General features: G+C 43.9%; 3 protein-coding genes and 3 long non-coding RNA genes across 6 annotated transcripts; 3 read left to right on the top strand and 3 right to left on the bottom strand.

The window, feature by feature from the left end:
• Positions 1–16538: 16538 nt before the first annotated feature.
• On the top strand, positions 16539–21232 carry LOC107277279 (disease resistance protein RGA5-like). The gene is made up of 4 exons (XM_015790144.3): positions 16539–17464; positions 18189–20106; positions 20220–20282; positions 20372–21232. The coding sequence occupies exons 1-4, from the start codon at positions 16614–16616 to the stop codon at positions 20420–20422; spliced, it is 2883 nt and encodes a 960-aa protein (XP_015645630.1). The 5' UTR covers positions 16539–16613; the 3' UTR covers positions 20423–21232.
• Positions 21233–39519: 18287 nt separating this feature from the next.
• LOC136357260 (uncharacterized) lies at positions 39520–41792 on the top strand. Its single transcript, XR_010742466.1, has 3 exons — positions 39520–40428; positions 40578–40649; positions 41676–41792. It is a non-coding gene; the product is annotated as an uncharacterized lncRNA (long non-coding RNA).
• An 8908-nt stretch (positions 41793–50700) lies between these two features.
• Positions 50701–53277, bottom strand: LOC136357259 (uncharacterized). Its single transcript, XR_010742465.1, has 3 exons — positions 52679–53277; positions 52279–52359; positions 50701–51153 (listed from the first exon to the last, which is right to left on the bottom strand). It is a non-coding gene; the product is annotated as an uncharacterized lncRNA (long non-coding RNA).
• Positions 53278–53786: 509 nt separating this feature from the next.
• Positions 53787–54545, bottom strand: LOC136357407 (uncharacterized). Its single transcript, XM_066312662.1, has one exon. It carries the CDS (start codon positions 54543–54545, stop codon positions 53787–53789), a length of 759 nt encoding a protein of 252 aa, XP_066168759.1.
• A 567-nt stretch (positions 54546–55112) lies between these two features.
• On the bottom strand, positions 55113–57308 carry LOC136357258 (uncharacterized). The gene is made up of 3 exons (XR_010742464.1): positions 56889–57308; positions 56489–56569; positions 55113–55363 (listed from the first exon to the last, which is right to left on the bottom strand). It is a non-coding gene; the product is annotated as an uncharacterized lncRNA (long non-coding RNA).
• A 6798-nt stretch (positions 57309–64106) lies between these two features.
• LOC4342954 (4-hydroxyphenylacetaldehyde oxime monooxygenase) lies at positions 64107–71599 on the top strand. The gene is made up of 3 exons (XM_015790104.3): positions 64107–64739; positions 68749–69347; positions 70924–71599. The coding sequence occupies exons 1-3, from the start codon at positions 64358–64360 to the stop codon at positions 71557–71559; spliced, it is 1617 nt and encodes a 538-aa protein (XP_015645590.1). The 5' UTR covers positions 64107–64357; the 3' UTR covers positions 71560–71599.
• The last annotated feature ends 490 nt before the right edge of the window (positions 71600–72089 follow it).

The raw sequence follows: 72089 nt of genomic DNA, 5'->3' as shown, positions 1-72089 counted from the left end.
GTGACGCGGTTGTCATTTCGACAACACTCACTATCCTCTTCTGGAGCTGCCGTTCCTTGGGTTTGTGTTCATCATTACTAAAGAGCTTGGGAAATATATGTATTACAATCAACTATTTGTTGATGAAGATTATGGAGCTGGCAGTACAAATGGATGTTTTGGTGTTGCTATGGTTAATTGGAGTACAGAAAAAGGTATGGATTCCCTGGTTATTGCCAAACATAGCCATTGTATACCGGAAATAAAATGTGTTATCTATCGGCTTTGTTGAGATAAAACCTTGGACACCGTCTGTGCCTGTCAAAAAGGAAGTGATAAGAGATTCTCATGTTCAGAAAAGACATTGGAATAGTGGCATTCAGTGCTATATATTATTTCTTCTGCACACTTTGCTGGCAAATTGCCACCATCATAGAATTATCTTGAGAGTTCATATACTATTTCAAGATTTCTTAGTATAATGAACCACATGCTGGCCTTCAAAGGTTCTCAATTTTCTCAAGAATCTCTGCACAAAATAAGCAGCTTATCCCATCCTATACTTCTATTTCTCTCTGAATTTGTGTCACCAAACATTTTATCTTGTGTTGGAATTGGAGTTTCTTCCCTGTGCATGTTGTTAATCTGTGATATTCGAGTTGGATCGTGACATCGTGTCATATCGATTGAAGGATAAATTCCTGTTTGTGAAATTCTCAAATCCAGTAGTTATTGTATAGGTTTTTCATTAGTTTTTTCAGTTCGGTGAAGTCTTTAAGAGGTACCAGTAGGTAATACCTCTACTACACAAAAGCTAATCGGTGCCAGTTGGGAACCAGCCTTAGGTGCCGGTTTTCTCAACCGACACCACCGAGGCGGTCATCGGTGCCGGACCGGCACCATTAAGCCTCAGGAACGCAAAAAAAGCCGGCTCAATCCATCGGCTCAATTTGAGTAGATGCATCGAGAAATTTCACTTCAAGAACAAATGAACACAACATGAACATCAAGAACATGAGATGAACACACAAGTTGAACACAAGAACACATGAACACAAGAACACACATGAACGCTCCAGCCAGGCTATCGCCGAGTCCCTTGCCGCCGGGCCGACGCCTTCCCTCCCGCCACCGCCCGTCGCAGCTGCCCCCACCTCCCCTCATGTCGGGCCACCGCTCCCGGCCAGATCTGGCGGAGGGGAGGTGCTGCTGCCGCCTCCGCTGTCAGGCCGCCACCTTCCCTCCAGCCACCACCCGCCGCCGCCACCCCCGCCTCCCCTCCTGCTGGGCTGCCGCTCCCGGCCAGATCTAGCGGATAGGAGGCGCCGCTGCCGCCTCCGCTGTTTGGCCGCCGCCTTCCCTCCAGCCACCACCGCCGACGCGCGAGAGAGGTGACGGGAGGGTGCGAGAGAGCCGAGGGAAGAGAGGAGAAGAAAGAGAGAAGAAAGAAAGAGCGATGACGCGGCTTGTGGATAAGAACGATGCTCGGGCAGAGACTCGATAGTGGATAAGAATGAGAGCGGTGATTCGGCGGCTCGGCTCACGGCTCGGTTGTTAAAGGTGTCGGTTTTCATAAAAACCAACGCCTTTAATTTAGAGTAAATTCCCTGTGTACCCCCTGAAAACTCACTCAATCCCTTTCATACCCCTGAAATTTACCCGATCCCTTCTATACCCCTCAAATTTCAACTTGATCCCTGTTATGCTCCTACCGTTACATTTTCCTTCATTTCACTATTACATTTGGTTGCTAATGTCTTTTTTTTCCCTTGATGCTTTAGGTTTGAATATAAGCTTGAAAACGATTGAAAATTTTGCTTGAGTGCATAGTATGTGCATTTTATAAAACTAATGAGACTAAATAATTAGAGCAGAAAATTTTGACATAAAATTTAAAAATAAAACAAATATAATAAATTAAAATATATATTTGAAAATTTTAATAGGATAATGGATTTATTGATCGGGAGCATTCATAAAAAAATTATTGTGAGAATTGGTAGTCCTATCTTTGTATGAATGAACGTCATTTTGTTATGACTTTTTTTTAAAAAAATAAATACATATTTTTTATTTCATTATCTAAAACTAAATTTTGTGACAAATAATACATCGCTCAACAAACTTATAACTATAATAGTCTCATGCGACAAACTTTTATATTTTTAATAATGTAATTCATAAATTTCTATATTCATCCAAAGAGTAAAATGGTCATTTTTATAGAAATTAGACGATCAACTAATGGTCAACAGATGAGAGGGGTATAGAAGGGATCAAAATCAAATTTTAAGGGTATACAAGGAAGTAAGCAAAATTTAGGAGCATAGAAGGGATTAGCTAAAATTTCAGGGTATACAGAAGATTTTCTCTTTATTTTATTATAGGTGTCGGTTCTTTAAAAAACCAACACCTATAATCACTTAAAGGTGTTGGTTTTTTCATGTTTGGATCCGCGGAGGTGGGAAAAGACATATAGGTGCCGATTTTAACACTTCCGGCACCTATAGTGCCGACAACTATTTAATGTTTTGTAGTAGTGTACACTTCATATGTAGGTAGAAGGTGCTAAAATGTACATTATAAAATGTAATATTTTTTATTTTATATCATAACCTTAATTGAGGTTTATAACATATCTCTTTATAATATGGCGTCCTTGAGTGCAATGTTCTTTAATCTTTAGAGTCCGTTTCTTTTTTAGGTGCAACCTAAGAAAACATAACCGAGACATTGTAACGCCCCGATTTTCGTTCGGGATTAAAAATCAATTCATAATGCATTTTCTAGAAATTAAATAAAAGTTAAATCAATTTAATCAAGTGAAATAATGGGAGAATTAAAATTTTCCTTAAAAATCATTGGCCGAGAATATTTTGTAATATTCTTTGTGCTTGTTGGTATTTCTTAACGACATTACTAGAAATATAATTTCCAGCAATGGCGCAGAAATACTTCTGGTATATTATGGTTACAGAGTTCACCCGAGAGTATTCCAATGGTATCGTATTTATTTTATCCCGTGGGAAGATCATGTAGAGAGAATTCAACTAATAATTTATATATTACTGGTGATAATCATATTCTAAGTAGGGGTTAAGATAATCCAAGGGTAGAGTGACACACAAGCATTAACTACTCATCCTCATAATATATCATCTAAGCTAAGTGGAAAGAAAAGAGAAAGGAAATCTATTCCTTTACTTCTAATATACATTGTATGCATACATTCTAGTTAACTGATATACTAGCTAATACCCTCTATCTGATGCCCTCCTGGTACTTCGAGAAGCCACCCCTGACTGTTGAGTTCCTTACGATAGCCCGTCATGACCATTGTCTTGAAGGTTGGTGGTGCTGGTATGGCTGGTTTCTTTGTCGGTAGAGTTTTCTGCGGAGCAACGACTCGCGGCCTGACGCTCCGGAAGAAAGCTTCTGGATTTTCTTTGAAGTTTTCCGGCAAGTTGAAACCAGTCATGCACTACCCTGTTTTCACAACAAAAAGTGAAAACAACCAATGTTAGCCTGTAAAGGAAATGATTATACCGATGTAAATATAAAGTATTAGTTCAAGTAATCTCTATTATGAATCTTCCCCGGCAACGGCACCAGAAATGCTTGTCGGTATTTCTTAACAACATTACTATAAATATAACTAGGTGAAACCCCGCGCATTGTTGCGGGAATTTAGTATGATAACAATAAAAAAATAATGTGTAAGATAGCTAGATAACATCAGATTAAATAAATTAATGTGGTTTACGATAATTTTGTGATTCAAACGTAAAAAGTAAGGTGGTATGACTTTATGGAAGAAAAAAAGTAGGGAGATAGTTTGGACCGTAGATTAATCATCTAAAGGCTAAAAACAATTGTTGTGATATGACTTAATTAGAGAAAAAAAGGAGAAAGATAATTTGGACCGTAGATTAATCATTTAAGCACTAACTAAGTGAGGATGAACTATATAAGTATATAGGATATCATAAAACATAATAAAGATATACATTGAAACATTATGTGAATTATGTTGGATGATAATTTCACATGTTTGTATTTGAAAAGCTCTTAAATTATAAAAACTATAAAGATATAGCATTTTTGCATGATGTTTAAATGTGATGATTGTTAGTGGATGATGATGTGGCATCTTGTTAATTAGTGGATGATGATGTGGTATCTTGTTAGTTGATGATGATGTGGCATCTTCGCATGTTAAGCTTGGATGATAATTTCACATGTTTGTATTTGTAAAGCTCTTAAATTATAAAAACTATAAAGATATAGCATGTTTGCATGATGTTTAAATGTGATGATTGTTAGTGGATGATGATGTGGCATCTTGTTAATTAGTGAATGATGATGTGGTATCTTGTTAGTGGATGATAATGTGGTATCTTGTTAGTGGATGATGATGTGACATCTTTGCATGTTAAGCTTAAGGAGTTAGTGGGGGATAACTTTATAGTAAGATAGGATAGGATTCCCAGCAATGGCGCAGAAATACTTTTGGTATATTATGGTTACAGAGTTCATCCGCAAGCGCACGGATATACCATTGTAGCATTTCACCTGAGAGTATTCCAAGGGTATCGTATTTATTTTATCTCGTGGGAAGATCATGTAGAGAGAACTCAACTAATAATTTATATATTACTTGTGATAATCATATTCTAAGCAGGGGTTAAGATAATCCAAGGGTAGAGTGACACACAAGCATTAACTACTCATCCTCATAATATATCATCTAAGCTAAGTGGAAAGAAAAGAGAAAGAAAATCTATTCCTATACTTCTAATATACATAGTATACATACATTCTAGTTAACTGATATACTAGCTAATACCCTCTATCCGATGCCCTCCTGGTACTTCGAGAAGCCACCCCTGATTGCCGAGTTCCTTACGACAGCCCGTCATGACCATACAACCTGGGCTAAATACGGAGGAATACCCTCCCCAGGAAATTAACTTAGGATTATATATAGGCGCGGAGGAATACCCGTACTGAGCTGTCACCATCAGCAGCCCACCTCTCATCCGCAATATATAACCCCAAATAATGATATCCCGTAATCTAAACACCACGTCTAAACTACCAGATACTACTCTAATATCATCGTCATGACATAGAGTAATTGCATAAGCAAACACTATACCCGCACCAAAGCATCTCCCAGATAAGCTAGCCGTATATTCAGTATAACAAGAACTTAATGTAAAGTAGGTACTCATATACTTGGAGAGTATTTCAATACCATAAATGTATATAGAAGAGTATTCTAATAAAAATACAAAGCTTACAAAAGAGAAGAGAAAAGCTACTAGAGCCATAGCCGAACTCTTCCAAGGTTTCCGGACTCCTGACTCCTATTCTATTTTTATTCCACCAGCTAGATACTACTAAACTAAACTTGAGAGAAATGAGAGAGCTATTGCTTGAGGTGTGTGTTGAAGTGAAGAGAGTGAAGCCTTTATATAGAGGTGGTTATGACGGTTGTGGAAGGGGAATTGTCCGAAGTACCCTCCAACCGTCATTGGGGTGCAGTCTTGGACGTCTATGCCAAACCCTGGCCTCAACGGTGGAGATGGGTGTTCGGCCAAACCCCCCCCCCCCCGGTTCGGTTCGGCCGAACCATGGGCTGGCCCAAACCAGCCCATCTTTGGCTGGCGACTTTCTCTATTGCTTCACTTTGTAGACTTGTGAATTTTGGCCCAATTCATCGTGTCAATTCTGAGTTCTTGGCCCATTCATACATAAGTCTGGTTCTCGACATCGTCCGATTGATTTATCGTCTACTTTAGTGTCATTCTCTACAAAAGATTAGCATACCTAATACTAATAGTAGTGGAATATTATTATTCTAACAAACATATGCATTGCAAGCATCACTAGTTCTCTCCTATTTTGGTAATATTGACGGTCGAAACTGATCGATAACGACCGTCAACAGTGCTCTAATGAACTCTCTGAAATTTTCCGTGAATTTTCGGAGCTCAATATCTAATTTTAATGTCACAAAGTTCATTTAATCAATTTAAATAAAAAGAAAATAAATTAAAATCCTCTCCTTTCCCTTGGGCCATTTTTGGCCCAAGTCCTCCCTTCCTCGGGCCGGCCCAGCTCGCTCTCCCTCTCTCTCAAAGTCCGGCGCACCTCCCTCTCCCGGCCTCCCCTCTCCCTCCCTCGCCGACAGGTGGGCCCGGCGACCCCACATGTCAGGGCCATCCCTAACCTCCAGCCTCCCCTCCTGCAACCGCCATGGGCGCCGGTTCCACCCCACGACGTCGCGCCTCCCGCGCTCCACCCCGCCCTGCGAGAGCGTGGACTCGATCCCCACCTTGTCCTCCCCCAGTTGCCCCACTTTCCTCGCGAAACCCGGCCACCCTTTCCCCCACGTCGGCGCTCCACTTCCCGCCGGTTGCTGCCCCGATTCCGTCTCTCCCGGGCTCGGTCCCGCCATTCCAAGGCCATATAAACGATCCCCGGAGCATCCTCTCTCTTTTCCCCTCCTCACTCGAGCCTGCCGCGCTCTCTCTCGCCCTCCCCACGCCGCTCCCACGCGCCGCCGCTCGCCGTCGACTTCCAGCCGCGCGCCACCGCCGCTTTCGTCATCGCCGCGCTGCGCCACCGCCACCAAAAGCTGTGCCGCGCCACGCCGCACACCAGCAGCCGCTCCACTCCTCCAATCCACCCCCGAAACACAATCTCTACCGCGAATCCTCTTGTGCTGCCACCATTCCACACTCCAGTCGGCCACCACTACCGCCCTTGTGGTCGCTGCGCTGCGCCGCTGTCGCCGTCAACATCGCCATGCCGAGCTCCACCCCGGCAGCCGCTCCTATTCCTTCGACCACCACCAAAAAACCACCCCCACTGCCAACCTGAGGCCGCCGCATTTGCCGCCTCCGGCCGCCTCCTCCTACCATCCCAGACCACCTCGCGATGCGTCGTTGCCTCCTTCGGCACTGCAAGGACGAGGAGTCCCTTGACTGCTGGAACGCCATCTGCCCCGCGTGAGGTGAGCTCCGTCGCCGTGCTTGTTCCCTCCGGCTGCCCTTCCTCGTGGTTCCCGGCCACCCCGCGCTCGCCTAACCCATCCATCACCTTCCTCAGGTCATGGCGCCCCATGGCCGCCCCTCTGTTGGTGCCGCCCGTCGCCGGAGCGCCGCCGCCCCCTCTCCGTCCGAGCTCCGTCGGCCGCCTTCCGTCGTCGTTCCGTCGCCGGCGCCCCTCGGTGAGGACCCCCTCTGTCTCCTCTCCCTTTCCCCTCTTTCCGACGCCGCGTCGCGCCGCCGCCGCCGGTGGCCGTCCGGCCGTGTGCCGCCGACGCCTGGCGAGCCAGCTCCCTCCGTTGCCAATTTTGGGCGCTGCCCATGGACCGCCCGCGCTCCTAGTCCACGGCGCCGCCTAGGCCGCGGTGGACTTGGTCCACCGTGTGCCCTCCCCTTAGAGCCGCTGACGTGCAGGGCTCGCTTGTCAGCACCGGCTTCCCTTGCTGACATCAGCGGCAGCGCTTTCCTTTGTGAAAATATTTAATAAATGCGTCATAAACCGATAATAATTATAGAAATTCAATTAAATGGCCCAAAACTTCTAAAATTCATATCTAATTCATTCGAACTCCGAATTGGGCCATTCAAATTGCAAAATTCATCTAAAAATGAGATCTACCTATTTGTTTACTTTTTATGTATTATTTCATTGGTTTTTATTAGTGTTTTTCCTCATTTTGCGTGCCAGCGTGTAGTTTCCGTTGTTTCGGAAGTCCGCGGTTGCAAGGATAAGAGTTCAGAAGATCCAAGTGAAGAAGCAAGGCAAGTCACACATTCCCCTTGAGCATGTTGATCCCAATTTACAAATGTTTTACCGTTTGCAAATAAATATGTATGTTTTGCTAATTACATGGGATCAGAGTTGACCTATCTGCTCGCTTGTGCCATGTTTACTTGATATATGTCCTTTGTCAACCTTGGGTGATAAATCGACTAGCTTGTGTTACTTATGTTGACCTAGCTAGAACTATATGCTTAGCCATGCTTAATTACCACTAGCTCAGTTGATGGGATAATTGCAGTACTAGACCTCTTAGTATCAGAACGAGCTGCGTGCTTGAGACATCTGGCCATGTTTCATGGTCGTAATTACCCATCTAAAATGCGACTGAATGGTGGGCTGTGGGTGCATGGTTTTGTGAGTCGCACCCATGGCAATTAAGGACCGGTTCATGGGGAACCCTGGAAGACTTACAGTGCTTACCACAAGCGGGAGTGGGTAACTGCTTGATCTAAAGTATAGCTCGACCCTTTCCTAGGCACCGGTGGCGAGGGTGGGCATGATGGAGTTGGGTCGGCCCGGGTGTCCGGTTGTCCAGCTGCCAGATTTACCGCGGCGCACGAGGGGACTGCCCACCTCCGGGGTAGGGGGTGAGGGTGAAACCTTAGCGTGGTGTGGATGGTTAGGGGAAGGTTATGCAGAGGGTCTTGTCACAATCACTCGACATGGTGACGTGTCTGCGTATGCGCGGTGACATGCCGGTGGATTGTGTCTTGTGGGTACAGTTGTATACCTCTGGCCAAAGTAAAACTATTCGAATAGCTGTGCCCGCGGTTATGGGCGATCGACCAGATTCACCGTTATTAGTCTCACACTTAATAAATCGACCCAATGCACTGTAGTTCAGGTGGGTTGGTTGGGCCTGTTCAACGTGGTGTAGCGTTGATCAGTGGAGATTTAATGTTACCTTCATTAACCAATTGTTTTATGTTTTGCTCAAAAAAATATTTTACAACCGACTTTATGCAAATAGCCGCAAACCTCCCTTGTCTCCCATTGCACGTCTGCATCATTGGTGTGGCTTGCTGAGTACGGTGGTTGTACTCAGCCTTGCTATTATTCCTCCCTTTTCAGAAGTGTGGTGCTTCTGAGCTGAAGACGAAGTTAGAAGACCAAGGCTCATACCCCAGTTAAGTTTTGCCTGTGGAGTGGAGCTGAAGCCCCGCTAGGATCGCTTTTTTCCGCTGCTGTCGTTCTCTTTCGGTGTGATGATTAAGTGCCTCTTCTGTAAGTATTTTACGCTTTATTTACGTTTGTCGTTTTGTGTACCCTGGCTGGTCCTGGACAGAGATTTAATACACAAAATAGTCTTGAAATTTGGGCTAAATTTCTCGGCGTGACAGACATAACGACCTATGTTGGGACCAACATGTAATGAGTATATAACAATAGATAGAGTGTTTGCAAGGTCAAAAAAAAATAGATACAATGTTTATAGTGCAATTTGTCTCATAAACAATATTTCTTCTTTGGATCTAGTTGCAGTAAGACTGTACTGTTCATATATTACTCGAGTTGGACTGGAACTCTGGTAGTCGCATCCCTAGACAGCATTCCTGGCAGGTTTTACTTGGAAAAAAAAGTAATAAAATCGAACTGTTTTTAGTTTTTTGTCTATACTTTTCTAGAAACTCGAATAAACAAACTTGTTTGGTAACCTGACCCGAACGAACGAATCTAGTCAACTACTATAGCTACCAACGTCTCATCTCAATTAGTCAGCTAGTCACCTACCCAAACGTACTTAATTAAACAAACAACATTGTCAGCCTGTCCGACGCAGTAGCTGCGAACTGCGATTACCTTCCCGGCCCTGCCATCACCTACTATACATGCACCCGCTTATATATAGAGAGATCAGCTGCAACCTAAGCCGCCCGGGCTCAGCATCCTAATTAAACTGCCAAGCTACCTGCCAACTTGCCAAATGCCAAGAGCAGCAAGGAGCAGAAGGCAGGCTGCTCTCGAGCAAGGACCAAAATTCCAAGGTCAGTTGCCTTCTTTCAGTTCAACCCTCGGTTGGCTGAACAGATCATCCTACAGACTACAGTTTTTGTTAAGTGATTTTTTGTTTTGTTTTATGTTATTAATACCTCCGTTTCATATTATAAGTGATTTTAACTTTTTCTCAATTAAAATTCTTTAGGTTTGACCAAATTCATAGAAAAACATTTGAATATTTTTAACAGAAAACAAAAAAGTTATCAAAATATATTCAGTGTTAGATGTATTTAATGAAACTAATTTGGTTGTACATGTGTTACTATATTTTTCTATAAACTTAGTCAAACTTTAAAAAGTTTAACTTTAAAAAAAGTCAAGATTACTTTATAATATAATTGTAAAAATACTAGATGAACATCGAATGGAACGCAGCAATATCCATACATTCATCGGTGCTTTTCTTCTTCGAAATTTTTCTGTCAAAAACGTCACATCGAATGTTTGGACACACGTATGGAGCATTAAATGTGGATGGAAAAAATCCATTTGCACAGTTTGAATGAAAATTGCGAGACGAATCTTTTGAGCCTAATTACGCCATAATTTGACAATGTGATGCTGCGGTAAACATTTGCTAATGACGGATTAATTAGGCTTAATAAATTCATCTCGCAGTTTACAGGAGGAATCTGTAATTTGTTTTGTTATTAGTCTATGTTTAATACTTCAAATGTGTGTCCGTATATTCGATGTGATACGCCAAAACTTTACACCTTGGATCGAAGCACAACCTTAGTGAGAGACATGAGATATATATAGCTGTGTCGTTCACTGTTTCAGTAACAGTTTAAGTTACACATACAATTACCAATATATTAATGTGTTTGTAATAACATCTGAAACATTTGTTGATTTTTTTAAAAAAAATTATAATTTTGTGATAAATTTGGTACTGGAATTATATTTTTGTGATAGATGTATCAGATCAAAGTGCATGTTGTTCTGGGAAGAAATTTTACCTCATGTCGATCAAAAGTTCTGTGATAGTTGGATCAAAAGTTCTGTGATATAAATTTGGTACTGAAATTTACCTCATGTCGATCAAAAGTTCTGTGATAGTTGGATCAGATCAAAGTACATGTTGTTCTCGTAAGAAATTTTACTATTAAACCTTTGTTTGCTGTCTTCAAATGATTAAGTCTGGTTAAACCAACCTGTACTTAGTTGACCCCCTTTCTCTTTAATAATTCATGCTGTTACACGTACGCTTAAAAAAATGTAACCCCTTACTTGTTTCAAATTAATTTATGTCCAACATGTAACATGCTACAATATACTCTTATGCCAAATATAATACCCATCAAGTCGGCACCCGGGGTTAGAATTCCCGAATATCTGGAGCGTACACTGTACTAGTCCCATGATCAGTGACTAGTACACGCATCCACAACATGGCACATACAATGCACATGGCACATAAGTAGATAAAGTGACTCTTATAACTTAGCGGTGTAAGAGTCATACAAAATGGTTGTGTCAACTGGGCAAACGAAAGAGTTTAAAACGCAACAGAAAAGATACATAAGTTCTTCGGTATGCCCATCTACCAAAATCACACAGGCATCTGACTAGGAATCACCTTAGAAAGAATCATCTTAGAAATTCCGATAACCGGCGCAAGCACTCGCTACCTGCAAACATGACTAAAAACAACAAGAGGCGGTCAATACACGAGGTATTGGCAAGTCCTACCCAAACCTTGGGAAACCTAGGACTGTACATTGCAAGCCGAGATCAAATATGGCTATATTTGTGGCTCATTTTCAGCATAAAAGCAAATGTTGTTTCGCAATAGCAAATAATAATAGATTGCAACAGAGTTTTTAAATCAAAGAGTAAACCATAATAAACATAGCATAAATATCATCATAGTATCATCCCTGTGCCTTCCATGGCAACAAATAAACATTCTATTCACAGCCCACGCTGGGCAAAATCATCATCATTATCCACCATACCCATTTCACAAATCATTTAGTAAATCATCAACACTATACTTGTATCATTTCACCAAGTTGCTCATGACCGTGAGCACGGCTAATCGATTAGTTTTAGACTCTGCAGAGTTTGTAAAACTTTACCCATATGATATGAACACTCTAGTTTGTATCGTACTCGTGAAGCACTACCACACTCTACATATGGAATGCGGTCTAGAGGTTATAATGAAGCCGTGGCATTACCTAATGCCTAGCTAACCTTGCATGAGCATGGAGAGTGCACAACCTGTCGATCCCTAGTGTGCTGAAGGCGGCTGGCCAGCCACCCTTAACACCGTGGGTGGAACAATTCATCGTCCCCAACGAGGCACTACTCCACTAAATTGGATATGCTCATACGCCCATGCCATGAGATGATCAATCCGTCACTCAAGGTCACATGGGTAGCTTCTGGTCAGTTGCTCAGGCATTGCCTCGATGGACAACCCTTCCCCTACTGTCCCTGGCCTCCCAAATGCAAGGCTAGACATTAAGCAGCTTAATAAGCTAAGGTTGCCCCATAAACAACAAATGTGGTTGCATGGTAATCCTAGTTGGTGACACATAGTTTGGTCCTAAATCGATCTGGGCGAACACTCCCTATATCGGTGCGCAACTACCACCATATGCACATCACTTGCCGCCCAAGCCTAAAAACCATCATTTTTAGTTTTCAATTTTCACAAATAATAGAGACAACCACTTTGTACAACATTTTCAAATATCCCATTTGTAAAGAGTGAATATCGTGTGATCAACCATCGAAGTTTCTAGGCATGGCTAAGCAATAGCTATATTAGTAGCTCGAATATACCCACATCTATGCTTGGATAGCACCACAACCCATCCTAGTCTATCAACGATAGGGTGATCAATAATCAATGTGGATAATGCAGCAAATAGGAGTTGTTCTACCAAAATCCCACATTTTATAATCCATCACATGCAAGTTGTATATAGTAAAGCATTTGCAAAAAATATAGGATTCAGCATGATTAAAGGAGGAATTGAATAGGACTTGTCTTGCTCAGGAGTTACTCAAATATCTCTTGGTTCTGCACTCTCATCAATGGCAGCAATCCATTCGTCCTCCATTTTAATTTAAACATATACATTTGAATGAACATCCAATAAAACTCCAACATAAAATATGATGCATGATGCATAAACATGTTCAATGTATGGAGAGTGTTTTAATATAAATTTAGGAAAAAGAAACGGCTAAATTCAATATCGTACGTGCAAATTATCACGTTTCTAAGATTTAAAGTACGATAAATGCGAAAGTTACTATTAAATTTAAATTAGTGAAACATTTCATAACAGTGGTGCTAAGTTGAAATGAATCTGACAAATTTGGCTCCCCTCAATAAGAGTTAAAATGAATTGGCTCCCCTCAATCGGAGTTAAAACGAATTTTCTAGGATTTTCTAAACTTGGACCAATGGCATATAGGAGAAGAGCCAATTTTCAGTGACATATAAGGGATCAGACCAATTTTCAGTGGCATATAAGGGATTCTCTCGTCTGGTGTAGGCGTCCAATTTGGAAACAGTGGGTCCACTATCGGTTTCTCGGCGATTTATATCTCGATCCCTAACTTTTCCTCTATTTATATATAAGTCCAAGGTCCCACATGTAAGTGTGACAGTTTTTTGTATTTAGAGCCGTATAGTTTAAGTTATTTACGAAAAGGTCTCGTCTTCTTCCCCGTGAGGGAACAACGGGGAGCGTGGGGGCAGAACGGGACGGGGTCACTGGTGGAGAGCGACTGCAGGGCTGGCTAGGCCAGAGACAGGGGCGGATAGAGGAGGTCCTCGTGCATACCCTGTATGCGGCGGGGCGGCTGGGGAAGGCTAGAGGTGGCGAGCGCCATGGCTGGCGGTGGCAGTGGTTCACGACGGCGGTGCGACGGCGCTACGGCTAACGGCAGCTTGATTTAAGGGGTAGGGGAGCACCTATGGACTATGAGGAGGCGGAGGCGGTCTGAAGTGGTGTGGCGACTTCTCGGGGCGGTGGACGACAGCAATGGCGGCGGGGCTCTCAGGTGAAGGGGCCCTGAATTAAGTTGAGGGAATGGGTTCAGTAGGCTCCTAGGGTATGCTGGCGCACAGAGAAATGGAGGGGGCTCACCGTGGGGGCTGCTTGATGTGCGCGGGGTGGCGGTGCCATCTCCTGACAGGCCTAGACAGTGGTATTGGCGCGTCCGTTCCCGGAGAACCAGAGGGTTTCGGAGATTGAGTGTTGTGTGGGGAGTTAGCTGGCGCGAGGGCTCGATTTATAGGCGATGGAGGAGCGAGGGGCGGACGTGTCGAACACTTGTCGCGACTCTTTCGGTAGGAGCACGACGACAGTGGGAATCACAGCGGTAGGGATACGGCTTTGCAGGCCTGTTCTCAGTGGGGGGGCATGGTATCAACAGGGAAGCGGGAGGGCTGGCACGGAAGGTATAGGTGGCACGCTTGGTCGGGCGTCCGCTCGTAGTGTTGCATCGTGCCAGTCATCTCGCGCGGGCGTCAAGGACGGCGGCATTCCGGACGTCGGGCAGGTCAGCTTTGCAGGTTCGGCGTTGGCTTTGCATACGCTAGTCACTAGCTTTGCAGAGGGAGGCAGCTGCAGTCGGTCTCGTTGCTTTGGGCATAGGGGCGGCGTCGGTTGGTGGAGGAGCGCGGCGAGGTCAGCGGCGGTCGCGGCAGGGCCTCGGGCGGCGCGGCGTCAGTATTTCAGGCCTGGTCGGGGTTGTCATGCCGTTGCGTCGCCGCGGGCAGAGAGAGGGAGAGACCGGCGGCATTGGATCAGTGTCGATGGGCGGCGGCTTCGGGTCGGTCACGGCGGGCTGCGAGCTCAGCGCCTAGGAGCACAGAGCATTGGGCAGGGAGGCACCAGACTTGGCTTAGCTTTGCCAGCGGGAATCGCAGGCAGAGGTGGTTTGGAGCTTGTCTGGGAAGCTTAAGATTCTGAGAAGCGGCTAGTTGGTAGCCAGCTTCTGAGAATCTGGAAAAACTGGGTTTCCCACCTTCTTGCTTCTAATTTATTTTCTGGATTCTACAACTATAGCTTCTTAGAATCGGGACCAAAAGCTAGACTGTTTGGGGGAGCTTCTGATTCTGGTAGAAGATGCAGCAGCTAGAAGCTCCCCCAAGCAGGACTCGGCTTGGAGAGGGCAACCTCGGTCTCGCACGCTAGGTGCTCAATGAAAAGTCCAAAAGGGAGGGAGAGGGGAAGATGAGAGTTAAAACTGATAGTTTGGACAATTTTTCGGGTGTTCTATAGTGCTCAAAAACTTGTGCTATAGCCATGAACTCCTTTTGATGAATTTTTGAGATTTTTCTCATGTATAGTTTATTTTTGAAAATTCAAACAAGCTCTCTGTTTTTATTTCAATTTGAACTAATTTTGAATGTTTTCATCTTTTTGATTGAGTTGCATAACTGAGGTATAAATTTACCAAACGTTTCCAGAACATTATTCAAGGTGCCTAATGTTTATAAAAAATGATTTATTTTTATCCCTCTTAGATTTAACACTTCACTTTTCTTTTTGTACTTAATGCATGCAAATGCATTATGAGATGCATGGAAAGTCCAAGAACACCAAAAATAAATTCATAAGACAAAATCAAAATTAAATTTTTGCTAAGTCATTTGTTTCTTTTCTTTTCCTTCCAATATTTTAAGTATGTTACAGACCTACCCTCCTTAAAATGAATCTAGTCCCCAAGATTCGGATAAGAAGGAGGAATAGGGTGTACTAAATTTATCCCCAAGATTCGGATAAGAAACTAACTTTGGCTCATTATTCAGTAGGCAGTATCTATAGGTGGCATCCAGAGGAGAGGGAGCAATGAATGTATGTTTCGATTTGATCTCACAATGCATTATGACTATATATAGGTGTTGTGTATGAAAGATTTTGGATAAAATAAATAATTCAAAACATGGGTCATATGCTGTAACAACCCTCCCTCCAAAACCGCGTAGCCAACCCATCCGACGGGCGAGCCCACTTACACATACCACTCTGCTCATACTTTCGTCCTCATTTCATGTAAAATGGTTAACCCAAGAGTGATATGGTTGAAGGGATGAGGCTTTATAAGTTGATTCCACCCTTGCTAGACTAGCAAGGTGATACTAAACATGCACACAGCTCACATGGGCCACACAGGCCTCATCCTAATTAGGCCAGGATGTCACATATGCCTAGGGTTCTAACTTCTAAGTCTAACCATAAGATGATGGGGTGACGATGGAATAGGTGATCAGTACAACTTTACTGTTGACTTTTTATAAGTGTAAGAAGCATAAAGAGTATAATATCGAGAACATGGCATGTTCAATATGTCTAAAATAATTAAGGATACGAACAAATATTATAGTTGTGAACAGTAAATTTCTGCGTATTTCCAAATAATCATCTGTACTTTGATTAATCATATGCTGGTATCATATCTGTTCAAATCGTATTCCGACTTTTACAACTCAACTATAGAGCATGAAAGAGGATTAAAGTAAAATCAGGTGCTAAATGTAAATGGACCTGCTCAAGGGAAGATCTATGCTAATTATGTTAATCTCGGAAGCCAAAGTTATACCAAACTTTTCATTCTCACATCATAAAAAAAATGCATTTAGTGTCATGGATTGAAATTATCTGGAGAGAAAAAAAACACTAAGTTGCACATACAAGTAATTAATGTTTTCATATGCTTTTCTTTTCACTAGGGTTCGTTGGGATATAATCGAGGTGAAGCTATAGGGTGGAGATTATAGCAAATTGGTATTGCAAAAGCTTCTGGTAGTGCATCAACGCCTTATGATACAGCGCAGAAGTGAATCATCATCATACATGGAGTTCCCCACAGGGGCAATGGCCGCAGTCATCCCTAAGCTGAGCAAGCTGCTCATGGAAGAGTATGGACTACAAAATAGTGTGAAGGAGGGGATCACATTTCTCAATTCTGAGCTTGAGAGCATGCAAGCTGAGGTTGACAAGATCTCAAAGGTGCCACTAGATCAACTTGACAGTCAAATCAAGATTTGGGCTAGAGATGTTCGGGAGCTATCTTATGACATCGAGGACAATGTTGATACATTCATGCTATGTGTCGATGATCTTGAGGCACGCAAGAAGCATGACTTCACATGGTTAATTGACAAGTATTGTAAGTCATTGTCTGAGCTAAAGATCCACCACAAAATAGCCAATGATATCAAACATGACATTATCCCAGTAAAGGAAGTTGTGGAACGACATGATAGGTATAATGCTGATGATGTTGATTCTAAGCTTCCAACAATTATAGACCCTCGCATCTTGAAACTTTATGACAATGTCACCAAGCCTGTTGGTGTTGACAAGGCAAGTGGTGATCTAATTAAGAAGTTGTCCATGGAGACCGATCAGTCATCCCAGAAGCTCAAGATGATATCAGTTGTTGGATTTGGAGGATTGGGCAAGACAACTCTTGCCAAAGAAGTTTTTGGCATGCTTAGAGTGCAATTTAGCTATGCTTGTTTTGTTTCAGTGGGTCGGAAACCTGATATAAAGAAAGTTTTGAAGAGCATCCTGATTGAAGTTAATAAGCAGAAGCACATGTCCGATCTAGCAAAACTAAGCGAAAGACATCTGATTGATGAGATCCGAGAATATCTCGAAAACAGGAGGTATGTATGTCAATGCATGTTTTTAATTATTTGCATATGCTGACGAGTGTTCTGTTTGCTACTAAAAAATGTTTCATTAATTGGCTGCTGGTTGCTAATGTTGTATATATTTTAAGTAATATATATTGGTGAGGATCTTTATCTATATTGATCTACATTTAGTAATTGGAAGCTTTCCCATTTTAGAAACCCTCAGGTCAATTAAAAAAGGGTGAAAAATGCAAAAGATCTATTTGGGCAGATCAGTAGATGTATTGTACAGCTCTAATTTATCCTCTCGCCAAGTACTAAGTAGATTATAGAACTGGCCAGGGGCAGGTAGGATTTTGAACTTGTATATATATTTGAAGTAGGAAGGGTATTTTTTTCCTATAGCTAAAAACCTAATAGTTGGCTTGTACAATATCACACACTAATAATTGTATAATATATAGCATATATAACACAAAATTGAGCATAAGTTCATATATTTTTAGGGGGGATACTACCAGGCATTTGCCTAGTAGAGTAATTTTGTAGATAAAAAAATGATTTGGACAAAACGAGAACAAAATAGGGAACCAAAAAAACAAGAATTACAAGAGTTGTAACCAATCAACAACTAATTGGTCATATATTGATAAACTTAATCATCAATTGAAATTGTTTGCTATATATTCTTGCATTTACAAATATAGTATAGACAATTTTACTAATTCATGCCTCGTCGATTCCCTCCTGATAGGTATTTGGTTGTTTTGGATGACATATGGGAGATATCCACATGGGATATTATTAAATGTGCTATCGTAGATAGTAATTGCGGAAGTAGAGTAATTGCAACTACTCGTATTTCCCAAGTTGCTGAAGAAGTTGGTGATATTTATAACATGGAGCCACTTTCTGATGATAATTCCAAAAGATTATTCAATAGAAGAATATTTGGTGCTGACTGCATAGGTACAACTAATAATCAATCAATTGAGGCAATGGAAAAGGTATTAAAGAAATGTGGTGGTGTTCCATTGTCTATTATTACAATAGCTAGTTTGTTGGTTGATAAACCTCTAGAGGATTGGTCTAACGTGTTTGACTCAATTGGTTTTCGGCTAGAAGATAATGATGGTTTTCAGAACACGAGGAAGATACTATCTTTTAGCTTCTATGATATGCCTTCATACCTAAAGAATTGTTTGTTGCACCTAAGAATTTTCCCCGAAGATTGTTTGATTGAGAAAGAGTCTTTGATATGGAAATGGATAGCCGAAGGCTTCGTACATGTGGAACAAGGAAAAGGGTTATTTGAGGTCGGTGAAAGATACTTCACTGAGCTTATTAACAAAAGCATGATCCAACCAATGGATTTCAACAATTATGAGGGCACCTTGGATGGTTGCCGCATCCACGACATGGTTTTGGACCTCATCCGCATCATTTCAACTGAAGAAAACTCTACAACAGTTTTGGATAGAATGCATGAAGAGCACAACACATCTCTAGTGAGCAGAAATGTCCGTAGGTTAGCACTGCATATTAGTTGGAATCAAGATATAGACAATAACCTTCCTGTGGACATGGCACGTCTCAGGTCATTCAATGCCTTTGAGTGTCCTACAAGCATGATGCCTCCACTTCTGGACTTCCATGCTCTACGTGTGCTAGCACTGGAAGATTGTGATATCACCGGAGGTTACTTTCTCAAGCATCTTGGGAACCTACGACAGTTGAGGTATCTAGGAATGAGAAACACTGGTAAAGTTGAGCTCCCACAGGAAATTGGGAATCTTAGGCACTTGCAAACATTGGATGTCAGGGACAGTTTTCTTGATGCACTTCCCGTAACTGTTTATGAACTAAGCAAGCTGCTATGCTTATGCATGGACTCATTCACTGAAGTTCCTGCTGGGCTCGGGAATCTGAAGTCCCTACAAGAGCTTCGGGTCTATGTATCGGATGACAGCTGCCCAAACTTTGCTGCGGAGCTGCTCAAACTAACTGATCTGAAAATTCTCCACATTAATTGGTATTGGGAAGTAGACGAGGTCTCGCTGAAGGATTTGGTGGAGTCTCTCCGCAGCCTGCGTGGAATCGAGGACCTAGATTTTTTTTCCTGTTCAGATGCTGAGATGAGTGGCTGGGAAGGTTGGGAGCCTCCCCGGCAGCTGCGCAGGTTCTCTATAGACAGTGTCCGTGTCACCCTGCCACGGTTGCCGTCGTGGGTGAACTCCACTTGCGTCCCACATCTCTCCCACCTGGACCTTCGAGTGAAGGCCATGGAGATGCAGGACCTTGAAGCCCTCGCGAGAATATCAGAGCTCCGCTTCCTCTCTGTGAATGTCGAAGCAGGATTTTCATGGACCGTCCCCGGCGGCGGATTATTCCCAAACCTGAGGCGTTGCCACACGGACATTGCGCTCACATTTTTGCATGGGGCGATGCCGATGCTCATGGAGATTGAATTGTGTGTGGTGGCATCCGGGGGTGGTGCCACCAGCTATGACGTTGGCTTGGGGAACCTCTTACTCCTGAAGACCGTGGAAGTTTGGATAGCTTGTGAGGGTGCGACGGCCAGTCAGGTAGAGGAAGCAGAGGCGGTGCTGAGGCATGCTGTTGATGTGCACCCCAACCGTCCCACCTTTGATTTGCACCAGTTTAACCGATATGTATGATTTTATTTAATTCCCTAATATACATCTTCTTATATGTCCTTATTATTTTTTCTTAAAAAAGTACGAGCAACGTACTGATCATATCTACCTCTCAACTTCAATTTCAGTGGCTGATAAAGGAAGACAAAGAAGATGGTGATGATGAGGATATTTCAGCAACCGACCAAGAGGTGCGTACATCACTTGCACGCTGCGAGCATATATACACGACAGTACATGCAAATCTGGATTCAGAATTAACTTCTTTCGCCTTTTCCAGCATGACAGTTGTGTGATGAAGGAGGCAAAGAGGACACGGCTTTCAGATTAATTGGCGAAAATAAACACACCCTTGCACCGGCGAGAGGAGGAGCTCCTGCTCGGCAGCAGGGCGGAGGAGCTCCCTTCTCCGGTGAGCCATTTTCTGGGCCAGCGTCAAGGATGGGGGCGCCGAGCCAGCTGGCGAGGTGACAGGCAGGCGGCGGGGCGAAGGAGGCAGTGGCGGGGTAGAGGTCCCGGCGGCCTAGTTATTAGGACCGGACCGGACCGACGGTCCGACCGGAAAAAACCGAAACCGGAGCCCCCACCGGTTTGGTTTGATTAAAAGACCGTATGTGAACCGGCAGTTTTTCCTTGGTAAACCGCTAAAGAACCGGCACTCACGTGGGCGCGTGGCAACCCTCCCAACTAGCAGGCTTTAGAGAACCGAGCGTTGCTCGGTTGGCTAGCATCGCTGGTGAGCGAGCAGCCCGCGCGGGTTCGATCCCTGGGATCATCACCCGCTCGTCTCACCGGGATTTATTCCCAAATAAATTTCCAGCTCTCCCGTGCCAGCGCCACAATGGTAGAGTGACGTCCTCGTCACACACAAGGTCCTTAGGTTCCTTAGGTGGTTTTGTGTATCTCATTAGCACGTGTGTGTATAGTTGATAGGTCTAGCATGCGTTTAGGGGTGTGTGTGTGGAGTGTGTGTGCGTGGTGGAGTGCGTTTGCACGTATGTTCAGATACTACAGCTTGTACTCAAAGTGGAGAGCTCTCAAAAAAAAAAAACTAGCAGGTTTTAATTAAATGAAATAAAAAGGCTCCGGCATGGTTCGAACCCATGGCCTGTGCTTTGGAGGGAAGGTTCCTTGCCACTAAGCTACGACCTGTGTTGTGCTATTGCTTTAGACACTACGATATATAAACCGGATTGAGCCGATGAACCAAGCACTTGACCAGTTCAATGTCCGGTGCGGTCCTAATAACTATGGCCGGCGGTGAGGCGGGGCTCCTGCGCATGGGCCGCCGGATCTATCTCTCTCGTCGGATCCGGCGCCCCCTCCCTCCCTCCCACTGGATCTGGCCTCTCGGCAAGGAAGGCCGGCTCCCGACGATGATCTGGCTACAGAAGAGGAGGCGGTGGCAGTGGGGCGTGTAGCCGTGGTGGTGACCGGCGATGGTCGCGTACTGGGCTCGGGTGCTAAAGGGATGGTGTGATGGTCCGGCAATGTTCGTTGTGCAAGATGGTTGTGTGGAGCTTTGACTGGAATCGCTGGCGAAGGCCTTGTCAGGCCATGGGCCAGCATGAGGATGACAACGCCATTAGGCATCGTTTCCCTTCTTGAAGGCGTCGTTCTGGCGTTGACCTCTCCTGGCACCAAGAACCTTCCCTGTGCAATGGGTCATTGGTGGACTCCTGCATTGCCTCTAAAGCTCTACAAGCCTAAGGTGTTTGACGAGGTCTTCTCGGTCTTAGTTCTGTTTCTTGCTTTACGGTGGGTGTTCAGCATTCTTATTTGGTTACTACTGGGTAGAGTCGGAGTTGCTTTGTTGTAGGGGTGCGACGAAGCTCGACAATGATGACATGCTGCAATCCTTTTATAAGGTTGTTGATGCTAGCTGTGTGTAGGAAGTGGTTCCTTGGTTGTTTGGGCTGATGTCCTTCATGGGTATCGTTTATGCTTGTTCTTTTGCATTAGGGTAGCATCGCAGTGAAGTCGAAGCTGCTGTGTCGCTTGGGCGGCAACCTCGGCAACGAAAACATGTGTGGGTTGTTGTGTCACCACTATGACAAGCTTGGCCGATGCCTTGTGTCGGGTTCCGTCGTGGTAGTTTAGGTTAGGTTAGTTGTTAGCGTGGTATTGTAGTTGCGGTTTTCGTTAAGTTTTCCCTAATTAACTGGACACTGTAAGGTTTGGTCCCATGTGCTTCTTAAAATGGGACACCTTCTTCTTAATATAAAGCGTCGGCAAAGGCCTGACCGTTCGAAAAAGAAAATAAACACACCCTTTTGCTGTTAAAATATATAAACGTTTAAAATTGAGGAAAAGAATTGGGCAAGCATGCATGGTTTGTGCAATGTGCATAATGGTCGGGATTCGGGAAAGCCAAGGATCTGGAACATATCATCTGTAGCTAGCTGATTTATTGTTATCAGATATGTTTGGGAACTAATTAAGTGGTTTTTTACTTTTTTAACGCATGCAATATCGTGTTCACCATGTAGAATGTGACTATACTGGTAAATATCCCACTAGTCTGATACTTGCTATCTTCATTGTGTTGTCTGTGTCTAGTCCTGCGGGTGAATCTATCACACACGCATGCGTCATGCTTGATGGTTGATGCAGAAGACAATGCCCCAGTGTTTGTCATATAATCAGGTTTTATGGGCTTATTCATTGGATTTTGTTGGTTTTCAGGACTTTTGATTGCTTTCAACTGCAACGTCAAGTTCACTGAACAGATTTCAGATGCAATGTCAAGTTTGCTTTATATCAGTGTCAATCATTCAATGGATGAGAAGGGAAAACAGGAATAACAAGCACACTCAAGCTGAGCGAGATTATAAATTGCTTCACGTATATTTTCTTTCGTGTCATGATGGTTTGTATTGTAACTGAAAACTGGATGATAATGTATTTATTATGAAATATTTAATAATTTGTTTGCTTCCCAAATTTTTTACTTCGTTTGGGTTATGTCCGAGTATTTAAACCGACAAAGAGAAAATTGAATTAATTTGGGCAAACATTTTGTCAGTGTAGGGGCATGCTATGACAAATAATTGAGTGACAAATGTGTAGAAGAAGAAGGTGGTGGCATTAATTGTTGACAACCTCGATGCCATTGTTGGCCTGCAATCGACATCCGACCATCGAGTGGCAGACTTATGGGTGGATGGGCTTACAAACCCATTAAAATAACTTAAAATGCATGGGCCCAACTACCACACCACTGGACTGATGATCCATCAAGAGACGCACCAGAGAAAACATGGGTTGTTTGGGCCAGGCCAGGGTGTTGATGCTCCCCTTCCACGTGGACACTCCAGATGCTTCCCCAATGACGGTTGGAGGGTGTTTTAGACATTTTCAACTGCCAAAACTGTCATTGCGAGGCTATAAAAGAAGGAGGTCACACTCACTCCTTTACACACCAAGAAGAAGAAATCAAGAGCACTCTCTAGTTTAGTTACTTTGTTCGATCTAGTGCTAGTGAAGTAGAAATAGAATAGTTTCTTAGTTCTTGAAGTCTTCAGCAGATTTCGGGTATGGCTCTGGTAGCTCTTTCTTCTTTTGTAAGACTTATCTCATTAATGAAATATTATTCTTTATATAGTTTCGGCCCTTTACTTCATTTATATAATTATTTGAGTACCGACTTTAGTCATACTTGTCTCGATATAATTGTGTAGTTACCTTACCAGAGATATGCAATGGTGTGGGTTTAATGTTCATATTCATGATTGCTCTATGTCAGCTGCAGCGATGTGGAGTAGTATTAGTAATGTAAGCGCGTGATGCTTAGATTATGAGATATCATTAAAAGGTATTATATGTCATGGGTCCGTAGAGGTGGGCCGCTGATGGTGACAGCTCAATACTAGTATTCCTCCACGTACGTATATAATAATAATACAACTTCCTGGTGTGGGTACTCCTCCGTATTTATTACGGATTAGATTGTCATGATGGGTTGTCGTAAGGAACTCGACAACCAGGGGTGGTCTCTCGAAACACCAGGAGGGCATAGTTAGGGGGTGTTGGCTACTTGATTGTATACTATCAAGTGCAGACTAAATTGACTATAAACTAGAAGTACATAAATGATTATTTTCTTTTTCTAATTGATTATTTTCTTATTCTTTCTCTAATTAGCTTAGGTTATATTTTAACGAGAGTATTATGGTTATTTCTTCTATGTGTCAACTCATTCTACCCTTGAATTAGTTAACCCTTGCCTAGACTTTGATTTATACGAGTGATATATAAATTATTAGCATAGTACTCTCTTATCATCTTCCCTTGGGATTAAATAAATACGATACCTTGGAATAATTTCGGGTGTAATGCTACAACGGTATATCTGTGTGCTTGCGGATTATATCTGTGACCATAAAGTAAACCGAGAATATTTCGGCGCCATTGCTGGGAATTATATTTCTAGTAATGTCGTTAAGAAATGTCAACACTCCCTCTCTCCATGGTGGCCAGGCCACGCGATCCGACCGCCTAGAGGTCAGCTGTCACGCGATCTCGAAGGAGATGATTGCAGCGAAGTTCTTAATTTGTGATGGCTTGTTCTAGATCTATGGTGGTTCTTGTTATTCTTCATGTATCGATGCGTACAGATTATGACAGCTTCTTGTTATTCTTCTTATTTTTCTTCATGTATGGATGATGCTAAATTTCTTGCAATGTGGATGGGGAACAAGGGTAACCTGTGTTTCTTGCAATCATCGTTGTCATCAAACGCGAGGCATCCCCATGACCTTGTTTTTCTTGCAATTGTCCTTATCAGCACAATCGAATACAAAAACCAAGTCAGTACTACAAAACATCAAATAGGTGTCGTCACTATAGGTGTCGGAAGTGCTAAAACCTGCACCTATAAACCTTTTCCCCACCTTCGCAGGTTGAAATCGTAAAAAACTGACACCTTTAAACAATTATAGGTGCTGATTCTAAATAAGAACCGACACCTATTCTACGGGTGCCAGTTTTTTTTTTATAAAAACTGCCACCTTTCATATATTATAGGTGTCGGTTAATTAAAAACCGACCCCCTAATAAATCGAGCTGAGCCGAGCCGAGCCGACCCCGGCCACATCGATCTTATCCATTCATCTCCTCTCCTCTTGTCTCGTTATTCATTCCCTCCTCTCTCTCTCTCTCTCTCTCTCCCTCAACCAAATCGGCGTGCGGCGGTGGGAGGGGATGCTGCGGCGGCGGCGGGTCGGCGGCGTGAGGGGATGCTGCGGCAGCGGCAAGTCGGCGATTGGAGGGGATGCTGCGGCCCGGCGGCGACGCCCTCCCCTCCGCCAGATCTAGCGGTAGGGGAGGTGGCGTCGGCGGCGCGACGGCGGAAGGGGATGCAGCGTCGGCGGGTCGGCGGTGTGAGGGGAGGCGGCGGTGGTCCGACGGCCCGGCGGTGGGGCCCTCCCCTCAGCCAAATCTGGTGGGAGGGGAGATGGCAGCGGTGGAAGGGGATACGACGGCAGCGGGAGGGGAGGCAGTGGTGGTCCGACGGCCCAGCAGCGGCGACGGCGGTGCCGCGGCAACGGCGCCCTTCTCTCCATCCGACGGCGGCAGCGGCGGTGGAGACGTCAGTGGCGGCAGTGGCGATGGTGGTGAAGGCAATATGATAAGTGTTCTTGATGAATGTGTTTGAATATGACGTTGATGTGTTCTTGATGAATGTGATTTTTGAGGATTTGAGAAAATTTTGAGATTTGGGTATTAGATGGGATCGGCTTGACGGCTCAATGCATCGAGCCCTGTGCCAACCCTGTGCAGGTTGAGAAAACCGGCACCAAAGGGAGTTTCCCAACTGGCACCATTTACATCATGTGTAGTAGTGAGTCAATCAGAGAACTAAATGGTAGGAACACCCTGTAGCAATTAAAATACATTGCGGCGTTCGGCGTTCACGTCGACCTCAATGATTCCCCCTCCCTCACCTCTAAGATGGTCAGTACGGCTCCACTTCCTTGATCTGTTTGCTTCCTTCATCTATTCTGTTCTTTACTGAACCCATGTGTAACACTCCGCTTTTCGTGAGGCGTTAAAAACTAATTCGGCAAAATCCTATATGTGAAAATTTCGTTCTTTGTGTGAGAGTCTAAGTTGTGCCAAGATCTCAATTCAAATCTCCATTGTTGTTCCCTCTCGTCGCCATCAAAGTCCTCCACCTCAAGTTTCCAATCCCGATTCAAGTTGTTGGCAACTTTTTTGACAAGTCGACAAGCACGATCGCAACACCTAAACGCCTTGCGGTGATATGGAGTCGCCAACCACCTCGATCTAGCCAAAGGGCCAAATCAAGATGGGTTTTGCAAAAAGAAAAGCTAAACCGGCTAGCAGAGCCGATTTAGATATCAAAATTAGCCTCTAGGCTGATTTAGATCGATATGAGGATAACTACCCGTCTCGTGGGCAAAACGGAAGGTTTTCAGGACAAACCTACAAAGGGGTGTCGCACTCTCGCAGCGGCGGCCACATCCAAACCAAAGGAAACACGAAACCTACCTTCCCGAGTAAGGAAACCCGTCACTTTCCAAACTTCGGCAATTTTCCCCTATTTCGTCCATAGGTGCCAAATTTAGGTGTAAACACATGCCCCCCTGCCTTTTTGTTGAACAGACGTGAACCTAAAAGCATAGAACATGTTATCTCAGGACGATAATCCAATTACCGGCCGTAGGACTTCCTAAGCATCTTGCCAAATGTTCGAGAAGTATTTCTTCAAGTATTTCCCATTAATTGATCTCTGAAAACACCGTCTTGAAGTGTCTTCATCTCCCTCAAAGTCTTCAAACGCTCGTCGATGACATCTTCAAAAATTACTTCCCATCAAGGTCTTGTAATCTTCAACCGACAAGTCGCCTTGCTTGAAATACCGAAGAGAGCCATGATTTACCTCAACTGGCAAAACGGCAATTTCAACAATGTTTTATTACTCGACTCGACTTATCCATTAACCTGAGCGTAGTAAAGAGAAGAACTCAACAACTTAATATCATAAGATTCGGCAAAACTTCTCACTTCTTTGGACATAAAAGAAGCTCCTTTAACGTTTGAGGAATACCGAATCTATTAACAATATGCTTCAAAATAAAGTCAATTACCTCCGTACAAGTAATATTCTCGAGCGGCACGGCTTCGGCTCACTTAGTGAAGTAATCCATTGCAACTAGCATGAACCAATGCCCTTTTGATGACGAAGGATAAATTTGACCAATGAAATCCAAAGCCCAACCTTGGAACGGCCATGGTTTGATGATAATATTCAATATAGCGATAGGCGCTAATTTGAACATTGCCGATCTGTTAACAAGCTTCACTCCCTCTATAGCATTTGAAACAATCATCAATTATTTTCGGCCAATGAAACTCCACTCTCCTAAGCAACCAATTTATTTTACGGCCGATTGATGAATTCCACGAATCCCTTCATCTACTACTCTCCTAGCAACTTTAGATTGATCATTATCTAAGTAATACTCCATCTATTTTTCGGCGATATAATATTTGAACACTTGCCACCGAATCTTTCGATCAACCTTAAGTGTAGGATCTTTCAAATATCTAATCAAAGGAATTCCCCAAGCTATTTCTAACTCATGGGCACAAATGTCCGAATTCACAATTAATTCGGCCTTTTAATCAATTGTAACGTGCCCCCCAGCTCTCTGCCCGAGATCGGTCAGACCGGCCGTGCAATGCCGGTCAGACCGCCCGGTCTACCCGGTCAGACCGGCCATGCAGAGTCGGTCAGACCGCCGGTATCACCAGTCAGACTGGCCGTGCAATGCCGGTTAGACCGCCCCTGGTCTATGACTTTGCCAATTTCGTCCAAACCTTTGAAATCAAGGATCGGCCTTTAGTATATAATTTTCCTTCACATAATAGCCAGATGCTTGGTGTATCAAATTATTGGACCAAACTTTCTTCTTTCTAGACATATGAAAAATTATGACATCCAACTAATAGGTCTAGAATTCAAGTGGCTTTTGAGACAATAATCATCATGGCATCAAAACACTTAGCCAATTGAAGTATGATCAATAATGAATCACCAAAGTCATATGTGTCACATGCATAGATTCCAGTAAACTAAAAATGTAAGTAATCGGCTTGAGCATGTATGCAAAATATTAACAATGCCAATGTTCCTAAATACAATAACTCTAGAACAAATCATCACATTGACCATCGATATTAGCCGAATTACTAATAAGCATGGTGCAATAAATATGAAATCTATATCTTATATGGTGATCCATAAAGACACATATGATTTTGCTTTAAATAAATATCAAAGAGTCATGAGCCAAATCATACTTCAAACAAATTATATGCCAACCTACCAATTCTACTACCTAGAACTGGCATTTGCAACATGTATGTATAATATCAATTTGATAAGCAAAAACACACATGTGCTAGATAGCAAGCAATGTTCTAATAACATGGCCTAGGCATATAATATAATGGTAAACACAATAAACTCATACCTTGCCTTAGCATCCAACAAACGGCGGCTCAAAGATGTGATGTCGTATCCATCGCCGTTCATCTTCTCTTGGTTCCCTCATGAGCATATTAATGTCTTACCCCCAAGCAAAATCGGCTTTCTTGACTATACGATTTCGAAGGCAAAATGAACACCGCACCAACATCCATAGCATCATGTGAAGGAGACTTATCTCTAATGACCGATGATTCTTCTCTCATCAAATTAGATTCATCTCTACTGCGGGAAATCACCGGTCTCTTAACTTTTACCTCTTTGGATCTCCACACTTGCCTAGGTGCTTTTCGAGGCTCTAAATTATTACATGTTTTGCTCTCTACATCTTCGGCCTCCTTTTCTTTTTGACCTATGGCTCGAAGACGTTGTAGCCTTCTCTTTTGAGAGCGAGATAAGTCAGAAGGTATCCACTTCGGTTGTGGTTGTTTTCTAGGAGCTAAACAATGATTCTTAATATTTTTGGTCGAAGTGGAAGCTCCTATGTTGCTCTCAATTTTCCCATTCTTCTCCAATGCCCCTCGGTCAGACCGGCCACAAGCCCGATCAGACCGGCCACAAGCCGTCGGTCAGACCGGCCAGTAAGGTCGGTCAGACCGGCCGTAGACTGGCGGTTAGACCGGCCAGCTGTTTCGGTTAGACCCCCAATGTTGGCAGTCACGGTGTCGGCTTCGATCTCCTTTGCCAGCGTGGTTTCCACCGCATCTCCAGTAGGTACATGAACATCTTGAGACTCCTCTTTGGCAGCAATGACCTCAAGAGCTTTGGTTTCTTTCCTCACCCACACCTTCTTCACCTTTTTCACCTTTGATCTACCGGACCGATTCTTTTGTGGGAAACGGTCTTGACGAGAGTTAAATGAATGACTTGGTGCTGACCTAGGTAATTCCTCCCATCCTTGATGAAACGACATAGGTGGTTGATGCATCCACGACATGTAATACATAAAAGGATAACCATATAGTGACATTGGATATGGATACCATGGCATCACAACCGGAGGTTTGTATGAAGTTGGTATAGTTAATGGCTCCGATTGCTTTGGTGTTTGACCAAATCTCTTCCTACGAGATGATCTTGGTCTTTTTGAATCACTATTTTGATTATCAAATCGTTGACCGGCTAATCCTTTCTCGTACTTAGCCATAAGCATCTCAAAAGTGAGTTTCGGCTTTTTGGTCCTTTGGAAACTAGATGACTCATCATTTGCAACTTTATGATCTTCAGCCTTTGCATTATTGATCCTAATTATCTCGGGCCGAGGATCCCCAATAATAACACTTTTCCCTTTCTTTTTGTCAACATCAATAGGACTAATAAGGAGAGGATTACTAACAATTCCGGTCTTAGGCATAGATGTAACCGAAATCGTTTCACAAGTGACCGATGAAGTATCAATCGGTCTTTGCTCCATCAAGCTTGCACCTTTGAAATAATCATGAAACTCACGCTCCATTTGTGACCATGTAGAAATTGAATTGGGAGCAAGTAAACTATACCATGTAGATGCAAAGTTTGACAAAGAAAGGGGAAACAATTTTAACTTAAGCAACATCCACATGATATGTCACAAATGGAGCATAGCTACTTTGGGTTCTATCTCACTACTATCCCGCAAGACATTGTCATCATCTTTTCCAACATCCACATGACCGATTTGTAATTCGGTCTTAGGTGACAATGCTATTTCACTTTCGCTTGTAACACAATCCAAACCGTCATTTAGTTCGGCTATTCCATCGTTGTCTAAACTAGTAACACAATCCGAACCAACACTTGGTTCGGCTATAATGGTTGTTGCATTATTATCCAAGCTAGTAAGACAATCCGAACCAACACTTGGTTCGGCTATAATCGATATGGCATCATTGCACAAATTATTAACACAATCCGAACCGTCGCTTGATTCGGCTACACATGATATTGCACTATCATCTAAACTAGTATTTAAGCTATTATCATCCACTTGGCTTTCCTAAGCCAGAGTTTCATGCAATACATGATCAATATCAAGAAATATCTGGCCATTCAATTTCTCTTTAATAGAATCAAGCAATCCATCATATGCAATGTCGGCCAAATCTTTGTCAGTTATTTTCAAATTGAAACATCGGTTTTTAACATCTCTAAACCTTTCAATATAATCAGCAACAGATTCATTGTATTTGTGCCTAACCGATGTTAAATCAGACAACTTAAGCTCAGTTTTACCAGTGCAAAAATGATCATGAAATTTTTGTTCTAATTGAGCCCAAGTATCAATAGAATTTGCCGGTAAAGAAGTAAACCATGTGAAAGCATTACCGGATAAAGATAAAGAAAACAAGCGCAATTTAAAAGTATCACTATTAGCCTCACCACATTGCGCCAAAAATTGACCTACATGCTCCCATATGGTCTTACCATCCTCACCACTAAACTTGGCAAATTCGGGAACCCTATAGTTTCGAGGAAACGGCACATTATCATAATAATCAGGATATGGCTTTTTGTAAGTTCTAGAACGATTCCTAGTTTCAATCCCGAATCTATTCCTCATAATATCACTAATCATATCCTCCATGTTATTAGGCCCTTGTTGATTTGGCGGTGGGTTTGGTGGCCTAATAGGTTGTGTCTGTGGCGCAATATGATTATATTGGCCTTGTCTAGTATCCGGAGGATATCCCCTAGAAACATCATTATAGGCATTAGGAACATGTGGGGGAACTTGGGGACTACTTGTAGCAGTAGATACAGGAGGATCAAATGTTTTAAAGTGATACAAATAACTAGCATTAGTCATTGGATCTATACCCTGTATCGGGACAATTGCGCCGGTCTGACTGGCATCATGGTGTGCGGTCGGACCGGTCTGAGAGCCGGTCTAACCGCCGGGGTAATACCCGGTCGGACCGGCCGTTTGGCCGGTCGGACCGACGGCAATGTCACGGTCTGACCGGCCATCAGGCCCGGTCGGACCGGCTAGATGCGCCGCTCCATCGGTTCCACTATTTGTTTGTTCTATAGGAGGTTGGTTAGCAGTGATAGAGGCTTTATCCTTTAACGTGTAATCGTCCATAAGAGGGCCGAATTTAATCCTTAAAAACCCATCAAATTTATCCTTAAACATTACATCTAACTTATTTTTAAAAGCAATCATAGATGAATCTATTATAGATGCTACTTGTTGTTGGATAGATTGTATTACTTCGTCATTGCTTACCAAATCGGGAGCGAGCTTAGGAAGTGGCCCGGGCTTGATGATCACGCCTTGACGAGTCCTAGTGCACGCCCTCATCAACGCCTCCTGTGTGATCTCCTTGATGTACTCCTCCATGGATTTGCGGTCTTCTCCTTCGAAATCATCCAATGTGACCGGCATGATCTCGTTCCCGCTCATCATGGTTGATGAAGAAATTACTTGATTAATTTCGGCCATATAGCTCATAGCCGAAATTGCTGACCGAATAGATTAATATACGGTCTTTGATTTCCGTCGGTATATTTGATATGAGCACTAGCAAATTTGACCAAATTGATTAATAACCGATGTACTGTACTCGTGTTTTTTTTTTACACAGTAGATCGATTTTCTAATCTCCTCGGTAGATGTGCTAATGCATGCACTAACAGATCAATATTGCTTCTGCTGCTTGTGACCGTGTGCAGTACTGCTGCCTCCTGTTGAATTGACTTCGGTTGATTGGCTTCAAAGGAAAGTGCTACTCCGATTAGTATCCTTAATCGGCGAAAATCAGACGCGTACTGCAGATCAGCTTGGCGAATTGAAACGAATACGTCGGCGACGGCGTGATGCGTAGATTAATTTCGGCCGCTTGGCCGAAACTATTAATTCGACGAAGCGACTAGGTTAAAGCAAATTCGGCCGTAATATGTAGATCTAGTCCCCAGCGGAGTCGCCAAAAATCGTGTTGGCAACTTTTTTGACAAGTCGACAAGCACGATCGCAACACCTAAACGCCTTGCGGTGATATGGAGTCGCCAACCACCTCGATCTAGCCAAAGGGCCAAATCAAGATGGGTTTTGCAAAAAGAAAAGCTAAACCGGCTAGCGGAGCCGATTTAGATATCAAAATCAGCCTCTAGGCCGATTTAGATTGATATGAGGATAACTACCCGTCTCGTGGGCAAAACGGAAGGTTTTCAGGACAAACCTACAAAGGGGTGTCGCACTCTCGCAGCGGCGGCGGACGGTTTACGGTGCAAACCGACAAAGATGGACTAAACTAGGGTAAAATAGAAAACATGGTAAAAGAACGATTCAAATAGATTGTATTCGGGGGTTTTACAATGAACCGGCCTTGTCCCTTAAATAGGGGTTGGTCCTGCCCTCTACAGGACCTTCTCCACATCCAAACCAAAGGAAACACGAAACCTACCTTCCCGAGTAAGGAAACCCGTCACTTTCCAAACTTTGGCAATTTTCCCCTATTTCGTCCATAGGTGCCGAATTTGGGTGTAAACACAAGTTTCGAAATCAAATCCTGAAATTCAATCGCCTCCTTGAATCCTCGCCAAATACTTGTCATGATTCCACCAATATCCGAGTCCACCTTGAATCCATTCCTTGACTCCTCCCTGTTTCCCTGAGTCCAACTAATCAAATTCGAAAGTCAAATTCCAAATCTCAAAACCTTGCCAAATATTCGCCCGACTCTAAAGATATCCAAATTCCATTTCCAAGCTCCAGTTCTCTCCAATTCAATTCCTTTGCAAAAGTCTATTTTGCCTCCCTTGTCGATGGGCTGTTCCTCTCTCCCGGCCCATCCCCTCCTCTCGGCCCAGCTCTCTCCTGCGCGTGCGCCGCACGTGTTCGGAGCGGGAGAGAGAGCGCCGTCTCTCTCTTTCCCCTCTCTCTCGCTCGTTCTCTCTTCTCTCACCGTCGCCGCCATCCTTACCTCCACCGCCTTCGTCACTCCGGCGCCAAATCTCCCGCTCGCGCCATTTGATTTCTGCCGCGCCAGCTGCTCCGCGCGCGCGCGCGCCATGCCGCCCGGTCGCCGCCCATGCCCTGTTGCCGCGTCGCCCCACCCCAGTGCGCACGCGTCCAAAACACAGAGCCAGAGCTCGCCTCCTCTCTTCCCTCTGCTCACCCAAATCGGTATGGAGCAGGGCTCCTTTTCCTCCTCCTTCTTTAGCTTTTCCCTCGCGGGCACGGCCGTCTTGCTCTCCCTCTTGTCCTGGTGCGCGAGCGGAGACAGAGCCTCTGACGCCGCCGCAGCGCCTCGCCGCCCCCACCTTGACCACGCCAAGCCGCGCCAGCCCGCGCTCGCGGTTCGATTTCCGCCGCTCGATCCACCGCCTTCGCCGCCCAACACATCCACGCCGTCGCCGCTTTCGCACCACCCACAAAACCGCCGCACCACCTATGAGCGCCAGTCGAGCACCATCTTCCTATAAAAGCCCAACCCCGCGCCCCCTATCTATCCCCTTGGTCCCGTGCTCCTGGGAACGGAGTGCCGTCGCCTCCTCGTCGCCGGCCGCCGCCGCCGCGACCGAGACGTCGCTGCACCGCCACCAGACCGCCCCATCCTCGCGCTCCCTCTCTTCTTCCCCGGCCACGCCGTCTTGGCGCCGAACCGCCCCCGTCGCGGCGACCGTCTCGCCGTGAGCAGACAACGCCATCCGCCCCGCCTCAGCGTCGAAACCGCCAAGGACATCCCTGCCGCCGGCGCGTTCCTCCCTTCCCGGTGAGCTCCGCTCCCCTTCTCCCCTGTAAACAGCATAAATTCTCTGGGCATGCTCATTTACACCGGAGATTATGGAGTTGGGTCGTCGCCGTTGCTCTGTTTCCGCCGCCGGCCTTCCCACTCGCTTACGCGCCGCGCCGCCATGGCCGCCTCCCCTTCCTCTTTCTCCCTCGCCACCCGCCTTTCTCGCCGCCGCCGCGCGCAGTTGCGTTCCGCTGTCGGCCTCCCTCCTCTCCTTGATTCCCGGCGCCGCCACCATCCCTGTGCCCCCTCGGACCTCCCCGAAGCGCCGCCGCAGCCGCTAGCTTCGCCCTCCGCGCCCGCGCCGTGCCGCTCTCACCGCCGCCGCCGGACGCCGTCGCCGGCCCTCCTCCGACCCCAGCGCCCTAATCCGCGCCGGTGGAAAGGATCCACTCCTCCTCCTCTTGCCCCGGCGCCATCCCCTCACTCCGGTTTGCCGCCGCTCGCCGGATTCCGCCGCGCGCCGTGAGCCGTCCGAACTCCGGCCCGGCTCCTCCCCTCTCTCTCCCGTGCCAACGTGGCCGCCACCTCGGCCCGCCGGCCCCGCTCGACCGGGTCAAGCAGCGACCGGTCAGCGCCGCCCGCGCGCGCAGGCCTGGCTCTGCTCGGCTCGGCCTCGCCCGCCCGGCCGTGGGCCGCCCAACCCGAGCCGGCCCATCTCCTCTCTCGCTCTTTCTCGCCAGCCGCTGGGCCTCACCTCTCTCCTCGGTCCTTGGAACAAAGTCTATGTAGCCTCCCTCTTCCAAACCAGCTGCCATGGAACGAAGTCTAACTTTGCTCCCTCCAATTGCTCCTCTCTCTCTCACCTTCTTGTTGGCCCCACTTGTCAATGAGTCTAACATATTCTTGAGAATATCTTTTCCAATATTCCACAAATACCTCTCTTTTCTAGAAATTCAATAAATCCTTTTCCCCTTATTCCATAAATTAATTCCTTATTCCAAAATTCCATGAATCATTTCCCTTGGTCCCGCACGTCCGTGTGTCAATAATATTCTTGAGAATATTATTTCTATAAATTTCATAAATCAATTTTCCCTGGTTCCACAAATATCTTCCTTCACCCAGAAATTCCAATTAAACTTCCAAAATTCATATCTCCTCAACCGCTCGTCCGATTGACTCCGTTCCGCTTCCAATTTTTCTCTAAAATTGAGATCTATTTAATGGCACTATTAATTAGCCTAAATAGGATTTCTCTTTTGATCCTTGTTTAGGTTTTTGATTGTTTGCGTATAGTCGCGGTTACCGGATTTTCGTCGATCGTGGATTTCTCGAAGATTCGTGAAGCTCAGTGAAGACCTTGAGCAAGGCAAGTCACCTTTGATCATCCTGCACCTATAACTTAAATCTAAGTATTTCTTTTCCGCAAATATTGCATGAATATGATTAACACAAGTATTTCGGCCGCGGCTTGCGAGATAGCCTGTCGGCCCCAATCCTAATTGCTGCAATTACCCTCCTTGAATTATTGAACACTTAAACCTCCTTTGTCAACTGTTGTGCTTCGATGCATGGGCTCTCAGGCACGCGCATCGGAACACCTCCCCTCAAATTTAAAATATCCAACGATGGGTAAAACTTGGGGTTTTACAAAAGACTTAGAAAACCCGACACCTGGGTCGGTGTTTGCGAACTAAATGAATTTCCAAAACCGCAGACCGGGGGATGTACCGGGAGTACGGTTTCCCGCTCTTGCACTTAAGGATCGTTTCCTTAGAATTTCATCCGAACATAAGACAAGTGCGACCACATGGGTGGAATGGGATGCCCCTAGCTGAGTAATTAGCTAATCGGGGGAGCCATGATGCCAAGAGACATGTGGATTCAACGGGGTGGTGCCGGGGAGAACCCCCGGGCTTCCTGGCACAGTATGGTCTGGGACCTAACCTGATGTCGGTCTGGGACCCCTCTCGTTGGCATATGGTGAACCTGTGTCGGCTTTCGAAATGCCTTGTCATGAAAGCCCCAAGTCACCAGACGTGTTTGATCCACACGGGCTAGGTGACCAAGGCTAGTAACGTCGTGTGGGTAAAGTGTACCCCCTCTGCAGAGGTTATTAAACTGTTCGAACAGCCATGCCCACGGTCATGGGCGGATGTGAGGTGATTCCTAGCGTAGTTTTGTTTGACTACTACTTTGTGAAATTGCTGTTGTGGAATGGGTTCGATGTTTGGAAAAATCTGCAGCTGATGGGATCAGCTTGGCCCGGGTGGCCGTTTGAAAGTTGTTGGCCGGGTGCCAACCTTGAATCAATTCAAAGACTGATACATTGCACATACTCCGACCAGACGAGACGCACTGTCTCATCCGTGTAGTCTGAGAAGCACTCACTTAGTTGTTTCAAAAAGGAGTTTAAATAAAATCAAGTGCAAAAACAACAGCCTTTCCTTTGAAGCCTGCATTAAACACTTAATTCCCATGGCTTGCTGAGTACGAAAGTACTCACCCTTGCTCTATATAAATATATATATAGTTCCTCCATCTTGAAGAGAAGATGAAGTGAAGCGAAGATTAGGGTTTCGTCCTGGTTCCCAGCCGTCGCCTGTGGTGTTGGGTGTTAGTTCGTTGGTTCCGCTGCTGCTGCTGCTGTTGGTGTTTCCTCGTCCGTGTCGTCGGTTGTATTCTCAGGCTATCCTGAGCTGCAACCTAAGTTAAGGTAAATAAGTCCTCTATTTAATTTAAGGATTGCAATGATTCATATTTGTCACCGTGGGTACCAGCGCTATGTCCTGGGACTGGTACTGTGATCGCGGTTTCGTAGGAAGCGGTTCGCGCCGTTTTTCCTACGACACGCTCCTATTAGGTGCCGTTGTACGGCGGTGCCAGATTGGGGTGTGACAGAACCCATGGCTGATATTTCTGTTCATTACTGGATCCGTGGCTCATAGGTGAAGGTGGTTGATCCGTCCGATCTGTGTTTTCTGCTTCGATCCAGTCACTGGGCAATGTGTGCAGGATCCGGTACCGGAAGAAGAGGCGGGAGGCGTTGGGGCTTGACGCCGGCGAGGGCGCGGAGCAGTAGGAGAAGAAGAAGAGCTTGAGGGAGAGAGGGGAGGAGGTGACCATGGAGCTCCGCATGGTGGGGTTCGGGAAGGAGGTGGTGCTGAAGCAGCGGCGGCGGATGCGGCGGAGGAGACGCCTCGGGGAGGAGGAGAAAGTGGCCATCCTCCTCATGGCCCTCTCCTCCTGCGTCATCTACGCCTGAACCATTACCACCACCATCCACCTACCTACCTCCTAGCAACAGCAAGCGAGAGAAGCAGAGGAAAGGAGGCAGCCATGGGAAGCCGCGGCAAGAAGCGTGAGCCCGTCGGTGGTTCCTTTTCCAATTCCTATTCCTCTCCCTCCCACCGGCCGGCGGCAGGTCCACAGGCGGCAGCGGCTCGCTCCTCCTAGATCACCTAGTTGCGGCGTGGCTGAGTGGCTCTTTTCTGCAACCATAGATATGTCCTCATGGGTGCCAGACCTCCTCTACAACGGTGTTTCTGCCCTTGCCCCGCTCCAGCCACCAGCAACCATGCTCGTCCATGGCGTTTTTGCTGCTCCTCATATGCAAGCAGGCATGCCGATGTACATCCAAACCATGCTGACGGGGAGCAACACGGTTTGGCACCGTCGTCATTCTTGTCCACCTCTGCACCGGCCTCCACGCCCTGGAGCTCTGAGATGGCTGACGCTGCTTCGTCTCTGCTGCTTGCAAGCCGCTGCACAAGTCTGCACGTCCACGGGGTTGTTAGTGATATGCCCTAGAGGCAATCATAGAGATGATTGTATCACATACTATGTTTACATATTTATCCGACATTGTTCCTTGAAATTTCTTTAATGAGACTCTTTATGTTGTTTGTTACTATTTCTAAAGGATCCCTGATCAAATATCATATGTGGAACAAATATGTTTATATGATCAGCACATGTATTAATTGATGATCATGTCTCATGTATCATGGTATAGAGATACCAAATTAATAATGTGGACACATGTTGGTGAACATGTTGTTGGATAGACCCAACATGAGACACTGCAAGAGCCATATGTGTTGTGTCTTCAGTGATCTCATTGAGTGTTGGTGTTGAATCCTTAGACATGAGATTATCATGCTTCTCAACATGTGTAGTAGCTTACTTAGGGATTGCTAAACGCTACTCCGTAATTGGGTAGTTATAAAAATAGTTTTCGGATATGCTATGAAACATGTAGTGGGATATGAATAATCAAGATGGGATTTGCCCCTCCTATGGAGAGATATCTCTGGGCCCCTCGATGTTGTAGATTATGGAAGTGCATGGCCATGCCAAAGGTGATTAAGGAGTCAATCACAAGTTATATAATCTATCAACAGGTTCGAGTGAATGATTGAGCTATTAGAGGATGGCACATATCTAGCTTTGAGCTTAATCGATATCGTGAGGCAAAGGGGTTCATACAAGTATACACTAGAGGTTCAGCCGATATGATCTTTATGTGTACCCGGTGGGTCAATACGTTCTGCTAGGGGCCGCTGTTGACACGTGAACCGAAAATGAGTTTTCAGGTTACAGCCGAGTATATTGAACCTACAGGGTCGCACGCTTAATGGGCCGAAATAAGGGGATTGGATAGAGATCCAATACGAGCTTAATTCGGATAGGGATTCGAATAGGAGTCCTATGGGCCTTGGAGGCCCGAGTGATTGCCATAGCCTGAATTTTTGTTTCAGGATTTAAAAATTATTTAATAAATTATTAATAGAATTTATATTAAATGTTTATTAATTTACAAGTGAAGTTAAATGTGGGAAATAAAATTTCCTAAATATAAAGCATGGATGGATTTAATTTTTATTAAATTCTCCATGATTAATTATACTCTCTGGAATTTTCTCGAATTTTTCAGAGCTCAATTATTAATTTTAATAATACAAAGAACAGTTTAGCAATTATTTAATTAATAATTTAATCATTAAATGGTCTGGTTTTAATATTTTTAAATACTTTGAGTGTCCAAGTATGTTTAATATTTTTCTTGGAATTATTTGAGCATTGAAAGTATTTTTAACAATTGAAAGATCATCTCATTGGTTAATTTATTTGGAAAAGTAATAAAAATCCTCCTCCTCAGCTTGGGCCGAATTCAGCCCATTCTCTCCCTTCCTCTCAGCCCAACCAAAGTCTGATTTACCTCCCTGGCACTACAGTACTCCATCTTCCTCCTCCAGACAGAGCCGAGCCAGCCGTGCTCGTGCACAGTGCCGCCGCCTCCTCCCACCAATCCGACCTCCCCATTGCTCCTCTTTCCAAATTAGTTGCGGGAATGGAATCCTCTCAATCTCCTCTTCCTTTTCCCCAAGAAATCCTCAAAATTTTATATGGAAATTCTTTCCAATTTCGCGGATCAAATCCTTCCTTTTTCCGGCGAGAACCCTAGACTTTCCCGATTTTTTTCTCGTCGATTTGGGCCCGGACCCGAGCTTCCGTGCCTATATAAAGGACCCCCTAGTCGTCCTCTACCTATCCCCTCAAGTTCCATCTTCCGCCGTCGCCGGAAACGCTCTCCCCGCGCTCTCCTTCTCTCTCCAAGCGCCGGCGCCACTACAGCCGCCCCTAGCCGCCGCCTCATCTGCCTCCTTCCTGCGCCGCCACCTCCATCGGCTTCGCAAGGTCGACCTCTACCCCGGCCACTGGTTATTTTGTGCCAAATCCCACCGGAGGTTGCCCGTCGACGTGAACCGGAGCGCCGCCGTCGCCGCCGTGTCTCCAGCAGCCCCGCGCCGTCGCTGTGGTCGTCGCCTTCGGTCGCCGCTGCCGCCGTTGGGTTCGCGAGGAGGAGAAGAAGACCGGCCTCCACTTCCCCGAAGCCGAAATCCACCGGAGCTCCATCTTCGCCGTCAACCCGAAGTTCGCCGTCGCGTTTTGATCTCCGGCGAGGCCTTGCTGCACCTCCCGTCATCGCCAAGCTTCGCCGCTGCCTCCATTGGATTCGCAGCTGCGAAGTGAAACCCGGCCACCCCTCCGTTGTCGCCGCACATTGCCGGAAAGTCGTCGCCGCCGTGGACAGTACCTCGTCGCTGTCCCGATCTCGTCGCCGGCCATCTTCCGTCGCCATCCGTCGTCGCGTAAGTGTTGGTAAGGACCGTCGCCTCACACTCTTTCTCCCGGTGCCCTCTGTTTGCATATTTATGTCGTGGTTCGCCGGCAACTACCGCTCCTATGTCATTCACCGGTGTAAGTTTTTCCCTAGGGCCTTAATTCAATCTAATCCGTTGTTTGTCTAGCATCGTCGTCGTCTCCGTGTGTTGCCGCCGGGTCGCCGTCGTCATCTCTCCCTCTCCAATCGTTTTGGTTCGGTGAGATTTCTATTCGTGTTCCCTTGGTTTAGGTTTTAATCTCTTGTTTGTGTCGTTGAGTAGCCGCCGCTGTGCCGCCGTTGCTAACTGCCTAGTCATAGCCGTGCTGCTGCTGCTCGTGCATGCCAAGTCGTTGCCGTTCCGCTACCGTAGCCACCATCTGCCGTCGCTGTGTGTCGTCGTCGCTGTGCCGTCGCCCTAACCCTAGCCGCGTGTCTCCGCCGAGTCGCCGCCGCCTAGCCGAGTCAAGTCGCCCTAGTGCCGTCATGTCGCAGTTGTGTGCCGCTTTAACCTAGCCACCGCTTTAGTCCGTTGCTTGGTAGTTGAGTTGTCTAGCCGTAGGTGCATCCCTAAATTCCTACCGGCCTATTGTTTGCCGTACCGGGGCTTTACCGTGAATCGTGTCTAGCTCACCGGTTTAGTCGCAGCCGTTGTTGAGTTGTTCGCTCGTTCGTTCGAACGAGGTGTTCCCCGTGCTTCGTTCGTTCGCCCGTGTTGAGTCGTCCTTTAGTTTAGAGCTGTTCAGAGCCGCCGGTTCCATTCGCCGGTTTCGGTTGATCATTAGGGTGATCCCGTGTCACGTAGAATTGACTCGTTGAGTCGGTATCTCGTGAGGCCCGCTTGCCAGATCAATCTAAGCCATCCGATCTTGGTCAACTCTCGGTCAAGATTAATCTCAGCCGCCCAAAATCGATATAAATCCGTTCTCTCTTTTCAGTGGCATATTATTCCTTTTTAATATATGTCATCTACAAAATATAATCTAATCTATTTCCAGAGGTTGCTTTAATCTTTTGTCTCAGTTATAAATCTTTTGTAAATTGTTTAATTAATTTAGAATAGTCTTTTCTTTAATAGGCATTAATTGGAATTAATCTTGTAAAATTCATAATTGATTCATATGAAGTCAGAATGAGGCCGTTCAAGTCTCATAATTCATCTAAAATTATGACCTACATGTTTGTTTACTTTATATGTATTGTTTATTTGGTTTTTATTAGTCTTTTTTCTCGTTTTGCGTGTTAGCTTGTCGTTTCCGTCGTTTCGAAGGATCGTAAGTGCCTCGGAAGTGTTCAAGAAGGTTAATTGAAGACCCGTTATTGCAAGGCAAGTCACACAGATCCCAAACACAATTCCTTTGAGCATGTTGATCCTATATTTAAATTCTCTATTTATTTCAACTGTGCATTTATTTTTGAATGTCACCGGGTGGTGTGAACCTATTCCTTTGTTACGGCCAATTTGCATTGATTACCCTATTTCTTGATTACCTCGGGTTATAATTTGACTAGTTGGATTTATATATTGGTTCAACTAGATGTATTAGATATAATTGCTTAGCTATGCTTAGAAACATTAGCACACAATTGGGATAACTAATGTTTCACTACTACTTAATGATGGACATGATAATGGTAGCTCACGATGGCTAATCGTGATTAGTTAATTAATCAATGTGCCAACTAAAACTTGATAATGGTGGGTTGTGAGCACATGGTTTTGATGGTCATGCTCATGACAATTAAGGACCGGTTCACGAGTTTCGGTTGTGAAACATTAACCGTGCCAACCACAAGCCAGAATATCTACAGGCCCTTCTCCACGTCCAACTCGGGATAGAAACTAAAGGAAACACGAAACATGCCTTCCCGAGCAAGGAAACCCGAGATCCGACGAAAACAGACTCGGACTCGGACCCTGCCGGTCTGACCGCCCACATACCTGCGGTCAGACCGGCTCTACTAGCCGGTCAGACCGCCCACACACCTGTGGTCTGACCGGCCCTGTGAAGGAAACCCGTCACTTTCTAAACTTTGCAATTTTCCCTTATTTCGTCCATAGGTGCCAAATTTGGGTGTAAACACATGCCCCCCTGCCTTTTTGGTGAACATACGTGAACCTAAAAGCATAGAACATGTTATCTCAGGGCGATAATTCAATTACCGGCCATAGGACTTCCTAAGCATCTTACCAAATGCTCGGGAAGTATTTCTTCAAACATTTCCCATTAATTGCTCTATGAAAACACCATCTTGAAGTGCCTTCATCTCCTTCAAAGTCTGCAAACGCTTGTCGATGACGTCTTCAAAATTGCTTCCCATCAAGGTCTTGTAATCTTCAACTAACAAGTCGTCTTGCTTGAAATACCGAAGAGAGCCAAGATTTACCTCAACTGGCAAAACGACAATTTCAACAATGTTTTATTACTCGACTCGGCTTATCCATTAGCCTCCATACAAGTAATATTCTCGAGCGGCACGGCTTCAGCCCACTTGGTGAAGTAATCCGTTGCAACTAGCACGAACCAATACCCTTTTGATGACGAAGAATAAATTTGACCAATGAAATCCAAAGCCCAACGTCGGAACGGCCACGGTTTGATGATAGGATTCAATATAGCGACATGCGCCAAATGAACATTGCCGATCCGTTGACAAGCTTCACTCCCTCTATAACATTTGAAACAATCATCAATTATTTTCGGCCAATGAAACCCCACTCTCTTAAGCAACCAATTTATCTTACGGGCCGATTGATGAATTTAACGAATCCCTTCATGTACTACTCTCCTAGCAACTTTAGATTGATCATTATCTAAGTAATACTCCATCTATTTTTCGGCGATATAATATTTGAACGCTTGCCGTCGAATCTTCCGATCAACCTTAAGTGTAGGATCTTTCAAATATATAATCAAAGGAATTCTCCAAGCTATTTCTAACTCATGGGCACAAATGTCCGAATTCACAATTAATTCGGCCTTTTAATCAATTGTAACGTGCCCCCCAGCCTCCTGTCTAGGATCGGTCAGACCGGCCATGCAATGCCGGTCAGACCGCCCTGTCTGCCCAGTCAGACCGGCCATGCAGAGCCGGTCAGACCGCGGGTACCACCGGTCAGACCGGTCATGCAATGCCGGTCAGATTACCCCTGGTCTATGACTTTGCCAATTTCGTCCAAATTTTTAAAATCAAGCATCGGCCTTTAGTATATAATTTTTCCTCACATAATAGCCAGATGCTTGGTGTATCAAATTATTGGACCAAAATTCCTTCTCTCTAGACATATGAAAACTAAAACATCTAACTAACATGTCTAGATAAATACTAATTCAAATGGCTTTTGAAACAATAATCATCATGGCATCAAAACACTTAGCCAATTGAAGTATGATCAATAATGAATCACCAAAGTCATATGTGTCACATGCATAGATTCCAATAAACTACAAATGTAAGTAATCGGCTTGAGCATGTATGTAAAATATTAACAATGCCAATGTTCCTAAAGAAAATCACTCTAAAGCAAATCATCATATTGACCATTGACATTAGCCGAATTACTAATAAGCAAAACTTTCATGGCGCAATAAATATGAAATCTATATATCATATGGTGATCCATAAAAACACATATGATTTGGCTTTAAATAAATATCAAAAACTCATGAGCCAAATCATACTTCAAACAAATTATATGCCAACCTACAACTGGCATTTGCAACATGTATGTATAATATCAATTCGATAAGCAAAAACACACACATGTGCTAGACAGTAAGCAATGTTCTAACATGGCATAGGCATATAATATGATGATGAACACAATAAACTCATACCTTGCCTTAGCATCCAATAAACGGCGGCTCAAAGATGTGGTATTGTATCCATCGCCGTTCATCTTCTCTTGGTTCCCTTATGAGCATATTAATGTCTTGCCCCCAAGCAAAATCGGCTTTCTCGACTGCACGATTTCGAAGGCAAGACGAACACCGCACCAACATCCATAGCATCATGTGAAGGAGACTTATCTCTAATGACCGATGATTCTTCTCTCATCAAATTGAATCCATCACTACTTCGTGAAATCACCGATCTTTTAACTTTTACTTCTTTAGGTCTCCACACTCACTTAGGTGTCGTCCGAGGCTCTAAATTATTACATGTTTTGTTCTCCACATCTTCGGCCTCCTTTTCTTTTTGACCTATGGCTCGAAGACGATGTAGCCTCCTCTTTTGAGAGCGAGATAAGCCAGAAGGTATCCACTTCGGCTGTGGTTGTTTTCCAGGAGCTAAGCAATGATTCTTCATATTTTTGATCGAAGTGGAAGCTCCTATGTTGCTCTCAATTTTCCCACTCTTCTCCAATGCCCCCTGGTTAGACCGGCCTCTGGGCCCGGTCAGACCGGCTAGGATGGTCGGTCAGACCGGCCGTAGTCTGGCGGTTAGACCGGCCAGCTGGCTCGGTCAGACCGCCGATGTCGACATCAACGGCGTCGGCTTCAGTCTTCTCCAGTGAGTTTCATGAACATCTTGAGACTCCTCATTGATAACAACCTCCAGAGCTTTGGCTTCTTTCCTCACCCACACCTTCTTCACATTTTTCACCTTTGATCTACCGGATCGATTCTTTTGTGAGAAACAATCTTGTCTTGAATTAGATGAATGATTTGGCACTGTCCTAGGTGATTCCTTCCACTCTTGATGAAACGACATAGGTGGTTGAGTCATCCATGGCATATAATACATAAAAGGATAACCGTATAATGACATTGGATATGGATATCATGGCATCACAACCGGAGGTTTGTATGGAGTTGGCATAGTTGATGGCTCCGATTGCTGTGGTGTTTGACCAAATCCCTTCCTACAAGATGATCTTGGTCTCTTTGAATTACTAGTTTGATTATCAAGTCGTTGACCGGCTAATCCTTTATTGTACTTAGCCATAAGCATCTCAAAAGTGAGCTTCGGCTTTTTGGTCTTTTGGGATCTAGATGACTCATCCTTTGCAACTTTATGATCTTCGGTCTTCGCATTTTTGATCCTATTCTTGGGCCGAGGATCCCCAATAATAACACTTTTCCCTTTCTTTTTGCCAACATCAATAAAACTAACAGGGAGAGGATCACTAACAATTCCGGTCTTAGGCATAGATGTAACCGAAATAGTTTCACAAGTGACCGATGAAGTATCAATCGGTCTTTGCTCCATCAAGCTTGTATCTTTAAAATAATCATGAAACTCATGCTCCATTTGTGACCATGTAGAAATTGAATTAGGAGCAAGTAAACTATACCATGTTGATGCAAAGTTTGACAAAGAAAGAGGAAACAATTTTAACTTAAGCAAATCATTACTACCGGCCTTACCACATTGATCAATAAATTGGCCGATATGCTCCATTGTAGTCATAGCATTCTCACCTGTAAATTTCGTGAAGTTAGACACCTCAAATCCTTGCGGGTATGGGACCGAATCTACATGTTCAGGATACGGCATTTGATATGTATGTATAGCTACTTTGGATTCTATTTCACTACTATCCCGCAAGACATTGTCATCATTTTTTCCAGCATCCACGTAACCGATTTGTGACTCGGTCTTAGGTGACAATGCTATTTCACTTTTGCTTGTAATACAATCCGAACCGTCATTTAGTTCGGCTATATTTTCAATGATGTTATTCTCTAAGCTAGCAACACAATCCGAACCATCGTTTGGTTCGGCTATTCCATTATTGTCTAAATTAGTAACACAATCCGAACCAACACTTGATTCGGCTATAATGATTGTTGCATTATCATCCAAGCTAGTAAGACAATCCGAACCAACATTTGATTCGGCTATAATCACTATGGCATCATTGCACAAATTATTAACACAATCCGAACCATCGCTTGGTTCGGCTACACATGATATTGCACTATCATTTAAATTAGCATTTAAGCTATTATCATCCACTCGGCTTTCCTAAGCCAAAGCTTCATGCAACACATGATCAACATCAAGAAATATTTGGCCATTCAACCTCTCTTTAATAGAATCAAGCAATCCATCATATGCAATGTTGGCCAAATCTTTGTCTATTATTTTCAAACTAAAACATCGGCTTTTAATATCTCTAAACCTTTCAATATAATCAACGACAGATTTATTGTATTTTTGCCTAACCGATGTTAAATCAGACAACCTAAGCTCAGTTTTACCAGTGCAAAAATGATCATGAAATTTTTGTTCTAATTAAGCCCAAGTACTAATAGAATTTGCCGGACAAAGATAAAGAAAACAAGCGTAATTTAAAAATATCACTATTAACCCTACCACATTGCGCTAAGAATTGATCTACATGCTCTCATGTAGTCCTACTATCCTCACCACTAAACTTGGTAAATTCAGGAATTTTATAATCACGAGGATATGGGAAAATGTCATAATAATCAGGATACGGCTTTTGGTACTCCCTAGTGCGATTCCTTAGCTTTGCTAAATTCTCCCTGATAATATTTCTAAACCAATCCTCCACAGTTTCAGGCCTTGGTGGATCTGGTGGTGGACTTGGTGGCCTAAAAGGTGGTTGTTGCGGCACAATATTGTTATATTGGCCATACCTAGTATCGGGAGGATATCCCCTATTAATATCATTATAGGCATTAGGGATATGTGGAGTAGCATGACTAATAGTATTAACAGGTGATGAATAATAATTAAAATCAATATTGCTAGTCGTGGTATGAAAACCTAGAGAATCTCCCAGGGAACCGGTCTGACCGGCCCATGGCCCGGTCTGACCGGTGGTTAGTAGTGCGGTCAGACCGGCCACAGGAGGCGCGATCTGGCCAGGATAGGGCACGGTCTGACTGGCTATGGTAGGCACAGTCTGACCGGCGTAGTACACGGTCTGACCGGCCATGGTGGGCACGGTCTGACCGGCAAAGGATGCGGTTAGACCGGTGTCACGACTGGTCATACCGTCAGCTCGGTTTTGCATATAGCCGATTCCTGTGTAATCGGCTGTATAATCACCCATTGACCCCCCGTAGCATTATAAGCATATTGTATAGGAGCAAAACTAGAAGAAGCATATGCATCTACACAATGATTATTAACGTTTTGAATAGCAAAGGACGGGTTGGGCGAATCGAAGTGAAATTACAACTTGAGGTAGCGGGACGTTTCCTCTCACGACGCCTTGATCGGTCCTGAAGTATTGTGTAGTAATACTGTTGAACCCGTTCCCGCTCGCCATAGTTGATGAAGAAATTCCTTGATTAATTTTGGCCATATAGCTCATAGCCGAAATATTTGACCGAATAAATTAATATACGGTCTTTTTGACTTCCTTGGTATACTTGATATGAGCACGTAGCAAAAACAATTAACCGATCTTTAATCAAGATCGGCTGTTGCTTTCCCTAATTAAAAATAGCCGTGTACTGCTAGGGTGTACGAGTATTACTGCCTTGCTCCTTAGGTGGTGTTTAGATCCATGGACTTAACTTTAGTCCCTGTCTTTAGATACTAATTTAGAGTATTAAATATAGACTACTTACAAAACTAATTACATAAATAAAAGCTAATTCACGAGACAAATTTTTTAAGCCTAATTAATCTATAATTAGAGAATGTTTAATGTAGCATCACATAGGCTAATCATGGATTAATTAGGCTCATTAGATTCGTCTCGCAAATTAGTCCAAGATTATGGATGGGTTTTATTAATAGTCTACGTTTAATATTTATAATTAATTTTCAAATATCCGATGTGATAGGGACTTAAAAGTTTTAGTCCCATCTAAATAGGGCCTTATTCACACGTGTACCTCTGGATGACCGTGTGCAGTAATAAATCGGCTTTAATAGCCTGAATTTTTTTTATACCGTGTGTAGCAGATCGGCTTGTACAGAAACAATCCGATTGCTATTGCTATTGATCACAAATTCCGCTGAATCAAAACAATTCGGCCAGAAAACTAAACCGACGACGACACCCGAGCGTGATCAAGCAAGATCACAACGTGAACAGTAGATCAAAATATTCGGCTATAACAAAGCCGAATAGATCGATTCCCAGCGGAGTCGCCAAAAATCGTGTTGGCAACTTTTCGTGACAAGTCGACAAGCACGATCGCAACACCTAAACGCCTTGCGGTGATATGGAGTCACCAACCACCTCGATCTAGCCAGACGGCCAAATCAAGATGGGTTTCGTAGAAAAACAGCTAAACCGGCTAGCGAAGCCGATTTAGAGATCAAAATCAGCCTCTAGGCCGATTTAGATCGATATGAGGATAACTGCCCGTATCGTGGGCAAAACGGAAGGTTTTCAGGACAAACCTACAAAGAGGTGTCGCACTCTCGCAGCGGCGGCGGACGGTTTATGGCGCAAACCGATAAAGATGGACTAAAACTAGAGTAAAATAGAAAACATAGTAAAAGAACGATTCAAGTAAATTGTATTCGGGAGTTTTACAATGAACCGACCTTGTCCCTTAAATAGGGGTTGGTCTTGCCCTCTACAGGCCCTTCTCCACGTCCAACTCGGGATAGAAACTAAAGGAAACACGAAACATGCCTTCCCGAGCAAGGAAACCCGAGATCCGACGAAAACAGACTCGGACTCGGACCCTGCCAGTCTGACCGCCCAAATACCTGCGGTCTGACCGGCCCTACTAGCCGGTCAGACCGCCCACACACCTGTGGTCTGACCGGCCCTGTGAAGGAAACCCGTCACTTTTCAAACTTTAGCAATTTTCCCTTATTTCGTCCATAGGTGCCAAATTTTGGTGTAAACACCTGGTTGACGCGATAGAAAATTTTGATTTATGCTATCGTAGTCTACGCGTATCCCAACAGGGGTTGAGCGCGGGGAATCTATCTCCCCACTATTCGTCTTCCTAGCCCCTCCCCTTGCTTCCGCCGCCAATCTCTCTACCTCTCCCCTCCTTGCTTCGAACCCTAGCTGCATAGAACTCGATTCCCCTAGTCGAATCCACAACAATCGATGTCCCGAGCCAATCTCCTCCTCCTCTACGAACTCTGTTGCTGGCCCCCATCTCTCCTGGGCCTCAGCCCTCCCGCTTGGGCTAGCCACCCTCTTCTCGGGCTGAAACCTCCCCACAAACGAGATACCCATCTGCGCTTCAAAATCGTATGTAGACGTTGCAGCCCACTTTTGTCCTGCGCAAACCCCCACGAGATCGCCATGGTCGCCATGGGCGACCTTGCCGTGGTCGCCATGGGCAACCTCTCCTCAAGAGCCTGTATGCTTCTCGCCTTCTCGATCGCCTCCCGAATTGCCCGAGAGAGTCTAACCTTATTTGTTTTCTCTCTGAATTAATGGATGGTATATTCTAGTTTTTTACCCTTGCTTATTATGCTTTTGATTTTCTAAACAGACGGTAGTAGCTCTGAGCCGCTGTCGTCATACCTGCATGAATTTAACGTTTTTGTGTCCAAATTCACCTTCGCTGATCAGCATCAACTCACGGCCAATGTATGTACACAAAGTCTCCTTCACTGTGCGACAGATGCCGTCGAAATGAAGCCAATGTATGCACAAAATTTTCACATTTTTTTTTCTGTTTTATCGTCTGACTTTATGTTTCTTATCTGGAAAACACCGGACAGATGAAATGGACCTGAAAGTTCTGCTAGCCGGTCACTGATTCACATTCCAGGCTAAGCTTTGCTTCAACCACTCACTTCTGGTGATTATTAAAACTAGCCATAATTGTTTGTCCGTATTGCCCTCTTCTACAAACTAAATAACTAATGTTCGCACTTAGCCGTGAAAATAATTAGAAGTTAATGTAAATTCCATAAAACTACTTAGCCGTGAAAATAATTAGAAGTTAAAGTGAATTCCATAAAACTACATATATGTTGGTAAAATTATCATAAAACTACAAATTTAAAATAATGTATCTCTAAACTACAAATTTTACTCCAAATTTATCTCACTACTGCATATTTAAGGTAAAGGTAAAGTATCGCAAAACTATATATTTAGTAAGAGTTATGAAAAGTTATATGCTTACTACCGATTTTATCACAAAACATGGATGTTTATATGTCAAACATAACATCAGTAGTGTTATGGATATAGGCCCTAAAATTGATAGTTTTCTGATAACTTAGCCTTAAATGTTTATTTTTTATTTATAGATGCTAAATCTATAGTTTTGTAATAATTTGAATGAAGTACATGTATTTTTATGAAATTTGTTCTATAATTTATAAGGGACTAGCTATACAATTATCAGACAAACTTTCTACTAAAAATTTATCAAACTTAAATATATACAATAGTAATGTAATTACATTGTGTAACTTAAATTGTAACTTACATTTAATTACAATGTAACTGATAGGTAACTTTCATGTAATTTTGAAACTATTAGATTTGCTTTAAGATTCATGCAAGTGGAGAAGAAGAAAATTACAACACACACACAACTAAGGGGATTTAGCGTCACGCCCGGAAATTCACTAGTAATTTCCGAACTTATTTGTGCATAAAATCCTCGTCCAGGAATCAGCCGAGGTACACAAACTGACAATTTAATATACAAATCCATCATAATAATAACGTTACATACTTACAAAAGAAAAGAAAACAGCAGCGGAATAACGATCTAGCGATGGCTTCAGCTCCACTCCCACAGGCAGCTCAACTGGGGTATAAGCCAAACGTCTTCTCCTTCTGGATCCTTTATCTTCAACTGAGGTTAGATTGATTATTGCAAGAATGAGCATATGACATACTCAACAAGCCACACAGCAAATATGCAAGTGCACAAGGATACCAAAGGATGGCATAATATAGGCTCATTTGCGAAAGCAGCATTTAGCAAAGAGTTAAGAGTAGTAAAACAATAGAGTAATTAATTAAAAATTTTAATCAACACTGAACAGCACACCCATGCTGCACAGGCCCAACCATCCTGAACAACCATACCCGGCTGTACAGATCTAACTCCAAACCAGGAGCTAAGCAAATTATTACCAAGTATAACATCCATAATTATTGTGAGAGGTGTGAGACTAATCACGAAAAACATTGCTCAACCCGCCCATAACCGCGGGCACGGCTATTCGAATAGTTTTACTCTGGCCAGAGGTGTACCACTGTACCCACAAGACACAACCCCACATCATGTCACCATGTGCCTCAATACCACCACGGTACCTCGGAAAAGAGTTGTGACAATACCCCTTGCACAACATAACCCATTACAGCGCACCTTTCCTGGATCATAATCACCCCCTTATAAACAAGGCATGGACTCCCCAACGACCCCCGTGGACTTCTCGCCGCTTCTCAGTCTGGCGCACTATAATGAATCACGCTACACAAAAGATAAAGCCGTTGCCCACGCTGGCTTGTGGTTGGCACGATAAATGTTTCACAACAGTAGCTCGCGAACCGGTCCTTAATTGTCATGAGCACGACTCTCAAAACCATGTGCTCACAACCCACCATTATCAAGTTTTAGTTGGCAAGTAATTAATTAACCAATCACGATTAACCATCGTGAACTATCATTAAGCCATCCTTAAATAATAGTGAGTCATAAGTTATCCCAATAGTGTGCTAATGTTTCTAAGCATGGCTAAGCAATCATAACTAATATCTAGCTGAACCAATATATAAAGCCCAACTAGTCAAGTTATAATAACCCAAGGTATCAAGGAATAAAGTAATCAATGCAAATTGGCCATAACAAAGGAATAAGTTCACACCACCCGGTGACATTCGAAAATAAATGCACAGTTGAAATAAATAGAGAATTTAAATATAGGATCAACATGCTCAAAGGATTGTGTTTAGGATCTGTGTGACTTGCCTTGCAATAATCGATCTTCAATTAATCTTCTTGAATACTTCCGGCGCACTCACGAACCTTCGCAACGACGGAAACGACAAGCTAACACGCAAAACGAAGAAAAAGACTAATAAAAACCAAATAAACAGTACATATAAAGTAAACAAACATGTAGATCATGATTTTAGATGAATTTAGCAACTTGAACCACTCAAAACCGAGTTACGATGATTTAGTTATGAATTTCCGAAGATTTAATCTATTAGAAAAACAGGAAAAAGAAAAACGATGATGACGTCATGATGACCTCATCAAAGGCGGCCGGCTCGGATGGCGACCTCGCCGGAGCTAGGGCGACCGGCTGCGGATTTGGAGGACATGAACACGTAGAGGACGACGAGACGAACCCAACGGTACTCACCCTCGAACCAAACGACGAACGACGACGGCCGGCGACGAGGTCTAGCGGCGGCGCGGCTTCGGTCGGCGGTGGCGACGGGACTCCGGTGATCAGCGGCTTCGGGGGTCAGGCGGCCGGGATTCTCCACACCTCGGCGCACCTTACGGCGGTGACGGCGACCGGCGGCGACGATGGAAGCGGCGGCGCGACGCGGATGGAGCTCGGCCGGCGACGACGGCGGGGCGGAGCACGTGGCGGCGGCGCTACGAGGCACGGGAGACCACGGGAGAGGGGGCAAACGAAAGAGGAGGACTAGGGGGTCCTATTTATAGCCTTGGATTGAAGAGATCGGACTCCTCCCGCAAGAAATCGATCCGGGAAATCAAAAACTCGGTTTTGGAGATAAACTCGAAAACGAGTTCGATTCGGATAAGATACTCAACGATTTGCTCCGATTTTTGGGGGTAAAGATAGAGGAGGATAAGAGGAATATTTCCCCTCAACTAAATTGGAAAAAGGAGCAACGGGGAGGCGAGATTTGGAAGGAAGAGGCGGCGGCACTGTGCACGGCACGGCTGGCTCGGGCTCTGCCTGAGCTGGAAGATGAACAGTAGCGCAGGGAAGAATAGTAGACTTTTCCGGCTGGGCTGAGAGGAGAGGAGGTGGCTCAGGTTGGGCCGGCGGAAGAGAGAGGAAGGAAAGGAAGGAATGGGCCGAAAATGGCCCAAGCTGAGGAGGAGGATTTTATTACTTTCCCAATTAAAATAATCACTTAAATGATCTTTGAATTGTTAAAAATACTTCCAATGCTCAAATAATTCCAAGAAAAATCTTGAACATACTTGGACACTCAAAGTACTTAACAAAATTATAATTAGACCATTTAATGATTAATTTAATATGTGGATAATTACTGAAATGCTCTTTGTAAATTAATGAACATTTAATATAAATTCTATTATTAATTTATTAAATAATTTATAAATCCTGAAACGAAAATCAGGATGTGACAAATCTACCCCCCTTACAAAGAATCTCGTCCCGAGATTCGGAACGGCTAGAAAGAAAAAGGCATAGGTAAACTACAGTCTATCTTTTATTCCACAACTCCAATAATTATTCTAAGGTTTTAAAGAAAGCTACTGCTGCTTTGGAACTGATGGCTGAGCTGTATCCCTTGAGATGCAACCGGCACTGCATTTGCTCCTGTGAGGACAATGTTGTTGACTTGGCCTTGTGGCTGTTGACGCTTCGGCTTCGGACACTCTTTTACGAAGTGACCTGGCTCATAACAATTGAAACACACCCGATGCTCCCTTCCATTACTGTTATCTTCTTGAGACTGATCCTGCTGAAATGACACTGATTGAGTAGCTTGCTCATCATTGTCTTCATTGCTTGCATTAGTCTCTGAGTTGATCTCACCACTGATGCCCAACTGTTGTGACTGTTCTTGACCTGCAGAAAAAGATTCACCAATTTGGAGTGGCTTGATACGCTGCCTCTGGCTACTATCCTGTGCCTCCTGGAATACAGTCATTTTCCTTTTACGGTTATCCATCCTGTTCTTCTTGTCTTCAAGTCGAATTGCTTTGTCAACCAGCTGCTGAAAATCCTCATAGTCATGAGAGATCAACATAACTGACAGCTCATCCTTTAAGCCTTCCAAAAACTTCTCCTGCCTTTCCTCGTCAGTACGCACATCTTCTGGAGCATAACGTGCCAGACGATTGAACTCATGAAGATACTCTGCCACGGTACGATCCTTGTGCTTCAAAGCCCTAAACTCACGCTTCTTCAAAGCAACAACTCCTACAGGTACGTGTGTCTTCTTGAATCCTTCGGTAAACTCTTCCCAGGTGATTGGTTGTCCTTCTGCTCTGTTCATCCGGAAATGATCCCACCATTCTGATGCAGATTAGAAAAGGTAGAAGGAGAGGGGTTACACTAAAGACAAGACCTTAACCAGGTTAACACTGATCTGATGTGTGTAGACCATTATATTGTTCAAGTTGATTAAGCAAGCAACCTAGTATAGTTACACACTCATCAATGAACTACTCCAATGATGGGAATGCAACCATACCTACACACAAAGCAAACAACAAGCGTTCTACCCTACTAACTATTCTTCAAAGACACTTTGGCGGCATAGGTTCTAAGATAGGTTCCAAACTTCACTCTATCTGAACACTTAAGATTCGACTATCATCTTCTTATTCCTCGATCCACTTGACTTGCAGAAGTTGACAACATCGACGTCTTCGAGTTTCTCCATCAAGATTAACGACTACTCAAGTTGAAAGAGGAAGGGGGAAGAACGACAAAACGATTTGCAAAGAATTCTAGATAAGGAAGAAAGGAAAATTTTCACAAATTATGTTTTCGGAAGATTTGTCCTTAAGGTTTGACCATTTGGCTTATCCTACAGTCGAGATGGCTCTGATACCAACTTGTCACGCCCGGAAATTCACTAGTAATTTCCGAACTTATTTGTGCATAAAATCCTCGTCCAGGAATCAGCCGAGGTACACAAACTGACAATTTAATATACAAATCCATCATAATAATAACGTTACATACTTACAAAAGAAAAGAAAACAGCAGCGGAATAACGATCTAGCGATGGCTTCAGCTCCACTCCCACAGGCAGCTCAACTGGGGTATAAGCCAAACGTCTTCTCCTTCTGGATCCTTTATCTTCAACTGAGGTTTGATTGATTATTGCAAGAATGAGCATATGACATACTCAACAAGCCACACAGCAAATATGCAAGTGCACAAGGATACCAAAGGATGGCATAATATAGGCTCATTTGCGAAAGCAGCATTTAGCAAAGAGTTAAGAGTAGTAAAACAATAGAGTAATTAATTAAAAATTTTAATCAACACTGAACAGCACACCCATGCTGCACAGGCCCAACCATCCTGAACAACCATACCCGGCTGTACAGATCTAACTCCAAACCAGGAGCTAAGCAAATTATTACCAAGTATAACATCCATAATTATTGTGAGAGGTGTGAGACTAATCACGAAAAACATTGCTCAACCCGCCCATAACCGCGGGCACGGCTATTCGAATAGTTTTACTCTGGCCAGAGGTGTACCACTGTACCCACAAGACACAACCCCACATCATGTCACCATGTGCCTCAATACCACCACGGTACCTCGGAAAAGAGTTGTGACAATACCCCTTGCACAACATAACCCATTACAGCGCACCTTTCCTGGATCATAATCACCCCCTTATAAACAAGGCATGGACTCCCCAGCGACCCCCGTGGACTTCTCGCCACTTCTCAGTCTGGCGCACTATAATGAATCACGCTACACAAAAGATAAAGCCGTTGCCCACGCTGGCTTGTGGTTGGCACGATAAATGTTTCACAACAGTAGCTCGCGAACCGGTCCTTAATTGTCATGAGCACGACTCTCAAAACCATGTGCTCACAACCCACCATTATCAAGTTTTAGTTGGCAAGTAATTAATTAACCAATCACGATTAACCATCGTGAACTATCATTAAGCCATCCTTAAATAATAGTGAGTCATAAGTTATCCCAATAGTGTGCTAATGTTTCTAAGCATGGCTAAGCAATCATAACTAATATCTAGCTGAACCAATATATAAAGCCCAACTAGTCAAGTTATAATAACCCAAGGTATCAAGGAATAAAGTAATCAATGCAAATTGGCCATAACAAAGGAATAAGTTCACACCACCCGGTGACATTCGAAAATAAATGCACAGTTGAAATAAATAGAGAATTTAAATATAGGATCAACATGCTCAAAGGATTGTGTTTAGGATCTGTGTGACTTGCCTTGCAATAATCGATCTTCAATTAATCTTCTTGAATACTTCCGGCGCACTCACGAACCTTCGCAACGACGGAAACGACAAGCTAACACGCAAAACGAAGAAAAAGACTAATAAAAACCAAATAAACAGTACATATAAAGTAAACAAACATGTAGATCATGATTTTAGATGAATTTAGCAACTTGAACCACTCAAAACCGAGTTACGATGATTTAGTTATGAATTTCCGAAGATTTAATCTATTAGAAAAACAGGAAAAAGAAAAACGATGATGACGTCATGATGACCTCATCAAAGGCGGCCGGCTCGGATGGCGACCTCGCCGGAGCTAGGGCGACCGGCTGCGGATTTGGAGGACATGAACACGTAGAGGACGACGAGACGAACCCAACGGTACTCACCCTCGAACCAAACGACGAACGACGACGGCCGGCGACGAGGTCTAGCGGCGGCGCGGCTTCGGTCGGCGGTGGCGACGGGACTCCGGTGATCAGCGGCTTCGGGGGTCAGGCGGCCGGGATTCTCCACACCTCGGCGCACCTTACGGCGGTGACGGCGACCGGCGGCGACGACGGAAGCGGCGGCGCGACGCGGATGGAGCTCGGCCGGCGACGACGGCGGGGCGGAGCACGTGGCGGCGGCGCTACGAGGCACGGGAGACCACGGGAGAGGGGGCAAACGAAAGAGGAGGACTAGGGGGTCCTATTTATAGCCTTGGATTGAAGAGATCGGACTCCTCCCGCAAGAAATCGATCCGGGAAATCAAAAACTCGGTTTTGGAGATAAACTCGAAAACGAGTTCGATTCGGATAAGATACTCAACGATTTGCTCCGATTTTTGGGGGTAAAGATAGAGGAGGATAAGAGGAATATTTCCCCTCAACTAAATTGGAAAAAGGAGCAACGGGGAGGCGAGATTTGGAAGGAAGAGGCGGCGGCACTGTGCACGGCACGGCTGGCTCGGGCTCTGCCTGAGCTGGAAGATGAACAGTAGCGCAGGGAGGAATAGTAGACTTTTCCGGCTGGGCTGAGAGGAGAGGAGGCGGCTCAGGTTGGGCCGGCGGAAGAGAGAGGAAGGAAAGGAAGGAATGGGCCGAAAATGGCCCAAGCTGAGGAGGAGGATTTTATTACTTTCCCAATTAAAATAATCACTTAAATGATCTTTGAATTGTTAAAAATACTTCCAATGCTCAAATAATTCCAAGAAAAATCTTGAACATACTTGGACACTCAAAGTACTTAACAAAATTATAATTAGACCATTTAATGATTAATTTAATATGTGGATAATTACTGAAATGCTCTTTGTAAATTAATGAACATTTAATATAAATTCTATTATTAATTTATTAAATAATTTATAAATCCTGAAACGAAAATCAGGATGTGACATTTAGTCCCATAACCTCTACTTCGTAAAAGTAGCATATTATCGCAAGATTTTTTAAAAGTTACATGCAAGTTGTATTGTAGGTACATTCAAGGTGCGATGTAATTACACTATGATTACACTATTGTTACATCTGTCAAATTTTTCGGATAAACTGATTTATAATACAATATCACTTCCTTGTTAAATAAATTACTACCGCTTTTTGCATTTCATTAAGAACATGAAGGTATCCAGCTTATTCACTATAAGGCCATTCACAATGCATCTAGGTGGCATTTGCCTCAACCTTCCACATAAAAGATTCTATGCCACATTTACTTCTCCCATGACCAAAGGAAGAACGGGGAGCCAAAATGGGTCACCTGTTCCTCGTCAAGAATTTGTTAGGGAGGGGAGAGGAAACCGTCGCTTGGCTGTCCTCCCGAGATGCTTCGTTGCCTTCAACGCGGGAGTTTGGAGAGACGGCGACCGGAGTTGGAAGGAGCATACCGGGAGTTCGTCGTCACCCCCGATCTCGGTCGTTGAGCTCCGCCGCTGCCGCCGACCGTCGCCTTCGCCACCGGTAGAACCGTTGGGGAGAGGGAGACGAGCGGCTCCATCTTAGGGAAGAAGGGTCGCCGCCAGATCTGCGTGTAGGATCGAATCACAAGAACTAAGCCAACCAGAGGGGGGTGAATGGTTGGTATACCCAAAAACCGAAAACTTTTAGCGGAAATAAAAGTTACCCTCGAAATCGACGGAGATTGGTCTGACCGAGATTGATCTTCCGGTCTGACCGAGTGGATGCCGCCGGCCTGACCGGTGTTGAACCTCCGGTCTGACCGCCGAAGTCTGCCACGCCTGTCGCTGCCGCCGGTCCGACCGCCGGTATGCCACCGATCTGACCGCTGGTAGATCGCCGGTTAGACCGCCGAAACTCGGTAAACACAAATCGAAGAGCTCTTAAAGTGGATGACGACTTTATTGATTCTCTCTATGTTTACAAAGTGCACCAACAGCACTCCTTACAAAAATTTCGACTAAACTCGAAACCCTAACTCAAAACTCAACTCAATTGCTCTCTAAAGCGATATCGGGAAGCCTCACGCTCCCCCTCTATTTATACATGAGGTAGGCAGCCTAAAGCCACGAACCAAACTCATACTAAGAGTCCTAAACACCTTAGGAAACCCTCTAGTACAAGAAAGAAACTTTACATAACCAATCGTACCAAATTTGGACTCCTTCCAAATTCGACTCTGCATCCTATACGCACACAATAACTCCATTGTATGCCATATAGAATCTCCATCAACCACGTGCATCAACTCTAGCCTTAGTATCCCGCATGATCTCTGACCACTACGGACGTCGTCTTATCCCCAAGTCGACTCCCGGTCCATCACCGCAAATACTCTCCCGAGACATCGAGTCACCTACATATGGAACAAACAAAGAAACCATATTCCGAGACCAAGCTATCTCCAACTTGACTCATTAGCAGCAAACAATAGTATTACAAACGTATAGTATTCATCTAGAAGTCATAATCATGAAATAAACTCGAATATCCAAATAAACAACCCGAAACCGAAACCGACACAGTGCCGGCCGATCAGACCGCGGGCTGCGCCGGTCTGACCGCGCATTACACGCCGGTCTGACCGGCTACCAGAGCTCGGTCTGACCCGGTCACATAAAATGAAGATCCTGCGATTCACCTGTAGATCCAATCATCTCCAAAACCACTTCGTGAATAAATTCCAAATAACAAAACCAATAATCTCCAATGCCTAATTGTTCATCACGGAATAATAATCAAAAACACCTTTGATTTTACAATCTCCCCCTTGATGAACACATTGGCAAATCCATAAAAATGTTTTGGTGTTTAGAAAAATAAAAAGAAAAGTGGTAAAAAGCACACTTCGTACAAATGTACACATCGCGCTCAAAAATCCAAAAGAAAACTTCTCCCCCTTTTTAAAAGAAAGAAATTCCCAATTGAACCAAAAACATGCTCTTCTCAACAACTCTCCAAAAATTCACCTTGCTGCTCTAAAAATCCAAAAATTTTCACATTACTTCTCCCCCTTTTGACAATGATTTCATCAAGCATAGGAATTATGTTCATTAATGTTCAAGAGCTTAGCATACATATAGCATATCATGTCATGTGTTGCAATAAAAAGAAGATGAACCCGTCTATAACATAACAAGCATGCATTAAAGTATAACCATGAACCAAAGATTTTACAATTAAACTTGAATCAACAATCAAAATTCATGATTTCGTACGATTTATAATGCAACATCTTAACAAGCACATAGGTTGAAGAATAAACAATAAACACATACACCTATTGCATTTATCACTCTTTCTCAAATAACCTTTAGCACAAAATAACCAAGAGAATTTTTTAACTTTTTCTTTTCTTGAGCCTTTTTGCTCATATTTTTCTCTTTTATTCCAGGTACGTCCCTGTCGTCAAGATTGTTTCCAGGGATTCGGCACCCATTATTTTGCTCACATCGAATACGTCCTTGCCGTCAAGACTGTTTCCAAGGATTCGGTATTTATTTTTTTATATTTTTTATTCTCTTTTTCACAATGAGCAATTAAAGCTATTTGAGGAATAACAAGTCAATAAAGCATATATATAGAGCATTTATAAATCAAACCATATGCTAGCATCAACATTGCATATTTTCTTAATTCAAGTATAGAATTTAAGTGTCATGCATCATCTCCCTTAAAAGCAAAATCTAAATCTCATGAAAAGACTAGAATACATACAAGCTATGCTAGATACAAATAAACCTTCAAAGTATTGCTAGCATGCACAAGAAAATACCATATACATAAACAAAGCTCTCTTTTCTCAATTTTTTCATTGTCATATTATCGCTTGATAAAACCATGAGGTACAAACTCCCCCTCGAACCATGCCAAAAGGATGAATTATGCCCAATTCACCACGAAGAAAAGCAAAGCGATTAGAATCCAAAGGTTTAGTGAAAATATCAGCAATTTGCAACTTGGTGTCCAAAAACTGCAATTCAACATCTCCCTTCTCAACATAATCCCTCAAGAAGTGAAAGCGAATATCAATGTGCTTTGTGCGTGAGTGTTGAACAGGATTCTTAGCAATATAGATAGCACTAGTATTATCACAAAAGAGAGGTATTTTCTCAAAAGTAAGACCATAATCTTTCAAAGTAGATAAAAGCCAAAGAATCTGTAAACAACAACTAGCAGCAGCAACATATTCAGATTCAGCAGTTGATTGAGCAACACTAGATTATTTTCTAGAAGACCATGCAATCAGCGATATAACAAGAAAATGACATGTTACACTAGTACTTTTCCTATCAATTCTACAACCTCCAAAATCAGCATCGGAATATCCACTTAAGCATATAGAAGATGAAGTAGAATACCAAATTCCAAACTTAAGTGTATGATTCAAATACCTCATTATTCGCTTGACCGCTTGACGATGTGAAGCACGAGGAGAAGCTTGAAAGCGTGCACACAAACACACAGCAAATTGTATGTCTGGCCTAGAAGCAGTTAGATACAACAAAGATCCAATCATGCTTCTATACTCCTTTTGATCAACAGTTTCACCATCTTCATCATGATCCAACACAGCTGTAGAACCAATTGGTGTTGAAATTGGCTTGCAATTCTCCATCTTGAACCGTCTCAAAAGATCCTTCGTATACTTCGTTTGATGCACAAAAGTACCTTGAGGTGTTTGCTTAATTTGCAATCCCAAAAAGTACGATAACTCACCCATCATGCTCATCTCAAATTCCCTGCGCATAGTCTCAGCAAAATCTACAACCAAGGCGTGTGTCGAACAACCAAAGATGATATCATCCACATAAATCTGAACAAAAAGTTGATTATCACCATGCTTAAGAACAAAAAGCGTTTTGTCAACCTTTCCCACCCCAAAAGCTAGTCATTGAGGTGAGGGGCTCCCCCACATACATCTTAGGTCCTTTGCCCTTCCACAACCAATGTGGGACTATTCAACAATCTCCCCCTTCACACATTGGTGTTCCTCAGCCCTTCACCGCCCCTTCACCGTATCCGGGCCCCCACCAGCCCACGTTCCATCAGGTATACTGGCCCCGCAGGTACCCACGGTCCATCAGGCCTTCACACATGTGTCCATCGGGCCAGCGATGTTAACCTAGCTTGGCTCTGATACCACTTGTAGGATCGAATCACAAGAACTAAGCCAACCAGAGGGGAGTGAATGGTTGGTATACCCAAAACCGAAAACTTTTAGCGGAAATAAAAGTTACCCTCGAAATCGACGGAGATCGGTCTGACCGAGATTGATCTTCCGGTCTGACCGAGTGGATGCCGCCGGTCTGACCAGTGTTGAACCTCCGGTCTGACCGCCGAAGTCTGTCGCGCCTGTCGCCGCCGCCGGACTGACCACCGGTATGCCGCCTGTCTGACCGCCGGTAGATCGCTTGTTAGACCGCCGAAACTCGGTAAACACAAATCGAAGAACTCTTAAAGTGGATGACGACTTTATTGATTCTCTCTGTGTTTACAAAGTGCACCAACAGCACTCCTTACAAAAATTTCGACTAAACTCGAAACCCTAACTCAAAACTCAACTCAATTGCTCTCTAAAGCGATACCGGGAAGCCTCACGCTCCCCCTCTATTTATACATGAGGTAGGCAGCCTAAAGCCACGAACCAAACTCATACTAAGAGTCTTAAACACCTTAGGAAACCCTCTAGTACAAGAAAGAAACTTTACATAACCAATTGTACCAAATTTGGACTCCTTCCAAATTCGACTCCGCATCCCATACGCACACAATAACTCCATCGTATGCCATATAGAATCTCCATCAACCACGTGCATCAACTCTAGCCTTAGTATCCCGCATGCTCTCTGACAACCACGGACGTCGTCTTATCCCCAAGTCGACTCCCGGTCCATCACCGCAGATACTCTCCCGAGACATCGAGTCACCTACACATGGAACAAACAAAGAAACTATATTCCGAGACCAAGCTATCTCCAACTTGACTCATTAGCAGCAAACAATAGTATTACATACGTATAGTGTCCATCTAGAAGTCATAATCATGAAATAAACTCGAATATCCAAATAAACAGCCTGAAACCGAAACCGACACAGTGCCGGCCGGTCAGACCGCGGGCTGCGCCGGTCTGACCGTGCATTACACGCCGGTCTGACCGGCTACCAGAGCCCGGTCTGACCGGTCACATAAAATGAAGATCCTGCGATTCACCTGTAGATCCAATCATCTCCAAAACCACTTCGTGAATAAATTCTAAATAACAAAACCAATAATCTCCAATGCCCAATTGTTCATCACAGAATAATAATCAAAAACACCTTTGAATTTACAGTGTGAAAGTTAGTTCCGTTTTCCGCCGCTGCCAGATCGGGGCGAACTCGACGGCGACATGGACGGCGGCTTACGGCCCCGACGAGGAGAGGCCCCGGCTTCTCGCTCGCCACCGTCGCCGATTGGGCCTCCTCGACCCCTCGCCACTCGTCGTCGCGCGCTTCGTATCTGCTGTGCCGCGCTGAAGGAGGAGAGCACGTGAGTTGAGGAGAGAGAGACATGGGAGAAAAGGCAGGCGTCGGTTGAGGGGAGACAGGGGAAAAGCTGAGAAAATGTGTTTATTTATGTGGGCCCTTTTTAAGGTTACATAGCACTTTGCAACTTGTGACTAACAATATTCTTGGGTGTTCTTAAGTCTAGGTGACATATGAGGTCCACCTAAATGTATGGCCACACTGCTAATGCCCCGCGTTCGTCGAGGGAGATTGAGTGAGAAAACACATCATTTTCTGCGCGCACGTTTTCCAAACTACTAAATAGTGTGTTTTTTTTAAAAAAAATTCTATAGGAAAGTCGCTTTAAAAAATCATATTAATCCAACTTTTGAATTTAAAATAGTTAGTACTCAATTAATCATGCGCTAATGACTCACCTCGTTTTGCGTATCTTCCCAATCTTCTCAATCGCAAATTGGGAAGATACGCAAATCAAGGTGAGCCATTAGCGCACGATTAATTGAGTATAAACTATTTTAAACTTCAAAAATGGATTAATATAATTTTTTAAAGTAACTTCTGTATAGAATTTTTTTTCAAAATACACACCGTTTAATAGTTTGGAAAGCGTGTGCGTGGAAAACGGAACTAACTTTCACACAATGTGCTGCTGCCGAACACAGATCTCAGACGATCAACAGAATACCATGTCATACATAACGGATTACAGATGATGAAACAACAGTAAGGAACACTTCTTCTGCCTGATCTGAGGCGATCAAAAAAGTCTACTCCTACTTGACAATTGATCCATATATAACCACATCTCAGCGCCAGCCGGCCGGCAGAAAGCATTCCATCACCACTACACATCGTCATAGTCCAGCTAGCCAGCGGACAATTGATCCATATATCAACCACTGCAACCAATGGCTGACGATTTTCTCTCCAGCCAGCCACAACCATGGCCGCCTCTTCTTCAGTTATCAGCTGCTGTGCTCTTCTTCCTCCTCCCCCTCCTCTACCTGCTCTTCCTCAGGGGCAGCAATGGCGAAGTACGGGGCCGACAGGGAAACTCTGCTTCTGCTCCTTCCCTGCCGGGGCCCTGCCGCCAGCTGCCGGTGCTGGGCAACCTGCTCCAGATCGGCAGCCGGCCACACCGCTATTTCCAAGCCGTGTCGCGGAGGTATGGCCCGGTGGTGCAGGTGCAGCTCGGCGGTGTCCGTACGGTGGTGGTCCATTCGCCGGAGGCGGCCGAGGATGTTCTCCGCACGAACGACGTGCACTGCTGCAGCCGGCCGCCCTCACCAGGCATGTTTATAAAACAGCTTACGCCTTGTTATTTTCACGTACTTCTTTTAGGGCCTGTTTGGTTTGAACGGGATTGAAGTGGGGATTGAGGGGGATAATTTCACACCACAATAGATATGGAACAAAACTCCTCCAATCATTTCTTCACAGGGATTAACCAAAAACAAGATCTTAGGACTTTTTTTATGCCGACTATTTTGACGTACTCCCAAGTCGATCACTAAGCAATCACGCAAGTGTAATACTCCCTCCCTCCGTCTGCACCGGATGCATGTACATATAAGATTCAACTCTAATATTTGACAAATACAAGCAAAACTCTTTTCATAGTCGGACAATCAGCAGGTATGCGAGCGGATACTTATAAAAATCACGGCTTTTATAGGCAGGCACTACACCTACTAAAAATCAGTTTTCTCACACGGCCTCGTAAGCCACCAGTTTACCCAAACAAGTCTCCTATGTCAATGGCGTGAAAATGGGTTTTCACACTTGACGCGCTAAGCGGACCGACTAGAGAAAAAGAAAGAAAAAAATATAAATATATGCAGTGGCAAATCCGCTGTTGGAGCTGGTTGGGCTCCAGCCCCAGCTCTGGCTGCCAAGAATCGACCCTAGATATCTATGCTTAGTGAGTTCACACTGACAGCAAAAAGCAAACGGCCATGCAGTGATGGCTCTTTGGCTGGAGAAGTTCAGGTTGAAAGAAATGATGTGCACGAAAATTTAATAGATCATTTGTAATCATTAATTATATTGTGGATTATTTTTACTCTTGTCTTCCAGTAGCTGTTGCAGTCTGCAGCCCATGACCTATATATATCTTCCAATCAACTTGTTCCCTTTACTCTTTATTTCATTTTTCTACCCGCGTAGGATTTTAAAATATTATTGATATAGTTCAAAGATACTTCCTCCGTTTCATATTATAAGACTTTCTAGCATTATCCATATTCATATAGATGTTAATGAAATATATGAATATGGATAATACTAGAAAGTCTTATAATATAAAATGAAGGGAGTATATGATTATTTTGTATTATGACTTTAAATATAAAGCCCCACCACTATTTTCATCCTAGATTCGCCACTGAATATATGTTCATGAAAAATTATCCAAACTCCTCAAATATCCAAGATCAAAATCGCAAATCCATCTGAGCCGCATGAGCTCATTCACGACATAGCTAAATCACTATCACAAAAAAATAATTCACAGAGAAATTCACAAAGCAGCAGTGCTGACGACGACGACGTAGCACCAGACCGAGCCTCATGAGCTGCTCCAACGCCAACACCGACCGCATGCTCACCAGTCGAGCTATGGTCCTCTCCGCTGGATCCGTGTGTCGTTGTTGCTCTTAGAGCAGGTACAATAGCAGATTATTAGCCAGCTATAAATATATTTTAATGAGATAAAGGATGAGAGAGAAAAACAGCGGACTACAGACATGTAACCATGCAACACGGACTTCAAGACGCAATATGTGTATGACAGGTGGGACCATATATTAATAGTATAGTAAGCAACTATTGTATGAATTGGCTATTAGATCGGCTATAGATGAATTAGAGCTAGTAGTGAGCTATACTATTAAACTTGCTCTTAGAGATACTGCTGCTCCGACAGCCATCACGGTGGCGTGCCGTAGCCATCGATCCCAAGGCAACCGTCGCTCCCATGCTCTCCAGGGATGGATCCACTGCACCCGTGGCCTGGGGCGGTGGATCGATCTGCCCATCGCGAGGCTTCTGGCACCGGATATAATTGTCACGAGGGCGTCGTTACCAGATTCCTCCAGTCAGGAACCCCGACGAGCCACTGTAGCCACTCCCATCGAGTAGGTTTGGAAGAGATGAAGTGAGCTAATAATAAAGAGGACATGAGAGAGGGGAAATGATAGAGGGAAACGAGAGAAAATAGAGGGGAGAGATAGGATTTGTCTGGGAGAAGAAAAAATTATAAGGAGGGGTGTGCAACCGAAATTACTTTCGCTTGTGCCAAATTATAAGGAGGACAAACATCAAAATTATCTTTTAAATTATAGAAAATTTAAGTGAATTTCGCTAGCGGTACAAAAAACGATGCGATCTAGTAAAAAAACTCATAAAACTCTCATTCCAGTACACGAACATGTGTAGGTGCATGCAAACCATATCCAAAATATGATACAACACCTAATGTTGCTGACTTGGACCCCTGATGAGGTCATCATATCAGGACGTGAGGAAAAACATAGGAAATATGAGGAAATTTCCATGAGGTTATACCTCATGTTACCTCATGTTAAATTTCCTTCAAAATTTATATGGAATGAGGCATTTCATACAAATTTTTATAGAATATATTTATTTTATTCAAATAGCTATATAGAAAAATGGAAAAAGAGGTTTTCATGGCAGCCGGTGAGATGAGTAGACGCGAGACGGCGAGATGGCTGGCAAGAAGGCACTCCAGTGAGAAGATGACACCAAAACCGATGGAATCTGCGGACTGCGGCAGGTGGTCGTGGTCTGCAGCGGCTACGGCTGGGAGGTCAGCTCATGCCCAATGGTGGTTACGACTTGGATGGCTGCGGCGCTGCGGCAGGATGAATAGGTGGTGGGCTGGGGCAACCTGACTCCGGCAACAGCGATGACAACATGAAGCTCAAACTTGGTTCAATCTTTAAACTGGAGACAACCTCGAATTAGCTGCTAATGGTTCGATCTGGTCACGAACTCATTATTTACCTTATGGAGAGTACCTCTAAATCTGAATTCTCAACAGGAATCACATCAGTAGAAATCCACGAACTCATTTTTTACTTTATGGACTGCAGTACTCACCGTATCTGACTCGGAGCCATATTGCCCTGGCCTGCAATGGTGCCAGCTCGCCTATCACTGCTCCTTCAATCATCACCAATGTCTACTAGCACTAGCACAAGTACCCTTCCGTAGTTCCGTATATGGATCCATTTTGCAGCCCTTTGGCGTTACTCATCAACCAATCAATTAGATTGAGACTTTCGTCCTTGGACTCAACCACAGCTATTGTGAAACTGATAATGATCGTGCAAATAACCCCCACACTTTTTCGTCCATAGACTGATAATGATTGTGAAACAGAGGAAGGAAAGAAACAAGTGTGGGGTCATGCCTTGACCACATGCATGCTGACGTGGCAATCTAATCACCATCTAAGTCAGCAAGATTTAGACATGGTGTCCTGTTTTCATCATGGCTCGCACGCACTATATATACACTATACAATACAAGTTTGTGTACTGCAGTTTGTGCTTTGCAAGTTCTTGTACTAAATCCTCAACCACCTCATATGTTTATGTACCATCGACTGTAATTTACTTAGGAAATTTTATAATTTTCTTATGGTATTTTCTACTAGTATCCGTTGTTGTTTATCTGGTGAAGCTCCGAGCCATCAACCATGAAAACCAAGAAAAGGTCCTAGTTGAGCGCCATATTTTTACATTTGGAATTTCTTTTAGTCTGCTTGCAAAAATGATGTGAGTACGTGTCTGAGAAATTTTTTTTATAGTGATATGAATTAAATTTTGTATAATTAAAATGATATATTGCATTGACATTTCAATCTTTTTTTTAGGTTATGATTTTATTGTAAATATTATAGTATATATATGAGTAAGACACAGTACTACAGAGTATATTTCACAGATATAGTTGTTCCCTGTTTGTCATTTTTCGCATGCATAATGTTACACCCCGCATTTTAAGTTATAAGATGTTTTGATTTTGGTCAAAGTTAAACTGCGTTAAGTTCGATCAAGTTTGTAGAAAAAGAAGTAATATTTTCAACCCAAGTCAAATTTATTATGAAAATATATTCAATTATTGATTCGATAAAACTAATTTAGTATTATAAATATTACTATATTTATCTATAAACTTAATCATACTTAAAATTATTTGACTTTAACCAAAATCAAAACATCTATATAAGTTATAATCTGGAACGGAGGGAGTATTAACTAGTACCATTCAGGTCCACGGATGCTGAGCTACAACTACCTGGACGTGGCCTTCGCCCCCTACAGCGACTACTGGCGTGAGATGAGGAAGCTCTTCGTCGTCGAGCTGACCAGTGTGAGCCGCGTCCGCTCCTTCGCCTACGCGCGGGCCGCCGAGGTCGCCCGCCTCGTCGACACCCTCGCCGCCTCCCCGCCAGGCGTCCCCGTCGACCTCAGCTGCGCGCTGTACCAACTCCTCGACGGCATCATCGGTACGGTGGCCTTCGGGAAGGGGTACGGCGCGGCGCAGTGGTCGACGGAGCGGGCCGTGTTCCAGGACGTGCTGAGCGAGCTGCTGCTCGTGCTCGGCAGCTTCAGCTTCGAGGATTTCTTCCCGTCGTCGGCGCTGGCGCGGTGGGCCGATGCCCTCGCGGGGGTGGAACGGAGGCGGAGGCGGATATTCCGGCAGGTCGACGGCTTCCTCGACTCGGTGATCGACAAGCACCTCGAGCCCGAGAGGCTGAGTGCAGGGGTGCAGGAAGACATGGTCGACGCGCTGGTGAAGATGTGGAGGGAGCAGCAGGATAGGCCATCTGGAGTACTAACGCGCGAGCATATCAAGGCAATCTTGATGGTATGGATTTAGTTCGTTTCATTTCTATGCTAAATTTCGTCTCTTTTTTCATGTCAGCATTGCGGATCAGATGTGTCGATATCGTCCATATTCCACTATAATTTGTCAAGTTTTACAACATTACGATTGCTCCGTTCTCTAGCTAGGTTGGAAATATATTTTGCGTCTCACTAATGGCGCATAGAGTTCGTTATTGAAATTATCCACCATATACTGTTAAAGCATAAGTGAACAATGCCAGCTTTGTTTGTATCTTTACACTAATGGCGCTAGAAAAACGATTTTCACAGTCCTCTCATCCTTAATTACACATGACCAAAATAAAAATGCCATGCATTAGGTTGGCAAGGGGAGAGGGGTCAAGAGTTGCTTGTGTAAACACATTATTACGTGACGTCACCTAAAATTAGTTGGTTATTTTAGGCGGCCACCTGTGATAATATAATTTTCCCACATAGCTCTTCTAAGAAATCGTCTGTCGATTTATTTTACATGTCCAGTGCTTTTAAATACCCGCGTGCTCTCAACTGTTGAGACACCCACCCGTGTGTGTCTTAATACATGTGTGTGTTTGTCCTTTCGTCTTCCTCATACCACTACTTCAACTACTTTCACTTCTATCGGTTATTGTGCAAACTCTTTGGAAGAGGAACCGCTAGAAGCCAATCATATCCTACACTACCAAGCCACACCACGCCACATCCCTCACCTCCCACTGTTCATCTACTTTTCAATAAATAGAGGGCAATGCGGGTTTTCTCATAATGCTCTCCCTCTCTGCATTAATCTACATCTCATAAGGATTGCAATTCTTTAAAAGGGGTTTCAGTAAGGAATATAAATGACCTAGATGCCCCTTGTTAAATAAGGGATGGTTGGGAGTGAGAGGGTATGTTTGGTGATAAGATGGGAAGAAATTTCAATGGGAGATGATTGACGACACAACTAGTGTTCTAGGGTGATGATCTTTTCGGACAAAATTTGAATTATAGAATTGTGTTCTTTTGGGGATGGAGGGGTAGGTAAAAGTGACCTTGACCCTAGGTATTTGCTGATGAAATTTTAAAAAATTACAACAAAATTTCAATTCATGTGTGTGGCCGAGGTGAACATGCATAAATATGGTGGGAAGTGCCAAATCATTTTAAGATTTTGGATGAAAAATGATTGGTTCTTAAGCTAAAGGTAATTTATTAGTTTATGAAAACCTACACATAATTGTGTGTATGGAAGAAATGCAATGGTTGTGTCTTCAACAGTGCTTTTCCGTGCATCTTAGATATTTTGCATGTGGTGGCTAGAGAGAGTTCTTTTTGTTGTATTCCAGAAGCTAAAGCGCTCTGTGAAATTCTGTATGGGTCACTCTCCTTGGATGGCTAGTTCTCCTTAGTGGTGTCTCGGTTGCATGTCCTATTTCGTGAATTTTTTTTAGGAAAAAACAACACATAAAATTCTAGTATGAATTGCTTTATTTTCAACAAACTACACATGGGTGTCCCATAGCCCACTACTAAGCCTGTTGCTATTCAGATATATCACATTGTATCATATACTCGGATCACACTTTATATTTCAGAATACATTTGCTGGAGGAATTGACACAACTGCTATAACTGCAATTTGGATAATGTCCGAGATCATGAGGAATCCAAGGGTGATGCAAAAGGCACGAGCTGAAGTTCGCAACACCGTGAAAAACAAACCACTGGTAGATGAAGAAGATAGCCAAAACCTCAAGTACCTCGAGATGATAATAAAAGAAAATTTTAGGCTGCACCCACCAGGGAACTTGTTGGTTCCAAGACAAACCATGCAACCGTGCTTGATTGGTGGATACAATGTGCCATCAGGAACAAGGGTGTTTATAAACATATGGGCAATGGGAAGAGGTCCTATGATATGGGACAATCCAGAGGAATTCTACCCAGAGAGGTTTGAGGACAGAAATATGGATTTTAGAGGCTCCAACTTTGAGCTTGTTCCATTTGGCTCAGGGAGAAGGATTTGTCCTGGTGTTGCCATGGCTGTGACTAGTTTAGAGCTTGTAGTGGCCAATTTGTTGTATTGCTTTGATTGGAAACTTCCAAAGGGAATGAAGGAAGAAGATATTGATATGGAGGAAATAGGGCAGATTTCTTTTCGCCGGAAAGTGGAACTTTTTATTGTGCCTGTGAAACATGAACAATATCAGCTTATGGGACACATAAATTAATATGCAATTGAAATAAATTTCCTATAATATTTTCATCTCATAGACATATTTTATTTTTCCCCTTATAGTTTTGTGTTGTCATGCTTTAATTCTTTAAAATTTTAAGGAACAACCTAGATTATGTTGTTTAGCTATGGCATTGGCCTGATTTTCATACCTTATTTAAGTTATTATTTAAAATTGGTCCATCAACTCTCAAAACTATTCATGTTTTATCTATGGGCCTAATCTAAGGTGGTTCTTTTTTTTTTTGATGATATGGAATTTATGTGGAATCTAATGGACAAAGAGCGATGATGCTACTGTACTAAATAACCAATACAAGAATCCACATACTTTCTCTCTATATGTGTCTTCCACCTTATATCTTCCATATATTTATTTATTTATTTGTTTTGATTTTCCAGCCAAAATGATAAATAACGCATATTGGAAGATTTGGGTGCCACAGGGCATATTAGCTATCGAATCAGGAATAAAAGCATATAGAAAGAAAAGAAGTTAGCTGACATGTGGAATAATAGTATGTT

This window comes from Oryza sativa, chromosome 7 (genome assembly GCF_034140825.1).
Source record: "Oryza sativa Japonica Group chromosome 7, ASM3414082v1".
NCBI classification, from domain to species: Eukaryota; Viridiplantae; Streptophyta; class Magnoliopsida; order Poales; family Poaceae; genus Oryza; species Oryza sativa.
Note: the sequence above shows the minus strand (reverse complement) of the source record. Positions and strands in the feature narration are given on the sequence as shown.

Bases quoted from the DNA above. Each gene is read 5' to 3' on its own strand.
- LOC4342954 (XM_015790104.3), top strand. From the start codon at position 64,358: ATGGCTGACGATTTTCTCTCCAGCCAGCCACAACCATGGCCGCCTCTT. The intron at 64,740-68,748 runs GCATGTTTATAA...AGTACCATTCAG, and splicing joins CAGCCGGCCGCCCTCACCAG to GTCCACGGATGCTGAGCTAC. The intron at 69,348-70,923 runs GTATGGATTTAG...TTTATATTTCAG, and splicing joins ATATCAAGGCAATCTTGATG to AATACATTTGCTGGAGGAAT.
- LOC107277279 (XM_015790144.3), top strand. From the start codon at position 16,614: ATGATACAGCGCAGAAGTGAATCATCATCATACATGGAGTTCCCCACA. The intron at 17,465-18,188 runs GTATGTATGTCA...CCCTCCTGATAG, and splicing joins GAATATCTCGAAAACAGGAG to GTATTTGGTTGTTTTGGATG. The intron at 20,107-20,219 runs GTATGATTTTAT...CTTCAATTTCAG, and splicing joins TGCACCAGTTTAACCGATAT to TGGCTGATAAAGGAAGACAA.
- LOC136357407 (XM_066312662.1), bottom strand. From the start codon at position 54,545: ATGAACAGAGCAGAAGGACAACCAATCACCTGGGAAGAGTTTACCGAA.